The sequence below is a fragment of the Triturus cristatus genome, chromosome 6, assembly GCF_964204655.1.
Source record: "Triturus cristatus chromosome 6, aTriCri1.1, whole genome shotgun sequence".
NCBI classification, from domain to species: Eukaryota; Metazoa; Chordata; class Amphibia; order Caudata; family Salamandridae; genus Triturus; species Triturus cristatus.
The window spans coordinates 677,943,981-678,016,069 of record NC_140589.1 but is presented as its reverse complement, the minus strand read 5'-3'; positions in this window follow the sequence as shown (position 1 = coordinate 678,016,069).

Genomic DNA, 72,089 nt, shown 5'->3' with positions numbered 1-72,089 from the left:
TGTTGTGAGGAACTGGAACATTAGCTAAGATTACCGTGTATGGTGTAGGGGCCAGCGGTAGAGTTAAAATTTGTGTACTATTTTGACTTTTGTGTATCACCCATACTCTTGGTATTGTGTCACAAACTTGACTATCACCAGAGTAATTTCCCGTTCTTCCTATAGATTTTTCTGTTGCCGCTTCTCCCCTGATTGATGTTGCATTGTGCCTAGTTATTGGGGATTTTAGCTATGTCCTAGTCCCATTTCTCTTTTTCGTATTCCTTTCACCAGTCAGCCCTTTTATTATTATTGGTGTATTGTTCAGGTTCACACTTCCAGACTGTAGTAATGTACCAGGGACCCCCATATTATGTATAATTACCTTTTTGTATGACTAGACTGGTTTTTAAGAATTTTCTTTAGGCCTACTTCGATGTTTTCCAGTCTGACTGTCAGGGTAGTGATGGACTGGTTAACTGACTCAATACTATAGTAAGACAAGTTTTCCACCTCAATAGGAGATACCTTACATTAATTTTTTTGAACATGACAAACTTTCAATGACTATTTTAATTTGTTTTTTTTACCCTTTTGTTGCTGCTTCTGTAATTTTCGGTGGGATCAGATGTGTTCTAAATCATGTAAATACCAGGACTCTCTAGTTCTTGTATTTTGTTACCACATTTGATTATTAGCCTGTGTATTGCGTAGTGTACCTGATGCACAGTTATTAAAGGGAGGTATCTACATGTCCCTGATAATCTGTATCATGTGATTTCTCTTTTGAGGTGTTCTAGATAAGGAATTTAGGAACACCTAGAGGTAATCATTAAAAAAAAATATATATAAAAAAAACTATAAAAACAAAATGTTTACCCCATTAGGCAATGCCACCATGTGATAGAATTCCCATGTAATTATCTACCCTCAGATTGCAGATGATAATGAAGTGTACCCAAATTGAAGAGACTAGAAGTACTGCCTTTGAGAATGACAGTGTATTCTAGACCAGAGTTGTCCTATGGCGTATGGTCACTCCCTTGCAGATTGTAGGCCACCTGCTTTGCAGTCCCATTGTTAAATACAATGAACTGTTTTTTATACTAAACTGAAGGAAACTAACAACTGTGTCACATTTCCTACGTCACTATATTTTGCGGGAATTAAGTCCTAATAACCTGCAGAACACTGATTTAAGCCTAATTCCCATCAGTGACAGCTACAGATGAAAGGCGGACGTCTTGGCCCTACAGTCCCAGCACCCAGAAAGTAGCAAGGCTGGACAGCGATCGCCAGCGCGCTATCAATGGTATCTCCAAAGTATCGTACTTGCTCCATCAGACGGCGTTGGACATCACAAAACCAGAGTTTCAGTGTAAAAGAGCGAAAGAGAAGGATCCCTGTTGTTGATGGCAGGGCTGGTTTGAGGCTTCAGTTTTCTACCTGTCATGTGCTGGTAACCTCTGACAGTGTGCAATCCCTTGAGCCCCTTGGCCTGAGTTTTGGCCACCCCCCCTCTTTTCTTTGCTCCAACGGAAGGGCAGTGCACCGGAGGATCTAAGGCACTACATGATGAAAGGAAAATTAAATGAAAGAGCAGCCCGAACATCCTCTGACTCTGAATAGCGAGTGTTGGAGCCTGAAAGTGTTGCTGAGCGTGAAAGTCTGTTGCTCTTTCCGATTAATAGTACTTGGGTCTGCACGAGATGATCTGTGCCCATGACCAACGAAGAGCACAATATCTGTAGTGCCTGCCACAGAGGAAATATATTGGTGCACTGCCTTGAGACATTGAGACTTTCGAGTGAGCTGTGAGTGTTTGCCAGGAGGGCACTCCAACGGATACTGAGAAGCACTATTTTCATGGAAGGCCTGAATGAAGAGGCCCAATGCGGAAGAAAACAACAGAAGCAGATTTGATGGACGATAGAAGCCTACCAAGGAGGCTTAGAACGGACTTTGGGCATAGTTATGGTTGCACAAGCGGTTCCCGTGCAATTGCATAGAATGGGTGTTAGGAGACTGATTCTTATTGTTTTGCTGGCATTGTTTTAGAGTAGTATTCTGTTTAGTAAAAGCAGAATGAAGTCTACCCTCTGTTGAAGAGTATCCCCATTTCACCTGAGAGCATTGATAAGGATCGCCACTGGTTCAACTGAGTATAGAATAGTCACTGAAATGCATAGGAGCCCTGAAAAGGTTTGCTAAATAATTTTAGGATTTGCTTTTGCCTAGGGTTGTGAAAAAATGATAATCCTGTTTGTAATAATGGTCTTTACTTTCTTCTGCTATCTGAATGTTAATTATGACCCAATGCTTTGTTCTCTTTGTATCCCTGTTTATAACTTACATATGCCTGCTTAAATGAAATGTGTTGAATGGAAAATGCTCACCTAGCAATGAATTAGGATTTTGCCTGAGTAATGGCAAAAGTAGGGTCTGAGGTAATTCAGTTTTAACTCCATTCTGTATTCTGTCACCAATTTGTTGCCCTCACTCAGGCAGCTTGGTAAACCGTTTGTTTTTGCCCTTTGTACTGCCACGTGTCAAATAACCTCCCCTTCCTTGTTGTGAAGCCAATTCCAGGAACTAGCCAGACTGACTAAATCCTTGCCTATACTGACTAATCCTTGTCCCAACTATTTGTTGGCCTTCAGTATTCTTTCTCCGCATTATCCTATTTTGCAAGTTGTCCTTTGAAGCACACAAACATGTCCTGCCGTTACTGATTGACCTATAGGTGCTGTCATTGATTGACTTATGGGGTTGGGCAAAAACACGACTCAAGCGGGACGTTCTGGTTACATGATGCCTTGTTTTGAATGTTTTCCTATTGGCTAATATTTGGCAGATCTTGCATGTCCATATTGGCATTTTGCTTGCTTGCGTGAGCTAGGACTGCCCCTTTCTTTTATGTTGAGTATGTAACCCTCACATATATATGGCCCCAGTGTTCTGCTCTCTTTGGACTGCCTCATTCAGTTGCTGTGGCTTCTGGGTGACGTAGTCACACTCATTTTGAGTTTAATAAAGATGTTCTTTTATATTTCAGTTTCTGTGCCAACTTCTTTTTGTTAGTTTAACCCTGAGAAGGAGTTTTGATTTCTTCAATATGTTATGATATATAATCCATATATGCAACGCAAGTGTGTTTCACCTTTATGAATTATCATAGAAAACATTGCTGTGCACATTTGGAAAGCACATGTAGTGTCCTGAAGTGAATAAATACCCCACATATTTACATTTCTTGGGTATTCACATTATAATGATGACAACTTGCTTCCTATGGCCAATGACGTTATAATGTGCCTCAATTTTGATTCTTGAGTTAACTTAGCATGACAATAGGCCTAAGCTAAGTGTTCCACATTTTGAAATTGTAGATATGCATTTTATTCCTTTTTTGATGGTGCCTTATCAAGTCCCTCGTTGGCTAGAAAAGCCTCACTGTTTTGTACTAGATACACAGTGAGGCATGAAGATGAAAGGTTGGCAGAAGATGTGGAGAAATTACGATTAAAGTATTCACATGCAAAAGGCGTATTAGGAAGATGCAACTCTCAAGGGTGATCAGATGTGCAAAAACAACCCCGAAACCGGTCCTAGGATGCTTGATTCCGGTCCAGGGAAGACATGGCTTGGCAGTTCGGGCTGGACTGTTCCTATGAGCCACAGGGTCAAGACTGATTTGCATATGGCCATGTTTGAACTGGGGAGGCGTGGTGAGCAAAATAACAATGGATTAAACCCAGATCTGTGACTGGGGGTGAATGTTTTGCCAATGTGCAACATTCCGTCCATCATCTTGTGTGTTGATCAGATGTGCACCTAGCTGTGTTGAGATGGGAATTTAGGGGTTTAAAGATTCCCAGCAAATGCTGCCATCAGATTGGCTTTGGACTGAGGGAGTGAGATATAGTTGTTCTAGGACTTTCAATTGTGTTTTAACCCTTTGGCCGTGGCTGGAATTCCCCCGCTGTCCGGGCGAATTCCACATGTGCGCAAATCAGACGGCCCCCGTCCGTCCAACACACACGCCCATCGTGACGTCCCATCCGACGCATGCAATGGGTTAATTGGTGTTTCATAGCAGTTAGAGAAGAGACCTTTTCCTGAGAGCAGATTTCCCTAACTTTCTGATTTCCCTGAGTGTGAATCTTCACGCTAAACACTCTTAATTTCCATTCAAATTCTGCTGCTGTTCCTATGATGCTGACACCTTACTCTTTCCCCCCTTAGAAATTCCCTTTGCACTTGCATTGCTTAATTTAGTGAGGGCTAGCTTCTTTATGGATGCTTTGTAGTCTTTGCATATTTATTATTTGCATTCTGTACTTCATAATAATTAAATTCAGAGCACTCAACTGCCTAAACATTTCCATGTAATGATGTATTTAATTAATTATTGACACTTTTTCTGATTTCTATGAACTAATAATTCAAAAATAAACCTTTTTAGTTGCATACAATCCTCTCTGTCATTATTGTGGAACTATATTTGTTTAATTGACATTCAAATGAATTCCCTCAATGCTTCATGTCGACTATCATAGGCCCATACAATCAGTGGGAAAACATGTTTGAGACTGAGATTTAAACATCCTCCCTTGATCAACAGTATCAGTAGAAATGCAAGATTTTTAAGGATGCGAGCAAACTGTTAATGCTAGTGTGTACCACTCAATAAGAGCTGCAGGGTGTTTCACCTGCTTCAACTGTTTCAGCATCGTGATAGTCAACTCTGGAAAAGATGGAAGCTGTTGTACCAATGGATCTTGTTTGTTTTCTCAGTAATGAGAACATTTTGATGTCCACAGCTGGAAGTCACAATATTTAATCAAACCTCTGAGTTGTGAAGCAGAGCGGATCATCTCATCCTGCAACAGTCAAAGGTTGTTTATTTGTTTGACTTGATAATAATCAGGCCAAACACATCAAGACAAAAAAAAAAGGTTCCATAGTTTCTTATTACCAAAGATCAAGTCCTCAGAAACATTCAGTTTAGGAAAATTCATTGCATCCACAGATGAATACTAGAAAGAAAGGATTTGATAGAAGGAGTAGCTCATGATCTAAAGGGATTGATACACTTATATATATACGTATCATCTGTCAAAGAGGAGAATTGTAGTATGACGTTCTATGTGTTTCGTAAGAAGGATGACATAGTCACCAAAAGAGGCATTAATAAAGGAAGAACTCTGAGTGAATCCACCTACCAAAGATCTTTCCTTTCAATCACATAGGGGATGCACATATCATTGTGTTAAATTAAGTATAGTGCTAACGTCTCAGTTTCCAGCTTTGATCTATGATCAAGCAGAAGCTATAAACTAATCAAAGAGGATCAGTGTGTTCCCTCCACAGTCCCCACCAAATAATGAAGCAGATGCATCAAAGTCAAGATAAGTGAGTCATTTCACTGCCTTGGTCATAACCCTTTCCATGAACGATTGAGGAGAGAATGCTAAACCAATAAAATGCTCCTACTGCCTATTGATTATGTGTCCAATCCACTTACTTGGGTTGAAAGGTTTTAAAATGAGATGAACATTATTATGCACATCTGCATGGAGAGAACTCATTTTTAGCAGTGTAGTTTTCCTATTCTGTTTAAATGTATAAGGCACTGGCTTTAATGACCAAGGAGGTGTCAATCAGTTGTAAAACCAGGGAACCTTTTTTGGTATCTGTTCATTCATCCTGCCTGGGCATAATCCCTGGAGAGATTCCACAATATGCTAACTTCAGATTAAGCTCCCATTACATGCCAAGTAGCAAGAAGTCACATAGTTTTATGCTTCCTGTATGGCACCCATATGAATTCATGACACATTTGAATTGGAGAGAAGAGAGGATGATGGTCGGCTTAAAATCGATATGCTTGTGCCACATTCTTAACACCTTTTTATGTTAAGCTTTTGAGACCACTTGTATATACTTTAGTATATACATCTTTGTGGGCTTAAAAGCCTTCCTCTGCTTTTCATTTGTATGTTTCAGTGTCCTTTAAAAATCCTTGCTTGCTAGTGATCAATTCTTCTTTGTTTCTCCTTTTGGTGGTTGGTTTCCTCCCACGGAGCAGGGACTAAATAGTGTATTTTTAGGCTTTGAGTTTTTGAGGGACTTTTCTTTACTTGTTTCCTGCTCGTGTTACTGTTTGCCTGTGTTCAGCTTCGGTGCCCGTAGCTGCTACAGTTATGCAATCTCGCAGCTGGCAGTGGCATTGCCAGTGTTTTACAAAAAGCATGAAAATCCTAGCTTTGAAACTATAGCGCTGCCCAAGTGCCGTGGGATCAGTGCCCTGTGCTTGTCTCTGGCTAGACCTTGGGATTGAAATTTGGTTCGCTTTTGTTATGATCAGTGCTCCAATCATATTGTGCAATCGCCAGTGCCCCCAGGGCCAAAGCAGGGACTGACTTCATTGCCCCGATCGAGACGCGCACTTGCCAGTCCCCCAAGGGCCAATGCTGGCACCCAGGTGATCCCTTTCAGGTGAACACCGAAGGTCCATAAAGCGGGTTCAAATGAAGAATGGGGGCCAATAATGCTGCACGTTGGGTGTGTGTGTTTCTCTTGCACGTTCTGGCTGCTCAGCCATTTCCTTTGCTCTGACAATCCATTCAATATCCAGTCGTTTGTCTGACCACACTATTACCCAGAATCTGTTTCTCTGCAGAGTGGCTTTCCTGTTGCAGAGGAGGTTTACTGGAAATTACCCTAAGACTGCACCGGTGTGAGAATCAGGTTAGGTTGGGAGAGGGATTCAGCATAGCCCCAGTCATTACCTTTACCTAAAACCACTTTTGTTTAGGCCTGGGTGAAAATTCCGTTCCGCTCGCGGAAATTGCGATACTTTGACATTTTCGCATTCCGCGGAGAGCACGAAAATGTCAACATTTCCGCAATCCGCATCTTACAGGAAATTGTTTTCTTGCTCGCGCTGTTAAAAAAATACATTCTCGCGTGCGCGCGATCGCCTTACCTGAATCCCCACGTTCGCTGACAAGTTTTCCCGATCCGGTCGCGTTCTCCACGAGATGTTGGATTGTTGGTAGCCATTTGCGCTGTCTCACGACAGTTCGCGCCCACATTAACGTCATTTGTCGCGCGATCATGACATTCGTCGCACGATCATGTCTTTCTTCTCGCGATCATGCACCGCGAGAGTATGAGATGCTTGAGATCTTGAACACGCCATTCTCCACCGAGAGCGAGAGCGTGAGGACGTGGGCACGTCATATCAAACGCGAGAGGGCGGGACAAGTGAAAACAAGATGGCCGCGCCCGTGAGCAACTGCATGGGTAAGTTGGTGAGCCGCGATCACACAGAAAATACCGCGAACGGGCGGGAAAAAACTCCCGCGTCTTCGCGGTATTTCCGTGTGTTTGCGGAGATTTTTAACATTTTCGTGATAGTTTGTGAAAGTGAATTTCGCAAATTCCGCCCACCCCTACTTTTGTTGCACTTCACTGGTAGCACTCCAGCCCAGTCTCTCTTCAGAGCAGCAGTCCCAGTATATCCTGAGTTAGGGGACTACATTAGTTCTGATAAAACACGTGTTCTGGGGAAGAAAGTCTTATTATGGAAGTCTGCCTTTAATTCTTGTTCAGCTCCTGCGCCATCACCCTATACATGCAGTAGAAGCTGTGCCGACTCTTTATAAAGTTCAGAGAGCCTGGAAACTTATATTGCTGTGCAGGTGAAGAGATCCTACTGTTGCGGTGCGCTCCGAGGGCAGCAACGGCTGTCACTTCCTGCCCTCGGCAGTCTTTCCTCCTGCTGCTCTTTGGCAGTGAGGTGATGGGGGAGGAGCAGATATGAACTGTCTGTGTGACCTGCAACCTCAGTGTTTGGGGTTACTGTTGTGTGTTTGTGTGAGAAAAATACAAGCTCCTCACACAAACGAAGGTTGGTAAACTATCTAAAGAACGTGTGTCTGTAAAATGTCTGTGTCAGTAAATAGCTGTGTTAGACAACTACACGATTGTGCGTGAGTGTGATAAATAATATAGGATAAACAGAGAGGAGGATGAACTCTGAGTGTGCTTGTGGGAACCTGTTGTGTAGTTCTGACTAATCCGTAGGATCTGTGCGTTTGTTGGACAGCATAAACTTTGGGTGAGTTGCCTAGACTGATTCAGGGCACCCGTGCAGGATATGTTGGCCTAGAGACCAGCTAGCTCACAGTGCTACCATAAGCCTTCCTAACCCTACCAGGGAGCGAATGGTTTCTGGCAAACACTGAACAAGGGATCGTGGAAACAGATCTGGACCTTTATACCTCAGTTACTTGTACTCATGCTTACGTGTACTCAGAGAAATATACAGAGACTACACAGTGGGATGTTTTCAATATATTTATTGAACAAACATTATTCTTGTATAAAATACATCTGCTGTGATAATCAGTAGACAGAAGCAGATGAAAGTGATTACAAACACCAAAAGTGTAAATAGTAAATACATTTCTACCATGGTGTTAGAACAGTGTGTATGCAGGCGTATGCTACAAAGCAGTAATCAGGCATACTCCTACTATGTGAACCCTACTCTGCGTGTACCTAGAGTGTGTGTAGGTGTGAAGTCAAGAATCCTCCCAAGGGACGATCCAACCCCATTACCTGGCGGGAGAGAATGTAGAACCCCGTCTTGGTCACAAACCGGACACCCCACATGAAGATGTCAGATGGCTGCATGGTGAAGTCTCAGCATGCAGGGACCCTTGGTGGGAGCTGAAGTGCCTCCTCTGCTAATTTTTTGGGATGCTAATTATTTATAATAGAAAGCATCTTTGTGATGTACATATGGAGTAGTAATGTTATGGATATGTAGATAGCCCTGTCTCCCCTTGAATGAAGATAGAGCGACATTTGTACATCATGTGTAATAAGGCCCTGTACATGGTGTTTGAGGCATCATGATAATGTAATGTGTAGTTAGATGTGTAAACGGAAGTAGTTTCAGAGAAACTAATCCAACATTGTCACACATGCAAATATGTGCAAAAGGTCACAGCAGAAATGTTGTTGTGCAAAAGTAGGACAATGTAAGAAAAAGTGCAACTTCGTTACTTGGGCCTAACCCAGGCACATAACAAACCGCATTCCTTTGTGTGGATAAACAGCGTGCCTGTTTGTACACCCATGTACCTGGGCTTGGGCAGAGGCTTTTTTGTTGGCTTTTCTTGCTCGTGGCTTCATCGCTTTTCTTCTTAACATTTGCAGTAAACAATTTCTTGGCATCTTACGTTGCTGCAATCTCTGTGTCCTCCTCTATTCCGCTCAAACTTTCTGTTACCTCCTCTCTGTCCTCTCTTCCTTCTTACTGCCCCATTTGTCTTCCTCTCTGCCCTCCTGCCTATCCTGCTCCTGTTTGCTGACTGTGCGCCCATTGTTCCCCCTCTCTGTCCTTCTTTTCCTCTTTTCTGCCTCTTATGGCCTTTCTCTATTTCCCCCCTCTCCACAAATGTCCAATTAGTTCAGGTTCTTTTACCCCATGTCAAGTATTGCCTCTTTTAGACATTTCTCTGCCCTCATTTTGGAATTCACTCAGCCACTGTTGGTTTTCTCCCTTCCACCCTTTTGCCTTTCTATCTGTCCCCAAGTATTTTCTCTCTACCTGTGTTTATCTTTGTCATGCCACCCTTTCTTCTCAGCTTCATCCCATTCTCACACCTCATAGTCCCCTTTTCCTTCTGTGTACATTTTCCTCATGTCCCTTAATTCCTCGATGTCCTTCCTCCCTGTTCAGTCCCATATCCCTCTGTCACTCTAACTTCATCCTGCTTTTCCCTCTGACCTTAATGTACCCTTCACTGATTGTGTGGCACTTAGTGGTGTGGCAAGGGCATCTGGAGCTTTGATTTAGTGTCTCTGTGAATTCGCAACAAGAGCCGCGAGTGAGGAAGTGTTTCAGGACTTGTCATTGGTTACCCTACTCCAATTCCTGAGTTCCAACACTCAAACAGCCTCCTTGTGCAAGTGTCAGTCCCACCTAGTGCAGCCCTCTGAAATGACATGTACCCTACAAAACATTTTTGAACCAGACAAACTATGACGATGTTTAGAGTGGCATGTTCTAAAGAGGTGATTAACGTAACATGCTCTGCACAGTCGAACCCGGGGCCAGGTTCCATTAAACTCCATTGAAGGCATACAGTCCTGTAACAGGTTTATTTTTTAAATCACCCTTTTAATTCAAGCATTTTGTATCTTATTTGCACCAAGGTTAAGCTTTCAGCCCAAAAAGAGTGATCACTCTGTACAATTTACAGAACCCAATTCAGGTAATCTGTTTCTGTGAACACTGACGTTTGTACATGTAACTCAACACTTTGCATACACATTTTGAAATTAGGGTTGGGAAAATGGGTGTTCTCAAAGGTGGAAAAGAATGTAATTGTTGGTGAGTAGGCACAGTATTGTAACTTTTTTGGTATTCATAAACATTCCAAGTTCTGTTTCAAACCTAACTGGCAAAAACCATGGTTAGTTTCCTGATCATGTTGGCCATTAGTTTCCAGTTTAGTATGTTTTGCTGGAAATAAGGCACAAGAGACTTTAATGGAGTAGCCATTGATTTTGCTAATTTTTAGGTCTCACCTGCATCAGCTCATGCACTCTCACTTGCAAGAGATATTGAGTTATACAAGGGGCTAGTCCTGGATTAACTATGTACAAGCCATTCACAAAATGGGTAGCTAAGCGTCTCTCCATTGTATCTCAAATGCTAATGTATTGATTTTAATTATTTTCCCCTAAGGGTAAGGGGTGGATGGTAGGAGAAGCCACATAAAAGCTCAGCTTGTTTTGGGCTTGATGTTAAATACGAAGCGCTAGCCGAGCCTGGCTCAAGCTTTTCATTAGCTTTCAAGCTTTCACTGGATCGCCCACCTCTATGGTAAATGAGAGCACCTTCAAATTTTTCATTCTGTGTCGCATACCTGAATGTTTAGTGTGATACACAATTCCACACCACAGAATTCACCGTCACACAACTCAACACCACCCAACATAATTACACTCCACATAATACCACTCAACGCAGCATAATTCAACTCCATATAGTTATACTCTACTCAATGCCCCATAAATACACCCAACATAAAATCACTCTGTCACATAGCATCAATCCACATAAATACACTTCACACCATGCCACATAATTCCAATCAGCATAATTTCACTCAACACCACACAGTTCCACACCACACAATCCAAAACCAAACATTTCCATTCCACACCACATAATTTGACACCAAGCCACAAAATTCAACTCAACAACACAATTACCCAACACACCACATACATCCAATCCACACCACAGAATTACACATCATGCCACAAAATGAAACAGCACACCACATAAATAAACTCCACTACATACCACTCCACAGCACAAAATACTATTTCACATAATACCACTCCATAGCACACAATTCTACTCCACATAATTCCAGTACACTCAATACCACATAATTACTATCCACAAAATTCCACTGCATGTCATACCACATAATTCCACTACACAAATTCATTCCACACCACACAATTTGACAACTAACAGATCCAATCCAACCCACATAATTCCTCTACACACCACATAAATACACATGGGTAAAAGACATTGTCAGTTACAATGCCAATAGCTCGAACTCAAGCAAACGTGAGGCCTATTGTATTCCCAATGCTTGTTTCCTTATTGTCTCCTAGTCTATTGAAAATACACTTCAATTCAGTCATACTTTTTTCTGTTAATCCTTTTTGTTTTCTTGTGGATTGGTATTCTCGGCAATAGTTATGATAATGAGTTGTTAGTATTTATTAATTTACTTTTTAAAACATTTTGTATAGCATACCCTTGTCCTGAAGGGGAGCAGGTCGGTGTAAAATTTACGGAAACATTCATATCGCCCTACATTGCGTATAATAATCATGCAATATTCAGGTAGATATGAGTTGAACAGGAGAGCAAATAAGGTAAACAGGAACATTCGGTAAAAAGCAAGTGTAAAAAGAGTGAGTTTAAGACGAAAATGAAATGACAAATCTCTGAATGCTCTCAGAGAGGGTGCGGAAAAAGGCTGACCTTAGAACATGGAAACAGTTAGTCTCCTAGCAACCAAGCTACATGCGGTGTTTTGACAACTGGAAATCTGCATCCAATTAAAAGGTGTATGAAGTTGATGGGTTTCACTTCGTCCAACTTCAAAAAAGAAAACCAAAGCTTTCTTAAACGTTGCCAGCTTTATAACTTTATGAAACTGGCAAAGACTAGCATAAAAGTGAAATATTCTGCAAAAAAAGATTAGGCAGAGGAAACATCTCACAACATGTTGTTTTTATGGTGGATTATTTCAGGAAAATGGTTTGATGTGAAAAACATCACGAAAAACCTGTGTTGAAGACATTTTCCTTGCGGATAAAGTTGTGAAAAGTTGTCAAACTTTTTATCTGCACAAAGAGTTATCAACCTGCTCAAATCCTCTGGTGAAATGATCATGACGCATACCAGTATCAAGTGCATGGGCAACCCTAGAACAAGCATCTTGGATGTCATGGAGCACATTTATTAAAGAATATGGAAGAGAACAGGAAGTCAGTGGAGTAATATCGTCAAGTTTCCAGTTTCTTATCATGGGCCTTGCTGGTCGAGTGAAGGGCACTTTCCCATGAAGCTATCGATGATGGCGACATGATGGGCACTTATGCATTTTCCATCATCTCGAATAGTCTAGAATTAACCAATATCAAGAACTATTTACATACAGCTCAGACATGGAAGTTTAAATCATTTTAGAATCCAAGGCAAAACCGAAATAATGGAATTCGCATGTGAAGGAGGCAAACAAAGTTCTATAAAAGAGAACATCAACCCTGTACCTTAGCAAATGAAATGGAAGTAAAAATCAGAAGAATGTCATATTGCTATATATACATATTGCCATATTATGGGCATCCATGCTATGATGGTGCCAAGGAATGAATGTAAATAGTTGTTATAATAATAAACTTCGAGGAGGCTGAAAGAAAAGAGGAGGCAGTACAAGTGAACACATGTAACATGTATGCTGCTTTACATGCTTAGTCAAGACCCTCTAAGACAATTAAGTATATAATACAATTAAGTAATTGTCTATACAAGGATTTTGGAGGAACGGTGGGCAGGACAAATCCTATTGCATTTGTAAATTCTTGTTAACATTGGCTTTGTACCTACGGAATCAAATTAAAATATTCCACCATTATCTCACTGTTCTGACTGATAGCTAATCTAGTTTTGTACCAGCTCTTTTGGCATTCGACATGTGAACCTATCTGTATACCCTCAAATCCATACAATATTTCTAGTTTGCACAAGACGTATTACTACTTTTCATATTCACTCACGATGTATCAGTCCAGCATTAACGTGCATCTTACATTGATTTACCCTGCCTGGTAGTGGGATCTATCTTAGTCAGGATTGTGCTTCTTCTGAATGTTTCATTGTCATTGACTTCAACCCTGGGTGTAGTTTGCGAAATAGCTCTATGCGTAGCTACGCAAAGTGCATTTCGCACTACGCGAGCTACGCGTAGCTTCGCAAACTGCGTAGTGCACTGTGCAAGATGCTGTTCGCACTGATTGCACAGTGCCGGATGCTTGTCCGCACTGTGCAATCGCTGCAAACTGCATCTTGCACAGTGCAAGAGGTCGCTTCCTGCCGCTCGAGTAGATTTCTACTTGAGCGGCAGCTTTCTCAACGCGGACTGGTAGTTTCTCATCGCGGGCGGTCGCGAGCATACGCGACCACTCGCAATAAGAAACCTGACCTCCCCACGTTGAGAAGCTCGCCGGGAGGTTTATTTTCCACGCTCGCAATCGGCAACTTGATGTTGCTGATCGCGAACGAGGAAAAAGTCTCGCCGGGATGTCATTTTGCTTGCTCGCGGTCGCCAACATGACGTTGAGGACCGCGAGCAAGCAAAAAATGACCGCTGCACTAGTCTACGCTACGCATGTTTGCACTGTGCTACGTGCAATTAGTGTAGTGCGAAGTAGCGCAAACTCCACAAACTACGCGAGCGTAGCGTAGTGCTTTGCCCAGGCTTATTCAATATTAGTCATTCGCATGGATATTCCCTCCTGACTGAAGTTGGAGTGTATCTGGTAATGTTGGACCTCAATATTTTGCATCTCCTATAGGGATAAGAGTTATCAATTATGATCATTAAAACAGGTGGGAAGTGTGTGCTGTTTAGTTTGATCATAAAGTATTTTATATCACAAGAGTCGTGTAGTACGTTTAGAGTCGTGTAGTAGGTTCAGAGTTTATTTATGCAACTCTGCATGGAAACTGGAGGTTAGAGAATTTATGGCTGAAATTCTTCTGTTGTATCTTTATTGAGCCCTCATACATGGAGCACTAGAAAAAATGAATGTTCTGGGTCTGATCTGTGATTTACTTCTAAACATATTCCTATTGCTTATGTATAACAGCGTCAGACCAACAGTTTTTTATCAATCACTACCATATCGTAATTTACCTACATTTCTGGTGGGATTTGCATTGACTATTTGGAAGCATTCCTTCAATCACCTTTTGTGTTGCTGATATAGTGCACTAAGTGGCCAAGAGTATACCCAAACGTGGGTCTCTTATTCGCTGTGCAAAAGGATCCAAGCTACACCTCACTGACAAGATCTAAATAGGCCAAAATCAATATTCGGCTGCTTGTTTTTGATTACAGAGGGCACCTCACCTGGCAATTCAGAATAGTCTGTGTGCAAGAGGAGCAGGGTCAGAACTTGTGAGAACGTGTATTACTAGTTGAGATTAATGTTAGTCCACCACAAGTAATGTCACTATTCTTGTTAGGTCCAGTAAAGGTTTCAGTAATTTAACCCAGTGCTCAAGCTTTGTTAGCTATGAGACAGAGCAGGCAGGCTTAACTTTAAAAAATGTGTAGAGCATTCGGACATACCAAAACAATTAAAACAATTAAAACATTGAAAATTCAAGGCAAAATAAATCTCCCTTCAATTTATAAAAATATAGACTATTTAAGGAAGCTGTCAAAGTCGAACGGATGCTGTTCGGCATCAGGTCCAATGAAGATTTCTCCCCCTTCGGACTTACGGCCTGATTATGAGTTTGGCGGTCAGACCCCCAGAACGGAATTGCGATGATTGTGATTACGCTGCTAAACCGGCGGCATCCCTACCACCATATTACCAGAACACAGCTGGGCTGTCTGTGTTGTGTCAGCGGTGCCACGGTGGCGGCATGCCTCAGCTCATGGAGAACCTGTAGCATATGTTGCCACCTTGGCAGCACTACTTGCACTATAAAGCTACTGTAAGAAAGTATATTATAGCTGAGGGGTGGAAACACAATCCCTGTCAGGGTGAATTACAAAAAGACACTAAATTAACTTGTGATTATTTCTCTTGTAGCGTGGCACAGAAGAAGTCAGACTTATCTTAGAGGCAATGTGTAAAGTCTTTATGCAGCACACATATAGTAACAAAGTGAAAACACAACACAAAGAAAACCCTACACCAACTTACCAAAAAAAGAATTATGAAGTTTTTAGTGAAAAGTAAAACTTAAAAGATCAAAGCACCAACTGTGGGGATCTGGTCATGGAACACTGGGCCACAGTCAAAAGTTAAGGTTCATGACAATGGTGCGAGCGTCAGACACAAGGGGTGGATTGGGCCTGGTCTTTGCTTACCTTCGGACTTAGAAGAAATTTCAGAAAAATTCAGGGAGAAGGAAGAGTCTCAGTAGGACAAGGAACAAGGATATGTCCGAGGACAAGTCTTCAACAACAGGGAGTCGCTGAAGGAGATCTCGGTATAGGAAGCGACGAGGGCCGAAAAAACATCAAGTAGGAGAAGCTGGATTCCTAGACCAAAGAAGTTGCTGTCATCAATGGGTTGCTGGTTGTCGTCAAGCCCAGTGAAACTTTCTACCTCTGGACTTAAACGTTTTCCTGGGGTTTGGATGCACCCTGTGAGAATAGGCTACACGCTGTAGCTGAAGAGGGCTTCACGAGGCCGGATACCATTGCTGGGAGGTCCCGCTGAAGAGGATTAGGGACTGTGGAGAAGAACAAAGCGGGGGCTGTTGGCCTCTTCAATGATTCCCTCACTATCAACCTCCAACAGTGCCACTCATCTCTCCATAGCCCCTCCCTCACATGTGTTTCATATGTTTTATACTGTCTCTCATACCAGTGTAGGGTGTCAGAGCACTTTACATCACACAGATACACAGAGGCAGGTGTGAATCAGTGTATAGAAAATGTTACATAACACAAAGGAGACTGGGTCTGGAGAAGTACAAACTCACACCGTGGTTAGGGTTGGCTTTACTAATAAGAATTTATTCCTACCCAAACAAACCATTTTTAGCAAATTAGAACAATGAAAGACTGTAAAAAATCTAACATTATAACCCATATCATGCGGCTCTTTGATGGCAGTTCATAGCTCACTGTGCTAAATTACAATTGTAATTTATGAACTACACAGTAACAAAAAGTTCTCTGTGATGAAAGCACTAACCCACTGAGCTATGCAAATAAATACTGTTCTATGATCTGCATGGTACATGTTCTTTGCAGCAGGTATATTAACTACCTGTTCTACCTTATATGGGTCAAAACTGCCACTAGACAAAACTCCGATCTCTCTCCAGCAGGTACATTTAGTTATCTTGACACTTTTATTGTTGCCTGAAAACTGCTGGCTATATAAGGAACTCTGCAGCGGTTGCTTTTAGAACTGCTGAACTGTTAAAAAACAGGCAGCTGGTGTCTCACGTAGTTCCTAAAAGTACATAGGATCTGCACGTTTGTTGGACAACATAAATGGAAGGATTGATGTCTAGACTGATTCCAGACACCCCCATAGGATATGTGAACCTATAGACCAGCTAGCTCACAGTGCCACTCTAATCCCCCAAAGCCTACCAAGGAGCGAATTGTTTCTGGCAACGATTGCGCTTGACAACCCTTGACCCTTCAGGGATAGTGGAAACAGTACAGTATTTTTAGCTCAGTCATTTTTGTTCACTTAGTCTGAGAGAGATACACAGAATAAACGTTGCAGATGTTTTCAATAAGCATTTATTGAACTAGCGTCATTCTAGTATAAAACATGTTTGCTGCCCCAATTATTAGACAGAAGCAAATGTAAAAGATTACCAACACTAATTGAGTGAACGGAAGGTAGAATTTTACCACAGTGCTAAAACAGTGAATATATGCAGACATATAAACGTGACGGTAATCAAGTGTACTCCTACAGTGCGTATCCTACCTAAGTGTACCTAGTATGTAAGTGGGTGTGAAGCCAAGAATCCCCTAGGAAAGAGTCAACCCCATTACCTGATGGTAGAGAATGAAGGATTCCATCTTGGTCACGAGTTGGACACCCCGCAAGGGATATCAGATCGCTGCGTGTTGAAGCTTCAGCGTGCAGAGACCTCAGTGTATTGTGTCAGCATGAAAGCATCTCCTCAAGTTACCTAGTGATGGTGTGGTTCTTTTATACTACAAAGGTAGCCTCGGGGTTCTTACCACAACCGATATGTTGTCAGTATGATTATGTAAATGAGCCAAAATCAATAATTGCAACTATGCAAAGTAGCCCTGTCGCCCTAGGATGAAGATAGCGATGACTTATGTACACAGTATGTTAATCCTGTTATTTATGTCATGTGCGGGGGTTTTTACCAAGAATCCTCAGACATAATAAAGGCTAGTTTCGAAGAAACCAATGGACATTTATTCAGCACATAACTGGATAAAAGGTGAGTGCTAAAACCGTTATGCAGAGCAAGGTAGGACAAATGTAGTTAAAAGGTCACTTTGCTACTTAGGCCTAGGTTAGGGAACATAATACCAGTAACAAAACTAGCCCCCATCATTCCAGCCTCCCGGGAAAATGCCTGTTGCCCGGTATGGCCAGTGCTGCCTTGTCCTGGACCTGTGAGTGCCTGACTTGGGCATAGGACTCACTCCTGCAGGGGCCAGCAGTAGAAGGCTGGTAAGTAGTCCTGGGGGGAATTTCAACTACGCCAGAGTAATTGGGGCAATTTCAGTAATTCTGTGTTACTCTTTGACATGGAATTATTGATAATTGTGTGATTACTACCCTGTGCATAATTAAGTGTAATTTCAGGTAAAAATCCTAATGTGAGAGCACATTTGGTATGCATGAACGGCTACTTGCACTTGCTGTTGATGTTCTTCTCCTTTTAGCACTGTTTCATAGGACAAAATGCACCCTTGTGTCTAAAATAGAGAGAAAATAGAGATAAGTGTCAGTAGAAAATTGGGGAAAAATCCTATCTCAAGAGCACATTTACCGAGTGTTAGTAGGCACTCACTATTCGCGTTCTCTTGTATTTAGCGCCTTTTCTATTTTTTCCATTTTGGATATGAGGATGCATTCTGCGCTTAATGCAGCAGAATATTAATAGAAAGCTTGAGCAGGAAAATAGCCACTCACGCTCACTAAATGTGCTCTTGCGTTAGAATTTGTTCCTCCAAATTACTCTTAATTGCATGAGGAGGATGCATTTTGGATGTGAGAGGATTAAGAAATAGTGCTAAATACAGAATTACTCTTCTTGTCAAATTTGAGCGTAATCTTGCGGGAATTTTAGGTCATTCTAAGAGATTACTCTACTCTGAATTGCACAAGATATGTCCAACCCTACTTGTAAGTTGTAAGGTCTTTGAAGCTTGTTGTGTCCCTGTAGCTCACATAGGAGGCCACTCACCTAGCCCTTGGAGTCAATATGGTGATACTAAGTTCACGGAGCTGGTCCAGTCTTCCTTCCTGGGGAAGAAGGGCAGCAGGTTAGTCCTTCTAACAGCAGGGCAACAGTCTTTCTTCTGAGACATCCACAGGCCCAGACTTGATCTGAAGAGTGCTTCTGGGAGTCCAATACCATGTCCTACCCCCACACCTGGTTCAGGAAAGTTCTTCCCTTCCCCTATCAATGCTCTAAACTGTCCTAGTTGACAGAAGGCTGGAGTTGTTTTTCTTTGTGCGTACTGGAGGCAAAGCCCTTTGAGGTGAAAGTGGGGCAGGGTGCAGCTCTGACTCCTGCTGTGCTGGCCGGATGGCCCATTCTGTCCACACCTAGTCCCCTTTATGTCACTGTTTGGGAGGTATGCACAAACCCCAACTGTTGAGCCATTCATAGTCATGTGACACAGAACACTGGCAGAAGGCACACATGTTTGGGACAAGAAAATGGCAACTTTCTAAAAATTCAATTTTCAGAATTGTGACTTAAAATCTGACTTTACCATTAAAGAGGATTTTAAGTTACAATGTATGTGAGTCTAAAAAGCATATCTCTGTTTGCTCTCAACCCAGGGTTAACACTTATTGTTGGCCAATAGGAGGGATAGGCCTTTCCACAGTGGAAAAAACGATGTAGGTGTTTTCACTGTCAGGACATGTAAAACTTAAGAACACATGTCCTACTTTTTAAATACCATTCCCCCTGTCTAAGGAGATGTTAGAGCCTTCCTGAAGGGTGATTTATAAGTATTCAAAAGGAATATTCCTGGCAAAAGGTTTATATTGCCAGGTCAAAATGGCAGTATAAAACTGAACTACTGGCTGCAATGACAAGCCTGAGACATTTTTTTTAAAGTGGGTGGCACAATGAGTGATGCAGCATCACTAGTAGCATTTAATTTACAGGCCCTGAATATATGTAGTACCACTTTTCTAGGGGCTTACAATTAAATTAATTACATATAGTAACACTTACCAGGGACTTAAGAGTAAATTAAATATGCCAATTATGCGTAGGCCGATTTTACAATGTTTTAAGTAGAGGGCATAAACACTTTATCACTGATTATCAGTTATAAAGTGCACAGAGTTCTAAAGCCAAAATAAATTAATTCTGTAAAATAGGAGGAGTGAAGGCAAAACAAGTTTAGGTGACTACTAACCAAGGTTGTAAGGTCTAACTGCTAAATATACGTGAATGGGAAGAGTGCATGCATTGTGCCCTGCAGGATGTGGTTATAACTATTTAAATCTATGATTGATAAAAACCAAAATTCCAACTTTAACATTTTTCAAGTTGGACAATGGATCTTTTTCCACAATTGATGATTGGATGGTTCAGAAACCTAAAAGATTATAAATTATAAACAGTTTCATATTAATTCTGTACAGAAAGAAATATGAAATGTGTGTAAGGTTGATATTTGATGTATGTTAATGTTTATAAGGCTTTAAATTCTTATAACCATATCTGAAATAAATAATAACATTTTTGATATAAAGGTTATTATTTGCTGTTTTACATAATATGCACAGCATTTAGAAGTTCTTTTTTTTATATATGCTTCTATTTTCTCTATTTGACTGCATTCTTGTTTGCTACCCTGTCTTCCACCCTATGTTTGCTTTCAGCACGTGAAGAATCCAGTGAGAATATTATGAGAAAATGGGTTGTTGATTGACTGATTGACTGGGGTGTGAGCCCTGGACAAGCAGCAATTACAATCCTTGTCAGGGTGAGGCACAAGCCAAACCTAAATTAACCTGTGCTCAACACTCTGGTAGCTTGGTAAAGAGCAGTCAGACTTAACTTAGAGGCAATGTGTGAAGTATTTGTGCAACACTTCAAACAGTAATAAAGTGAAAACACAACACAACAAAAATCACACCAATTTAGAAAAATATAACTTTCTTCAATAAATAAAACAAGACCAAAACAACAAAAAACAATCAGTAGAACCAGAGAGATGCAATTTTAAAGATTTTAGAGAAAATAGTGCCAAAAAGCACAAAGCACCAACTGTGGATATCTGGCTCGGGCCAGCTACAGGGACCCAATTTGGCCCGCTGAGCAAAGTATTTTGAATCCTGGTTTGCAGAGCGTTCTAAGCATCCTCGTTGAAGATGCATTGTGCACCTCAAGCGATGTGTTTGTTCCAAGATGTGGTGAGGCTGCAATGTGCGGGGGTACCATTGAGGATCACGCCAACAGGGCATGCAATGCAAAGTTTGGCATCAGGGACGCAGTAGGGGCAACACATTGGTTCCAAGGAGCTGTGAGGTGTAATGCGTGGTCCGCAGTCGTGGCTACCGTTGATATGGGATGCGAGGGCCTGTGGAAGCAGCAGGGCTTCCGAAGATGTTGTGGGTGCAGCAGCAATACATGTCTTTGTGATGCGTCCAATCCATTCAGCAGCGGAAATGTATTGGTTCTTTTTGGGGTATGCTGGGCAGAAGAGGAGATGCATCAGTTCTGCTAGATCTATAGAGGCTGGCAGAGCACCTTAGTCTCACTTTCATGGGTTCAGGACTGGAGAGATTCCGCATGGCAGGGTAGACTCACAGATGGCAGATTCCAGGTGCAGGTGTAAGGTTGTTATATTACAGAGGCTTCAGATCAGGAGACCATCCAGCTAGCCCTTCCAGTCACTATGGGTTCTGAGTTCAAGAGATGCAGGTCCAGTCCTTCTCACCTAGAAAATAGGTCAGCACTGTTAAAATCTGGTTTGCGATGTCAACATAATCGGCGCCACCTTGTCCCCTCTCAGGCCCGTACGCTCACTTAAGCAGTAGCCATTTTGAAAGCGCCATGGCCCCTCTGCCCCTCGCCGATCACCAGCGCGTTCCCTTGGCACTGCAAACACCCCCCCGCTCTCTCGTGCATTAACCATACACCCCTCCCCAGCGCGACCCTACCTCGAAAGCGAAACACCCCCCCCCCCCCGGGGCCAGCACCTCCCCGTCCTTTGATGAACCCCCCTTCCTCCGCCCTGCCCCGCTCCCAAGCCACCACCTGGTCCTACAGCTGCCATTTATTGGCCCCCTTCCTGTAAGCAGTTGCCCCGATTCAAAGGATCTCCGACTAATCAAAGGCCTCCCACCCCGTGCGATCCGATCAGATACCCCGTTCCGGGACTCAACAGAGTATCCTGCTGTGGAATAGCCATCACTTACTGTAGATATGTGTGGGAACGAGCTTGAAGTGGGGATTCCAAGGATGTCTTTCCGTACATCAAAGTCTCAACAAGAATGTGTCACGTGTAATAAAGCAATAAACCTGTGTATAAGAGGCCAGGCCTCAGAGATGTGGTTAGAGCACCTCCCAAAGACATTCTGTGTGCGTGTCCAAAATGACAGGCTCTCCTCATGAGAAATAAACCCTGTTCTTGCGTTCCAGCTTCCAGCGCCTGTCTCTTTATTTGGTAACTATTTGCTATGGGAAATTAGAGGCGTCCTTGCGCCAACAGCCTGGGCGTTCGACAGTAACTGGCTGCTTTTCCACAATTGGCGTCCCAACGCGGGGCCCATCAGCGACATGTGGGTTCAGTAAGAGAGGTCCTGACGACGGGGTGAACGTCTAAACGATTGGAGTATACCTGCCTGGAGAGGACCCTCGTCTGGCTGCCGATCGAGTGAACTTCACCAATTCTGAACGGACCTCTCTCGAGTGACCCGCTGTCCTGACTGGGACCCCACAGGAGTGCTGTGGTAAAACTGGAGTAAGAGGACGATCGGGCGCTGGAAGGGGAAGGCGAAGAACTGTCCACGTGGTCCGGGTAAAGTTAAGTAGGACGTTTTATACGTCTGATTGGCAGAATGGTTTTATCCATCTGATTTGACTATTTGATTGATTGTTTGTATTGGAATTGTTTGGAAATACTAGTATTTTTCATTGATTGGTCCATTTAGCTTTGGTTGCTACTTGATACATTGGTTCTCTTTGGAGATTCTCTGTCTGCAAACGGAGAAGAATACGAAGATTCTCTCTTCCTTTGCAGGTAGTGAGGGGTAGGTAACGCGGACTTTTGTCCCCCGTTGTAACCCGTCGTGCCTATCTCTTTCTCACCATTTGATTGTTTGATTGTCCGAACACTGGTTGTTCGATATTGGTTCTTTGGAGGTATTCTCTGCTTACAAATAACGTGGAATAGAGATATTCTGTCTAGTCTTTGCAAGCAGTGAAAAGATAGGTAGTGCAAACTTTTGTCCCCGTTGTAACCCGTCATGCCTATCTTCTCCCCACTGACTGGTAATTGGTTCTTTGGTTCTACCCGGACCATTTATTAGAGGTAGCTCGTCCGGCCCCACCGGACGGCACCCCTACTAAAGAGGACATATATATAAAATACGGATTAGCCGCTGTACCTTTCTAGCAAACTATGGCATAAAGATCGCTATAGAAAAACAAAAGGAATCGAGCAAAACCAGTAGGCCACTGATGGGATCCTTTTGACCCTGCAAAAATAAGAAACACTAGGAAATAGCCCTTCGCGAAAAATATGAAACTAGGGGAAGGAGCCAAGCTCACGGTCGTGATGGCCACGAGGTAGCTCGGCTCCGTCGCTCTCGCTGCCTAAGCATGTCTGCCCTACCACCCACCCCGCCCAATAAATCAACAAAACCCTACACAAATGGAAGTCTGCTGATACCCACCACCGGCGTCGCCGAACTGGGCTAGATCGCGCACAATTGGGCTATGTCTTTTTCTGGTTAAGCCTTTACATCTTTGTGCTCGTTGCCAGATTACAAATATGTACAACACTCCAACAAAGTAGTATGATTAAAACGCTTTAAAAACTTGTAGGTATATGCAACACTCCAACAGGGTAAACACGTTAAAACACTCTTTTTAAACAACTATTTACATGGCAGCCTGCTGCAACATCCATCCCAAAGCATTCACCGTCCGCTTGACACAGTCCCTGTCCCTCCTTCCTCGGAGTAGCAACATTGGGCTGCTTTGGTCTGTCTTTTAGTCGGCTTTGGGCTATAAAAAAGCCTACAAAACCCATCGGCCTGTGAGGCGGCATCAGTGGCGGACTGTTGTGCAAATAGGCCGGAGGCAACACGGCGCGCCGAGATCGAGGTGGTGTCCAGCAAGTTGTTGCGCTGGTCTGGCCATCCTACAATGCTGCGCCGAAAGACGGCGTGGGGTGCCCTGGGGGGAGGCGACGCGAACGGGCCTCCCCCGCCTCCCCAGGTGGAGGCTCCTCAGTTGCAGTAGGGCACCCCTTAGCGTTTCACTCGCCGACCAGCTGAGAGAGCGCCCCTTAGCGTTTCACTCGCCGACCAGCTGAGAGAGCGCCCCCTTGCGTTTCACTCTCCGACCAGCTAAGAGAGCGCCCCTTATCGTTTCCCTCGCCGGCCAGCTGCAGCAGGACAGCCATTAACGTTTCACCTGCCGGACGACCACCCAGGCGGAGGTTCCTTTCTGCACCAAGTTTCCATTAGCGTTCCACCCAAGAAGTGGGCCCCCGCAGTTGGTTGGTCGGGGGACCCACTCCGGTGGCTGTGGTGGAAAACTGCTGCTGCCACAGGACTCTCAAAATGGCGGCCGGCTCTTCGGATTCGGGCCTGGTCCACTAAGATGGCTCTGGGCTACCTTGGAACTCGGAAGCTTGCCTGCTCGGGCATGGGCCCCACCCTTGAAGACGTCCTCTCAGCTTTGCAGATTCTACGGGAGTCATTGGCCCTCGACTCCCGCGGACTTCCGGTGGGGGCAACCGCCACTATTGCTCGATCATTCCACATTAACTTGTCTTTGCCCCGGGCGGCAGCCACCTTGTCCCCATTTGGTGCCGTGAGAGAGACTGATTCAGGGCGTCGGCAGAGAGACACGCCTGCTGTCCCGCTCTCCGAAAGGACCACGGCGTTGCTGCGAGATGGTGGTGCCCTCATGCTGACGCCAGCTTCTGTTTGAATTACCAGGAGACACTGTAGACTACCAATTCGAATCAGTTCCGGTGGAACCTCAGCATGACCCGGTAGGAAAAAACTTTGCTCTCCCCACCTTCGAGTCACGGTTCATGCTGTCTGTTCTTTCTGTTGGCGTTAATGAAAATTTTTTGAACTGCCGAAAGGGATTCTGGTCCGGCCGCTAGTTAGTGGAAACATTTAGACTGTACCCTGGACCCACCCGACCTCGCCCCAAAATGGCGCCGATGTATGAGGGACCTACAACTCCTTATGGCGTTCCGGTTACTTGGCATTGATGTTAAGGGATATGTATACGGTCTTTTTGCACATGGCGGGCGGGGGACCGGGAGGGTACTGACTAGGCATGCGAACAACCTTATTGATGCTGGTCTTCTCATTATTGATTATTGTTATTTTCGCGTTAAGGTAGTGTTGCTCATGATACTCGACGCCTCTTGCACCGTGGCCGGCCTATGCGGTTGTAGGCCCGTATTTGTGTACTGACATTTTCACAATAAAGGGTTTTCAAAGGAATTATGGAATCAGCGTCATAACAATCGCCTAGGTTGGTAAGGTTTTGAATAATGGCTGTCATTCCCAAACAATAGAAGACAGATAATGCAGACCCTTTGCCTGAATTTTGGATTGATGAAAATTTGTATCCATCACACCTGTCTTTTTCCAGAGTTGTTAGAAAATGGTTGACTGTAGCTTAAGGTATCTGCCGAATGTAAGGTATGGTATTTTGTCCCATAATATGCGACTAATTGAGAAACAAATGCACGAAGAGGGAACTCGAATTTAGGGACAAATAAAATGAAGCATTTTTGGTATAGTAGAAAGGAAGGATATAGTACACAGAAAAAAAATGCGAAAAGGATAGTCAAGATCTGTGGTATTATACGTTCCTGCAGCTAGTCTGGTACGTGGTAAGTAGAACTTTTTCGTGTTTATGCGCGCTGATGTGCTTTGAATGCTGCCCCCCCTTCTTTTCTTCTCTGTAGGTTACATCGGAGTTCCGACTGAAGAATGGAGTGGACATGGACCGCACCGTGCTCCATGTAGGGAAAGACATAGACAAGCGCTGTGAGATGGTGCGTGGAGTGCAGACCATCACTGGGAACGTGAAAAACTGTATGGTATGACTGTGCGTACGTGCCCTGATTGTACGGTATGAATGTGTATTGTTAGACCTGGCACCTTGGCGTGAGTCTCCCTTCCACATTTTTTCGTTGTGCCTCATATGATTTGCTGGTGTTAGCTGCTCAGGGCACTGTGCCACTGCCAACCAGTGCCACAGTGCAAGTGCTCCCTATTTAAAATGTTTATGTTGTTTGGATTCCATGATTGGTTCATTTGGTTTACTGTCAGCCCCTAGTAAAGTGCACCAGGAGTGCCCAGGGCTTGTAAATACAAATGCTGCTGGTGGGCTTGCAGCACTGGTTGTGCCACCCACAGAAGCGGCCTAGTAAAATGTGTCTAGGGTCTGCCACTGCAGAACCTGCGTGCAGTCTGGTACTGTCATGCTGACTGGGTAAGTGCACCCACTTCCCAGTCTCTAAACCTTCCCTTAACTTCATATTAGTCACCCCTATGGTAGGCCCAAGGGCAGGGTGCATTGTAAGCATAAGGTAGGACAAGCCCTGATGTGTGTGGCATGTCCTAATAGTGAATTACTGCCATTTTCGTTTTTCACTATTGTAAGGCTACCTGTTCTCCATAGGCCAGAATGGGCTGTCAGAATTGTTACATTCTATGATCCTCACAGACCCAGGGAACATGGTAGAAATTCGAGTTTAGTATGCCTGAACTCAGAATAATAAAATACATCTTTTAGTAAAGGTTATTTTAATATTCTGTGTTTGCAAATACCACTTTTAGAAAGTTGGTATTTGCTTGCCTGACCATTTCAGCCCGCCTCTGCTATGATGTGTATCTGCCTGTCTGGTTGTGTGAGTGACAGGGCTGGGGAAACCCAGAGGGGCAGGGCTAGGTAGCCTGGTGGTGAATAGGAAGATTGGCAGTCAGATGGGTGGGAGGAGTACACCTGGGCTCTGAATAGGGTTGTGCTCTGCTACCACAATGCTGGCGCCACCTCCTGCGGAGCGGCTGACGTCTCTGCCCTGCACCCTGAATAGAAAGGCAGAGTCATGTCAACAGAGTGCTCAAGAACTGGTTTGGACTGGGAAAAGGCCCCTCTACCCCAGAGGAAGAAAGGAATTAGGGGTATAAGTATTGGGACCCTGCTCCCAAGGAATTAGATCAGATCCTGCTGAAACAAGAAGAACCTCTGCCAGAAGAGAAGGAACTGGGAAAGCTGTAGGAGGAGTAACTGTCCCTGACCTGGGGGATTGGCCTGCAGTGGTTGCCTTGCTGCTGAAGGAGAGGAGAAAAGACTACCAAGACTTTTATTTCAACTTGAGCTTAAAGATCTCCAAGGGCTTGAACTGAGCTTGCCCCCTGAACGAAGTCCCAGGACCAGTGGACTTCATCCCCAGCTCCCCAAAGTCTTTTGGAAGTGCCTGCTGCTGTTGTTGGGCCTTCTGAGGGACTGCGTGACGCAAGGAGCTGGAAGCGCGACGCAAGGGAGAGAAGCGTATCGCCGTCAGAGCTGCTGCCGTCGCATCTCGCAGAGAGTGTCGCCGCTGCAGCATCGCATCGAGCGGAAGCGTCTCGCATCGACCGGAAGTGTCTCGCATCCACGGAGAAGCGTGTTGCCGTCGGAGCCGTGGTTGCCGCACCTCGCAGGAGGGGTGTCACCGCTGCAGCCTCGCATCGAGCGGAAGCGTCTCGCAACGTCGGAGAAGAGTGCCGCTGCCAAAGCCGCTGTCGTCGCATCTCGTCAAAGGTGACGCCGCTGTAGCTGACGCATCGAATCGGGCCTTCTCGCAACATCGGAGAAGCGTCACGCATCTGGAAGATCCCGTCTTTATTTCTTTTGCACCAAGACCTTCAACGCATCTGCATCGCTGCAACACTTTCGTTGCCCTGCGTGTCGCATCTAAGGTACATTGACTTAAAGTGTCGCATTTAAGAACTTGAGAGAAACTAAGCAACCTTTTACCAACTAAGCAACCGTATTGTGTATTTTTTATCGTTTAATGGTCTTGTGATAATCCTATATAAAGAATCCTTATTTTTAATATACCTACCTGTGTGGTGTCCATTTGTAGTGTTGTCACTGGGTTACTGTATGTGTTCACAAATGCTTAACCTATAACGCTCTGAGATAAGCCTTGTCTGCTCGCGCCAAGCTACCTAGAGGGTGAGCAGGGGTTATTTTAGGAGTGTAACCCCTTACCCTGACTAGAGGAAAGGTTCCCTGCTTGTCACAAGTACCTACCTGTGCCAACCAGAGAACCCGGATTCTAACATTGGTGGTCAGCGGTGAGGATTCTGTATTTGCATTTGTGACTCATGTACAGTGATTGGTGAACACTACTTAGTGAGTGCAGACCTTAAACGCAACCAATACTTGTTGGTAGATTTCTTTTTTGGACTGTCTATTTTTGAGCACTGCCAAGCTTAACCATGGTGGAGAAAGCATCATCCATAGTCTCTGTGGATACTGAATTTAAATGGGAAGAAGATAAATTAGACAGCTACACATTATCACAGCTGAAATTCTTTTGCAAAAAGTTCAATGTTGCTACAACTGGATGTAAAAACAAAACAGGGTTCTACACGGCGCTGAGGGCCTGGGTAGAAGCAAGGAATGCCAGTGATGATGAGAATGCAGAGGAGCCAGTGGGTTCAAGAGGAAGGAGAAGCCCTTCCCCTGCAGGTAGCAGTGTCTCTGACAAAAGTTTATCTCCAGAGGAGTTGGCAGACAGGAAAGACACCAGAGCTCATGAAATAGAGATGGCCAAACTAAATGGGCAGTTAGCCATGGAACAGATAAGAATGGAAATGGAAGAGAGAAAAATGCTAATGGAAGAGAAAAAAATCCAAATGGAGCATGACAGAACAATGAGGGAGCTGGATTTGAAAGCCCGGGGCTTGGGAAGCACTCCCTCTGGTGGCAGCACACCCCCAGTGCAGGTAGAGTCTAGAGTGTACATACCCAAAGATGTAGTGAAGGAATTTTTTTAAAATGATGACATAGGGCAGTGGTTTAAGGCCTATGAGGTAGCCATGTCTTCCCACCGGATCCCTGAGAAAGATTGGGGAGCGGGGTTGTGGGGACGGTTCCTTAGTGAGGGGCAGGATACACTGCTGGATTTGCCTTCAGATGATTATAATTCCTACCCCCATATGAAGGCTGCTTTGATGTCTAGGTATGGGTTGACCCCTGAGTTGTATAGACAAAGGTTCAGGGGTTGCACTAAGATTCCAAACAGTACGTATGTTGAGTATGTGACTTTTTTTTGCAGAGCACTGGATGGTTGGGTGAAGGGTAGCAAAGTTAATGATTTTCAAGGGCTTCTTGATTTAATGGCATGGGAGCACTTGTCTAGTAATTGTTTTCCTGAGCTACGCCAGCACCTGATTGATAGTAGGCTGACTAACCCTAGGAAGCTTGCTGAGGAGGCGGACCGCTGGGTCAGTACCAGGGTCTACAAGGGTCAAGTGGGAGATTCCGTCAAAGGTGGGCAGGGTCCCCAGCAGAAGAGTGGGGGGGACAAGGGTAAACAGAGGGAGTTCCAGAAAGGGCCCCAAAGTAATCCCCAAGGGAACCAAGGGAAAGGTTCTCAGCCTCCCCTACCCCAGAAGCAGACCGGGGCCCCGACAGGTACACCTGTTCAGAAGGGGCCCATCAGATATTACAAGTGTGGTAACCTGGGGCATTTTGCCTCTGATGTGAAGTGTCCATTATTTGGTAAACCCGCACCCACTGGTGCTCCATCCCGGCAGGTGACTAGTGTAGCCCTGGGGGAGGAGGTGAATGTCCAAGGTGGGTGGGGTCCCTCAGAGATGTCCCTTGTCTCATTAGGAGACTGTGAAGTGTTCCCCCAAACCCAGCTGCCTGAGAACACTAAAAAATACAGGCAGTGGGTGACCATAAATGGCCATAGGGTTGAAGCTCTCAGAGATACAGGAGCCAGTGTGACGGCTGTCAAGCGCCACCTGGTGTCTCAAGAGCAGGTTGTCCCAGGAGCATTCTATCCGGTTGTTGCCGCCGACAACACCGAGAGTCACTGCCCAGTGGCTCAGGTTCCCTTTCAGTGGGGCGGGGGGTCTCTGGTACTCTTCAGGTAGCTGTGAGGCCCGCCATGCCTGTTGACTGTCTGTTAGGGAACGACTTGGAGAGCTCACCTTGGGCTAAGGTGGAGCGGAGTGCTCACCTGGAGATGTTGGGTATGCCGGATTGGGCGTGTGTCGCCACACGGTCCATGGCAGCCAGTAGGGGTACTCAAGAGGTCCTGGAGCCTGAGAGGGAGGCCCAGGGACCGGCCTTAAAGAGAAGGAGCAGGGGGCGCCGGAAACCGGCTCCTGAAGTTCCCACGGTCCAGGAGGGAGCAGACCTTGAGGGGGATGCCCTGGAACCTACAGGGAAACAGATAGCTGAACTGGGGGACCTGCCTGAGCTGACCCATTGGCAGCAGGAAGGAGGACCCTCCAGGGAAGAATTCTGCAGGGAGCAGAAAGAATGCCCTTCTCTTGTGGGTATGCGGCAGCAGGCTGCAGACCAGGCCAACGGTGATCAGTCTGGAACACACTTCATTTACTGGGAGAACGACCTCCTGTATTCTGAGCCTAAGGTTGCTGAGCCTGGGTCAGCCCGTGTGCTGGTGGTACCCCAGCGCTTCAGAGCCTTCCTACTGGGGCTGGCTCACGATGTGCCATTAGCAGGACATTTGGGGCAGGACAAGACCTTTGAAAGGCTTGTCACCCACTTCTTTTGGCCCCAAATGCGCAGGAGTTCAGATACTCACTGCAGAACATGCCAAACTTGCCAGGCAAGTGGGAAGAGTGGAAGGAAGCAGAAGGCTCCACTCCAACCCTTCCCTGTGGTCGGTACCCCATTCCAGCGAGTGGGGATTGACATCGTAGGGCCACTGGACCCTAGGACAGCGATGGGCAATAGGTTCATCCTGGTCCTGGTGGACCATGCCACCCGGTACCCGGAAGCCATACCTCTGAGGACAGTGACGGCCCCTGTGGTGGGACGTGCGCTGATGGGAATTTTCTCCCGAGTGGGATTCCCTCTAGAGGTGGTGTCTGACCGAGGTACCAACTTCATATCTAAATATATGAAGTCCCTTTGGCAAGAGTGCGGTGTAACCTACAAGTTCACCACACCTTACCACCCCCAAGGAAACGGGTTGGTTGAGAGATTCAACCGAACCCTAAAGGTCATGATAATGGGTCTTGAGGAACCCATGAGGCGTAAGTGGGACGTCCTCTTACCATGCCTTCTCTTTGCTCACAGAGAGGTGCCACAGAAGTCTCTGGGGTTCAGTCCCTTTGAGCTACTGTACGGACACCCAGTGAGGGGACCTCTAAGTCTGGTAAAGGAAGGCTGGGAGCAATCTCCCAGGAAACCTCCCCAGAATGTATATAGTTACATGCTGGCCTTCAGAAACCAGAAGAGGCGTTTCAGGGAACTTGCTGAGGCAAACCTGGAAGCCAGCCAGGAGGAGATGAAGCGGTGGTACCACCGGAATGCCACTCTGGTAGAGCTTCAGCCTGGACAGAAAGTATGGGTCTTGGCCCCCGTGGAGCCCTGTGCGCTCCAGGATAAGTGGACCGGTCCCTTTGAGGTGGTGGAGCGCAAGAGTCCTGTTACCTACTTGGTGGACCTGAAGTCTCCTAGGAACCCCTTAAGGGTCCTACATGTCAACCGCCTCAAGCCCCACTTGGAGAGGTCCCAAGTGGGCATGCTCTTAGCAACAGATGCTGGGATGGAGGAGGAGACCGAACCTCTTCCTGACCTCCTGTCAGTCAAAGAGCAAGATGGGTCAGTGGATGGTGTCATCCTCTCTTCCACCCTGACCCCTGAGCAACAGAATGATTGTCGCCAGCTGCTGGGACAATTTTCTGACCTGTTTTCCCTGGTTCCCTGTGTCACTGAGTGGTGCGTCCATGATGTGGACACTGGGGATAGTACACCTGTGAGGCACAAGGCCTACAGGGTGACTGACAAGGTAAGGGCCTGCATCAAGGAGGAGGTCTCCAAGATGTTTGCCCTTGGGGTAATTGAGTCTTCAAGCAGTCCTTGGGCCAGCCCAGTGGTCTTGGTCCCAAAGGCTGCCGCGCCGGGAGCCACACCCGAACTCCGGTTCTGTGTGGACTACAGAGGACTCAATTCGGTCACTAGGACTGACGCACACCCCATCCCCAGAGCTGATGAGCTCATAGATCGGCTAGGGGCTGCCAACTACCTCAGTACGTTTGATTTAACGTCTGGGTATTGGCAGATCGCCTTAACCGAGGGGGCCAAAGAGAGGTCAGCATTTTCCACCCCTGATGGGCATTACCAGTTCCAGGTTATGCCCTTTGGGATGAAAAATGCCCCTGCCACCTTCCAGAGGTTGGTCAACCGGGTGTTGGTTGGGCTGGATTCGTTCAGTGCAGCCTACCTGGATGACATCGCAGTGTTTAGCTCCACGTGGGAGGAACATCTGCACCACCTCTGGGAAGTGTTGATGGCGCTGCGGAGGGCAGGCCTCACGATCAAGGCGAGTAAGTGCCAGATCGGGCAGGGTTCAGTGGTGTACTTGGGACACCAAGTTGGGAGTGGCCAGGTGGCACCCCTTCAACCCAAGATAGAAACCATCCTGAATTGGGAGTCGCCCTAAACCCAGACAGAGGTGAGAGCATTCCTAGGTCTCACCGGGTACTACAGGAGGTTTGTCAAGGGATATGGCAACATCGTTGCCCCCTTGACAGCGCTGACTTCAAGGAAGCAGCCCAGGAACGTGATCTGGACTGACACCTGTCAGAAATCTTTTGAGGCCCTGAAAGCTGCTATGTGCACGGCGCCCGTGCTTTTGGCTCCCAACTTCTCCAAAGAGTTTATCGTCCAGACAGACGCTTCAGAGCATGGTGTGGGGGCTGTTCTTTCACAGATTAATGAGGAGGGCCTAGATCAACCTGTAGCCTTTATTAGCAGGAGGTTACTACCACGGGAACAGAGATGGAGTGCTATTGAGCGTGAGGCATTTGCTGTGGTCTGGGCGCTGAAGAAGCTAAGACCCTACCTGTTTGGGTCTCACTTCCGGGTTCAGACAGACCACAGGCCCCTCAGATGGTTGATGCATATGAGGGGTGAGAATCCAAAGCTGTTGAGGTGGTCCATTTCCCTACAGGGTATGGATTTCACGGTGGAACATCGCCCTGGTACAGATCACGCCAATGCTGACGGTCTGTCCAGATTTTTCCGCCTTAGTGAGGAGGAACTCCCTGGGGTAGGGTAGTTCTCCCCACTTTTCAGCTGGAGGGGACACGTGTTAGACCTGGCACCTTGGCGTGAGTCTCCCTTCCACATTTTTTCGTTGTGCCTCATATGTTTTGCTGGTGTTAGCTGCTCAGGGCACTGTGCCACTGCCAACCAGTGCCACAGTGCAAGTGCTCCCTGTTTAAAATGTTTATGTTGTTTGGATTCCATGATTGGTTCATTTGGTTTACTGTCAGCCCCTAGTAAAGTGTACCAGGAGTGCCCAGGGCTTGTAAATACAAATGCTGCTGGTGGGCTTGCAGCACTGGTTGTGCCACCCACAGAAGCGGCCTAGTAAAATGTGTCTAGGGTCTGCCACTGCAGAACCTGCGTGCAGTCTGGTACTGTCATGCTGACTGGGTAAGTGCACCCACTTTCCAGTCCCTAAACCTTCCCTTAACTTCATATTAGTCACCCCTATGGTAGGCCCAAGGGCAGGGTGCATTGTAAGCATAAGGTAGGACAAGCCCTGATGTGTGTGGCATGTCCTAATAGTGAATTACTGCCATTTTCGTTTTTCACTATTGTAAGGCTACCTGTTCTCCATAGGCCAGAATGGGCTGTCAGAATTGTTACATTCTATGATCCTAACAGACCCAGGGAACATGGTAGAAATTCGAGTTTAGTATGCCTGAACTAAGAATAATAAAATACATCTTTTAGTAAAGGTTATTTTAATATTCTGTGTTTGCAAATACCACTTTTAGAAAGTTGGTATTTGCTTGCCTGACCATTTCAGCCCGCCTCTGCTATGATGTGTATCTGCCTGTCTGGTTGTGTGAGTGACAGGGCTGGGGAAACCCAGAGGGGCAGGGCTAGGTAGCCTGGTGGTGAATAGGAAGATTGGCAGTCAGATGGGTGGGAGGAGTACACCTGGGCTCTGAATAGGGTTGTGCTCTGCTACCACAATGCTGGCGCCGCCTCCTGCGGAGCGGCTGATGTCTCTGCCCTGCACCCTGAATAGAAAGGCAGAGTCATGTCAACAGAGTGCTCAAGAACTGGTTTGGACTGGGCAAAGGCCCCTCTACCCCAGAGGAACAAAGGAATTAGGGGTATAAGTATTGGGACCCTGCTCCCAAGGAATTAGATCAGATCCTGCTGAAACAAGAAGAACCTCTGCCAGAAGAGAAGGAACTGGGAAAGCTGTAGGAGGAGTAACTGTCCCTGACCTGGGGGATTGGCCTGCAGTGGTTGCCTTGCTGCTGAAGGAGAGGAGAAAAGACTACCAAGACTTTTATTTCAACTTGTGCTTAAAGATCTCCAAGGGCTTGAACTGAGCTTGCCCCCTGAACGAAGTCCCAGGACCAGTGGACTTCATCCCCAGCTCCCCAAAGTCATTTGGAAGTGCCTGCTGCTGTTGTTGGGCCTTCTGAGGGACTGCGTGACGCAAGGAGCTGGAAGCGCGACGCAAGGTAGAGAAGCGTATCGCCGTCGGAGCTGCTGCCGTCGCATCTCGCAGAGAGTGTCGCCGCTGCAGCATCGCATCGAGCGGAAGCGTCTCGCATCGACCGGAAGTGTCTCGCATCCACGCAGAAGCGTGTCGCTGTCGGAGCCGTGGTTGCCGCACCTCGCAGGAGGGGTGTCGCCGCTGCAGCCTCGCATCGAGCGGAAGCGTCTCGCAACGTCGGAGAAGAGTGCCGCTGCCAAAGCCGCTGTCGTCGCATCTCGTCAAAGGTGACGCCGCTGTAGCTGACGCATCGAATCGGGCCTTCTCGCAACATCGGAGAAGCGTCACGCATCTGGAAGATCCCGTCTTTATTTCTTTTGCACCAAGACCTTCAACGCATCTGCATCGCTGCAACACTTTCGTTGCCCTGCGTGTCGCATCTAAGGTACATTGACTTAAAGTGTCGCATTTAAGAACTTGAGAGAAACTAAGCAACCTTTTACCAACTAAGCAACCGTATTGTGTATTTTTTATCGTTTAATGGTCTTGTGATAATCTTATATAAAGAATCCTTATTTTTAATATACCTACCTGTGTGGTGTCCATTTGTAGTGTTGTCACTGGGTTACTGTATGTGTTCACAAATGCTTAACCTATAACGCTCTGAGATAAGCCTTGTCTGCTCGCGCCAAGCTACCTTGAGGGTGAGCAGGGGTTATTTTAGGAGTGTAACCCCTTACCCTGACTAGAGGAAAGGTTCCCTGCTTGTCACAAGTACCTACCTGTGCCAACCAGAGAACCCAGATTCTAACATGTATGTATTGCATATGCCTGGGTCGCTGGAGAGAACATCTTTGTATGACTGAAATGCTTGTCTATCGATCAAGGGGATGGGAAAATAAGCCCGAATATGGTAACTCCTCGTTTGAAGAAACAACTCTCCCTCTCCCGGAAGCTAGTAAATTGGAGGGTGACTTACACCAGAAACTTGAAGGGTCATTTCAGTACGACGAACCCGACTCCAACTGATAACCCAAATGTACCACCAGTGAGTCGATTCGTGTGCTGACTAAATAAGAGAAGTTAAGAATACCCCAGGTCGGGGTTCATCCAAAACCCCCCCCACAGCCCAGAAGTTAGGGATACTGGCATGTTTTAGATTCACCACTTCTTCTTCCATCCACTTAGAAAATAAGAGTTGTACCATTGAACGTCCGACCGATACCCCTCCTCTGCCTCAGTTTGGATCACCACCTGCCCAGGGGTTGGAAGGCTCCACCGTGAGTATAAACACGACTGGACTAAATGTCCGACCGGAAAAAGAGGAGTAAGTATTTTTTTTAAAATGAGGCCTCCAACAAAATTGCCCAGAAAGGGAGGGGAGTAAAAAGTCCGACCCCCCCCCCCGCAAAATGAATTACGGAAAATACTGAAAATACGCAGCACGCATAGAAAAAGGACAGGAAAGGAAAGGTCCCCTTACCCATAATAGCTCTGTGTCTTCGTCTTAGGTTTCTGTGCTTGATGTATGTACTGTTACACCCTATCCGGTATTTGTGTGTACTTGAACGTTGAATTTATGTTTTCCCCCAGCTTGTGTTTTTGTACGTAAAACTGACCCGTGCTGCTCTATGTTGTGTGTACACCAAGTAGCCTATTATCGTACACGTTTGCCTCTCTCTCTCTCTCTCATTTTATGTCGTACGTGTACCAAATAGCCTACTTGATGCGCACGCCTCTCTCTCTCTCCCTCTCTCTCTCTCTCTCTCTCTCTCTCTCTCCCTCGCTGAAGGCTCCCTTGCCCTCTTTTTGAATAGATGACGACACTGTACCTCCTCAGTAAATGTATAATTGGCCTAAACACGACAGTGTTCGAACAAATTGACAGAAGCAAAACGACCGTATTTTGCCACACTACTACCTCTCCTTTCTGTAAAATGATGGAACTTAATTGGCTGAGAAAGAAAGGACAGGTAAGACGACTGATGTCTCCCAATCTGGCCCTTATAACGGGAACTATATGTCAGTGGTTTTTGTTGTTTTAGGGCTCTAACGACTCCACCTCCATCGCTCAGAATCGCCCCGCCCATTGCACAGAAATAGAGCGTCTAAGCACCCCGTCCTTCCAGAATAGTCCCAGTTCTGTACTAGCCGTCCCTGAATATTTTAAGCAATACAGCTGATGACCTTGTTTTTAAAGATACATCGCCTAAAACTGATAAAGGTTAACTATTGTCTCCAGCAAGAAAAATGTTTAGCTTGTGTTCCTCCCCGAAACAGATATTTGTGAGCCCATGACAGTAGCACCTCGCACTTTTTCATAAACTTAGCAGTCCCTGGAGAAAAATATGAATCAACAGGGCTTGTGTTAGAAAGACGAGTCTCTACCGGAGAAGCCGGTTCGAATTTTGATAGACCAGGAAGTTGATAGATGTCAGACTTCTTGCCACGTTTATAAGGTACAGGAATCAACACCTAGCAGACCTGATGATGGAAATTTGCAGGAACACTCGCAAACCTGCACCACAGCAATGATTAATGAGTTAGTAGCATACACCGACATAAGAGTTAATAGACATCCACCATAGAGTGACCGATAAACGTTTCCCCGACTACTTGGGGTTGGGAGAGAGAATGAAGTGTGTAAACGTCTTCCCTACCAGTTCTCTAAGATTTTGTTTCTTGTACTCATTCAAAGATAACATGCGGTTATCGGAGGAGAGGGGTCGGACGTGACGCACAGCCTGGCTGCGGATCATGGAACATCTATGGCCTCGACCAAGGGGGAGTCACGGAGCAAAAAGATGCGGGACGAGGCACCATTCTCAGCATGGAAAGTGATAGAAAGAAGGGCTATCCCGAAGCCCCCCTGCTCACTGATCAGCTCGTGCCTGAAGTCCCAGCCCGTCGAGCCCGATTGATGGGCTCAGTGCTAAAAGATTCTGCTCTCCTTGGTCCACTTTCTGATCCGATCCCACTCCACCCCCTCTTCCCTCGGCCTCCCAAAGCACGCCCCTATTCCCCCCCCCCTTTTTTTCATATGGGATTTGGAACTTGACAAAAGAAGAACGAAATGCGGGTACCCCGTCTCAAGGTACCTATGATAAGATCAGTTAGGGAACAGGACAAAACAGGACTGTGATCCGAGAGCAAAGAATGGTCACACCCTGCAACGTGAAAACCTGGATTTGAGCTGGACCTTAGCTCCACCGCCAGTGCTCAACAGTGCCAACGAAAGAAGAAGAACAATGAGAGCTTACCAGTGATGGCTCGCTGTAATAGGACACTGGAAAGAACTCCCTTTTGGACATTGCCCCCCCCCCCTCTGACTGTAACTCATGTTGAGTAGAATTCCTCTCCCAACCACTTTCGTATTGACTATCTTCCAATCGAGTTTTCAAGATATTACATCGGTCACTTCCAGCTGTACACTGATAGTTAAGAAACATTAACTTTGTATAATGACAATTGTATAACATCAGCCGTGCACATGACTATGCTGTCTAGTTTGATCCACACGAAGTCTAGGCCTTAAGTAATGTACGTAATATTCCTTGTTTTGCCAGAACATTTTTTACGGTATCATGTTTGTGTTCAAGCGAGCTTCCCTCCTCCTATCTCCGGGTCTGACATATGACGCAGCTGATGTAATTTTGTATGCGCTACCTCCTCGCCTATCACATCAACTACATGTAATTATGTACAATTGTGTCAGATTATTCCTGTCTGTCCTAAGACTCTGTACTTTGAAAACAGGAACGCATGAAAGCATTTACGATGTCGTGCCTAAGAATTTAACGAAGGTGGATGTCGGCTAGACAAGCTGGCTAGATATGTTGAAAAGGGAGGACTGTTAAAATCTGGTTTGCGATGTCAACATAATCGGCGCCACCTTGTCCCCTCTCAGGCCCGTACGCTCACTTAAGCAGTAGCCATTTTGAAAGCGCCATGGCCCCTCTGCCCCTCGCCGATCACCAGCGCGTTCCCTTGGCGCTGCGAACACCCCCCCCCGCTCTCTCGTGCATTAACCATACACCCCTCCCCAGCGCGACACTACCTCGGAAGCGAAACCCCCCCCCCCCGGGGCCAGCACCTCCCCGTCCTTTGATGAACCCCCCTTCCTCCGCCCTGCCCCGCTCCCAAGCCACCACCTGGTCCTACAGCTGCCATTTATTGGCCCCCTTCCTGTAAGCAGTTGCCCCGATTCAAAGGATCTCCGACTAATCAAAGGCCTCCCACCCCGTGCGATCCGATCAGATACCCCGTTCCGGGAATCGACAGAGTATCCTGCTGTGGAATAGCCATCACTTACTGTAGATATGTGTGGGAACGAGCTTGAAGTGGGGATTCCAAGGATGTCTTTCCGTACATCAAAGTCTCAACAAGAATGTGTCACGTGTAATAAAGCAATAAACCTGTGTATAAGAGGCCAGGCCTCAGAGATGTGGTTAGAGCACCTCCCGAAGACATTCTGTGTGCGTGTCCGAAATGACAGACTCTCCTCATGAGAAATAAACCCTGTTCTTGCGTTCCAGCTTCCAGCGCCTGTCTCTTTATTTGGTAACTATTTGCTATGGGAAATTAGAGGCGTCCTTGCGCCAACAGCCTGGGCGTTCGACAGTAACTGGCTGCTTTTCCACAAGCACAGCAGGGCAGCTGTGTAGGTAAATGTATTCTTTAGTTAAATAAAACCATAACAACTTTGACATAAAAGATACAACATAAATATGCCTTCATAATTCAAAACAAAACTTAATTTTCAGTTTGTGCACTCTTGGTCCTTGCAGAGGTGGTCAAGTATTGGTTGTAGTGCTCAAGTAATGTTCATAATTTTAGACTGTAGAGTGCCTGGATAGCAAAGGCTAAACAAGGCTTTGTTCTTAAAATGAGACGTGATAATAATTTAATTGATTCAAAATGCGAAATATGCAGGATAACCGTTTCTTTGAACATGAATCTTTACATGAGTGATTAGGTAATATGCACTATGTACAAGTGTGAAATGCCTAGGCGGACCAGAGCTTTTAGGTACAGGCTTCATTCTTACTTGAGTTATAATAAGGAGTTAATCTAAAGATGTTTTGGTGTGCAAAATGAGCAAAGTTAATGGTACATTTCTTCCTTAAGTAGCGACCTAAAAAGTTCTGCTTCTAAAATTCGGTAAATGTGTTTTTTCCCCTTCTTTTTCTATTCTTTAATGTTGTTTATTAAAGTCTGTACTTTCCATGTAGCCGTTTATCTTCTTAGAATTAGTACTAAAATGTTAAAATGTTTTCTGTTAATAAATAAAATCAGTGTTCATGTTGGGCTATGGTTTTTCAAAGTCAGATTGTGAAGTTTGACGTATTTTACCAATTTGCAGTTCATTTGAGGATCAGACTGGTCTGGTCCTTGTATAATAGCTGCTCTGCATGTTTTATTCCTCTAGCGATGAGGGCTTTTCTTAATAAAGTGATGCATGCTGTATATAGATAGGGGCATACACAAATTAAGTGAATGAAATCCTCTTTCTTGCTGCCAAAAAGTCTGCATGCTGTATGCCCCTTTTGCAACCAGCCTGGTTGGTCTGCTGTTGACGTTAGCTTTCCAAAGAGGAGAGCCACCAGGTTTTAGGTGTACCGGAAATGTAAGATTTAAGTAAGGTGCTGCTAGTAGGCTCTTATAGTTTTTAATCACAATCCAGGCATGCGATCTGTGGCTGAAGCAATTTTGTCAGCCACTAGAAAGTGGAATTTTGCTACTCTGTTTATCACTTGTTTGAAGGTTGTAAAGGATGCATTCTTGTTCCATAGCTCAACTGTACTTGTGGTTGTTAGAGCTTTAAAAAGATATTGATTGTACATGGATTTTTTGTCGTTTTCAACTTCTGTATATAGAGCCTTATTGAATGGGGAGTGTGCTGAGTTTTGTACCAACATTTTATTGTGGTGTACATTCTCCCTATTGTTTCATTCACTAACCCGAATTCCGAATCACCTGTGCCAGTGATGCTGTTTGAGGTAGTTGAAAGACTCGTTTATAGGTTGCAACTTGCAACTTATGCAAAAGTGATTAATCTTTTCTGTGTAAAACAATGCTGGCATAGAATATAGTTGGTAGCATTTTTGCCACTATCACAGATAGCAGCGGTTTATAAGAAAGACCCTCCAGTTTTATGGGCAGTGTTCTGAAGGCGAAAGCTAGAACCCTGGTTCTTTGTTACATCTAGCTGTAGTGTAGTTCCTATATCCCTGATAGTCTCTGCGCATTGGAATAACATACACTATAGATTTGACATAGGACTAAGGTCAGTATGTCTCTATTGAGTATATTAAACTTAATTACTTGTGTGTGCCAGCTAACTCAGAGGTCACTAGAAACTTCTCGAATATTTAAGAAGGGATTAGTCTCTGACAACCGCATAAACATGACAACTTTGTTTCCTTTTAGAATCCGAACAGTTTCAGAATCGTGGAAACAATAGATAACAGTTTCACTCAGTCAATCGTGCATCGTGCTTCGTTTCTACAGAGTTGCACAGAAATAGAGAGACGGGCGTTTCAAGAAAAGGGTTTTTTGAACAGTCTTATTTCTCATGCAAGAGATATGAATTGCTACAATCATAGGACAGACTGCAAAGTACAATATGTATGAGGTTAGCAGTAAGATAAAGTAATACTGCAATAGCATGGTTTGTAGCTATGACAAATATTAATCAAAATACATACATAAATAACATAAGCTAAAATGTGATACTCATCTGATGCTTTTAAATTGTTCTACACAAGTGTACCTAACCTAACCTAAGTGCAGTACGAGGTTTGAAGTAGGTGCCATTTCTAAAGTATAGCTAGCTATATTTTGGTTTAGCCAAGAGTTACCAAAAGTTTCCCTAAATTCTAGTCAGCTCCATACCTTAGAATGAGAGGGGTTGGAATCTCTTTTCTGGACTTGATAGACTAACCCCCTGCAAGGGAAGTCAGAGAGCACTGGAGCTGATTCTCTGCGAGGAGGATGGCAGCGTCAGGTCAGTGCATCAGGCTGGAACTCAATCTCCTTCCGAACTCGCCGTGGCGAACCGCGTAGTCTGGGTTGGATTGAATCCTCCGGGAACCGCAATTTGCCAGGGCAAGTGCTGGTATATTTATACTTTGAAGGTGTCTAGGAATGCCAGTTTTGACGTAAAAGTTGGGTAGAGGAAAGTCATGAATGAACCCCTAAGGAATAGATGTTCATGCATACTTAATGAGTTCTTGGAGAAATCAATATTCAAGCTGAGGGAAGTTCCTAAAGGCTTAAGGGTCTGGTTTTCCAAGAATTTGTTGTGAAGTGGATGGACGGATGTAGGTGGCAATGCCTGTATTTGGTTTGTACGGACAATGTCTAAAGAAGGGCCGGATTTCTATGTCCAAATAAGGGCAATGTGAATTGTACCTATATAAGGGCATAAATCTGGAAACTTATATACGGAATCTAAATCTGCACACAACATAGCTTTTTTGCTTGTGGTGATTAAATCTGTTGTCAATGTAGGCTCCCAGGTATTTGTAGGTGGTTACTTCTTCCAGCGGTTTCCCGTCTACCCAAATATTCTGTAATGGGCTAGGGAGAATGCTGATCATCATAGTTTTTTTGTTGATTTCTAGTTTGTTGGCAATAACGTATTTGCGCATTTCAGTAAGCGCTCTCTGGAGACGAACTTTTGTTAAACTCATTGGTAACCCGCCACCTGCATATGAGAGGTGAGATAAGGATAGGTTTCCCAGATATGGCAGGTGGGAGTTGATCTGATTAAGCTGTGATGTTAGATCAGACATGAACAGGTTGAAAAGGTGTGGCGCCAGTATACAACCCTGTTGTGGTAAATATTTCTCCTTTACCGGGACTGAATTTGGTACAGAAACATTATAAAATAGCTCAGTAAAATGAGAGGCAGAATCCGTGATATTAGAGTTTCGGAATGGGCTTTATTCCAATAAGCGATTATAATCGGATGCCTCAAGTTCCATCACCACGGGGGTTCAGGAAGTGAAGTACATACTTTATTGACAAAAAGTAACTTTTATAGTCCATACATTATAATGAAGTGAATACAGTAGGCGTAACAATTGATAAGGACATTGACGTTTGGTTTGCGTAACCGAAAATGGGTGTAATAATGAGTAAAAAGGAACATGATTGGTTGTGATGTCATGTATAGGTGGATCTATAAGATAATACTTGGCATGGATGCGCGCGCAGCAGTATGACGTGTAATTGACGTGTAACTGGGGGGTGACGGGGACTTGACATTTAGCTCTATATGTGGAGACAAGAAGTCTGGGAGGTCAAGTCAACCTAATCCCAAATCATATCTAACATCCTATGTTTAAAGAACTATGTTATCCATAAAAGGAGGACTCTCGGACAGAATCTATTCTATACTGACTGTGCGTGTACAAGCGTCTAAGTGTCTACACTGAATGCGAGGGGGTAGGAATATTCCATGGTAACAGGGCTATGAATTACTTGCATGAGGACAGAGAAGCCGGGCCTTTTGCTTGGTAACTGGAAGAATGTTTACTTAAACTACTAGGCAGGAATGCATCGGCTGAGGGGGAAGCAGATAATTCGAAGGTGAAATACAGTTCTTGGCAGAGAGTAAGCTGATGTCAGGCTTCGTGAGCCGCGCAGAGAATGAGACAAAGTTCATGGTCACAGATGCAGGCTCGGGCTGGAGCTTTTAGAGGCAGAAGGCAAGAGGAGTTTCGATGGCAGAATCAGGGCCTACTTGCCTGGACTGAAAAATGGAGTAACTGAGCCATATAAAGCCGGTGGCCTTTCATATTTAAGAATGGAATATCCGGCCTATTCATGGCGGATCTGGCAGAGGACATGTTGACGGTGGGCATACATGTATTTGCGTCTTCATAACTGGAACTGGGGGGGACATATATGTGCTTGTGATATACACATGGAACCGTTGGGGTCCAAGATAGGGGACATAACTGACCAGGAAAATCCATATTTCCACATTCCCTCCTTGTCCCCTACTTGCCCTTCAAGAGATATCAATCTTCATCAATCCATTGATCTGTTCATATAGCATCATTTGTTCTTCTTTCTTCTTCCGGGATCTTGAATGAAAATCTTGATGTGGGATACACGATGTGGCACACAGACCACAAATCGCTGGTCCACATTGTAGACATAGACAGCAACTGAATAGTATGAGAAGGCCAATACCTAGGAAGGATAGAACTCTCCATCCCCAGGCTGATACCGCATTCCAAAACCAACTGGACCAAGTCCAAGTGCCTGGGTTCTGGTGTATCTGGCTTACAATCTTATGAAGGCGAGTGATGGCTTTATATACAGATGGCGAATTTTCTGGTATGAATACGCAACAGCTTGATCCGATGACCCTACAAGCTCCGCCTCTATCAGCCAGGATGACGTCAAGGACAAGACGATTTTGACGCACAACAATCCGCATAGCAGACTGTTCTTCCGTTAAATTGCCTAAGGCGGAAATAGTCTCATTCACTACTGCTTCAAGGGTTCTAGTTAATCTACGTATCAGCTTACTGTTAGTAACAGTACCTATATAGGGAAAGATGCCTTTATTAAAATCTACATACTTGTCCCATGCCGTTTCAGTGTAATCGACAATGGGGAGATCTCTCCGTTCTCTGTTGTGTACTAAATGAATATTTCTGTAATAATCAGGAGGAGCTAGAAAAACAGGTGGCAAAAGGAATGCAATGTAGCAGGTACCATCCCAATCTAGGGGTAGACGCATATATGCAGTCTGACCACATATAAAGTAGGAGTGGCGAGAAGCTCTGAATGAAGATTTGCCTTGGTCACTGAATTCTACGGTAGTAGTGCATTGACTGTGGCCCATATGTATGGAACCAACCTTTCTTACACATAATTCACCTTTTGCTGGGAATACTGACATGGTGGGTAAGACTAGCTCAACTTCGGATACGACATTTAGAATCATGAGATTAGGTGTAAAATTACCTAATCCATATACTTCATTTTCTAGATCAGTTCCTGTTCTTTTGGGGCGACCCTCCTTGTCAGGGTAACAGACTTTGAATAAAACTAGGTTCAGGTTTCCCCACATCCAATGGTCTTGGTAAACTGCTGTGTCTGAGTCTATGGAATTAATGAAACTAAACCATGCTCCACAGGAGCCATTATGTGTAAATGGATGTGGAAAAAAAGGCAGGACTCCTTCATAATTCTGGTAGGGAGGGAGTCGGCCACACACCCAACAATTGGTGGCGTTACTAGTCTGATGGGAATGATGTAACATACTAATGAAAGTGTTATTGCGCAGCGCAAGTCTATAAGACAATTCATGCGGAGGTAAGTCACTAAAAGAATGTTCAGCAGCAACATTATAAACATGTCTAGAAATAGGGTAATATATGTGCAACAACATACTTGTAATAATTATTAAAAGACTCAATAAAAACAAAATTAATAATGTCACTATGCAGTGGCTACGCAGTGATTTACAATACGCCTGTCGTTTTAACATTTTTCGGATATTTTCTCTACTCAGGTCCAAGGGATACATGTCAGAGACAATTCAACCGCTTCACCTTGGAGAGGACTTAAACAATCAAATTGCTCGACTGGTTGGGCCTAAGCTTTAGTTTATAATTTTCAGATTTGTTAGGTTCAACAAAAGGGAGTTTTGTATCAGTCTGTGAGGGAGTGCAGGGCACAGTGTCTATATCCGAAGATAGTCCATGAAATTTCTTGATGTGGCTTGAATGAATCCAGCCCTTGCGGCCCTCGATCTTCACGGCTGTTCTTGTGGTCAACAGGACCAACTTGGGTGCTTTCCACCTGGGCTCCAGTTGAGTCTTTCGGTCGAAATTTCTCACAAAGACAAGATCCCCCGGAACCACGTCATGGGGTTTCACCTCAGTGTTGTCGGGAAAGGCTGCAGCTACCTGTGAACGAGAAGATTGTAGTGCAGACATCAAGGAAGCCAAGTAATCTGTCAGCATATTACAGTCAATATCAGTTATTTTGCGTGGTATAGGCGTCCCCCACATATTCGGTGGTCTACCGAAGATCACCTCATACGGGGATAGCCCTGTTCTAGAGTGTGCTACCATTCTGATGTAAAAAAGTGCAACTGGTAATGCTACTATCCAGTCGACCCCTTTCTCTCTGCATATTTTGGACAGTCTGATTTTCAGTGTCTGATTATGTCTTTCTACGAGACCTGCTGCCTCGGGATGTCGGACACAGTGGAATTTCCACTGATATCCTAGCAGAAGTGAAACGTGTTTCATTAATTCGGATGAGAACGGCTGGCCGTTATCTGAGTAGACAACACGTGGTAAACCGTATCGTGGGAAGAATTCTCGAACCAACTGTTTGGCAGTAGTCGGGGCAGTGTAATCTGAAACCGGGTACGCCTCTGTCCAACGGGACAGAGCGCAGACAACTACGAGAACATATTTGAATCCTCGACATCGTTCCATCTGGATATAATCCATCTGTAGGACTTCAAAAGGGTGATCAGGAGGATGAAATCCACCCTGTTCTACGGGAACACTTTTTCCCGGGTTGAACTGGCAACAGATCATACAGGTACGGACCTTTTGTTTTGCTGCTGCTCGTAAATGTTTATTGAACCAAATGTGTTGAATGCTGTCTAGCATAGCTTTTTCTCCTAGATGTGCCGGACTATGTATAGTGTTAATTACGACTTGGACCATTGAATCAGGAAGGAACCATACAGACCTTTCCTTCATCATCCATCCTTGGTCCGTTTGGATCCCTCCTAACTCGGTCCATTTCTTTATTTCGTCTGGTGTAGCATGTGTCTGTATGTCAATTACGTCAAGAGTAGGATCTTTAACGGTCATACAATGTGTCGGTGTCGGGACTATTGTCTTTGTCATGTCGGGGGTCTGAGTTTGAGCAGTCAGTTTAGCTGTTCTGTCGGCTAGATCATTGCCTTGGGAAATGATATCAGTAACCTTCGTATGGGCCTTACATTTCATAATTGATATTTCAGTGGGTAGATGTATTGCATCTAATAATGCGTGAATGAGGGGTCCGTGCTGAATGTGGGCACCGTGGGAAGTTAAATAACCTCTCTCTCGCCACAGCACGCCGAAGTCATGTACAACTCCGAATGCATAACGTGAATCAGTGTATATGTTGACTTTTTTATTCGTGGCTTGAATACAGGCCTGTGTCAGAGCGATGAGCTCTGCGGCTTGAGCTGACAAAGTATTTATACGATTAGTTTCAATGACTTCAGTATCTGTTGTGACTGCATAAGCGGCTACTAACTCTCCTGTACTTGTTCTCATGCATGAACCATCGACATAAAATGTCAAGTCTGGATCTGACAATGGAACATCGGTCAAGTCTTGTCTGGGTTTTGTCGTTACAGTAATAACTTCAATACAGTCATGGGCTAGTGGGTCTGTTCCCGTTACTGGCAAAAGTGTGGCCGGATTCAATGTGTTACAGCGTCTTATTTCTATATGTGGCTGAAACAATGTAAGTTCATATCCTGTAAGTCGCGCTATAGTCAAGTGTTGTGTTTGCGTTCTATTTACAAGAACCTCTACTGCGTGGGGTACTTGAACTGTCAATGGATGTCCTAACACTATGGCATCGCTTTGTCTGATTGCTAAAGCTGTCGCTGCTACTGATTTCAGGCACGCAGGCAAAGCCTGAGCTACGGGATCTAATGTACTAGAGAAATAGGCACATGGTTTGTGTGCTCCTGCTTGATCCTGTGTGAGTACTGACAAAGCAGTACCTTCGCGTTCTGTAACAAAGAGTGTAAACTGTTTTTTGTAACATGGCGTTGCTAAAACGGGTGCTTGACATAAAGCTTTCTTTAGGCTTTCAAAAGCTTGTGTGTGTTCCTGAGTCCAAGGGAGAACAGTCGATGTGGCTGCCTCCTGTGTTGTCAATTGAATGAGTGGTTTTGCTAGAAATGCATACTGCGGGATCCACTGCCTACAATATGAAGTGAGGCCTATGAAAGCCCGTACCTCCTTTTGTGTCTTGGGTATTGGCATGTTAGCTATTAACTGAATACGGTCGGGTGTAAGCTGCCTTCCCTCCTTGTCCAGCGAGTGTCCAAGGTAAACAACTCGCTGGACACAGAATTGCAGCTTAGAAGGGGACACCTTGTGCCCTTTTTCGGCCAGAAATTGTAAAACTGTCAGTGATGCTTTCTCACATTCAGGTTCGCTTCTTGCGGTAATCAGCAGATCATCGACATATTGAAGCAAAGCAGTGTTGACTGGCATGTGGATACTGTCAAGTTCTCGTTTCAGTGCTTGGCTATAGATGCTGGGGCTTTCTGTAAATCCTTGAGGTGCGCGTGTGAATTTAAAGCTACGCCCATTTAAACTAAATCCGAACAAATATTGGCTTTCCTGATCTATTGGGACGCTGAAAAAGGCGTTTTTGAGATCAATTACAGTAAAGAATGTTGCTTCGGAATCAATAGCTGTCAATAATGACGAGATATCTGGGACCACAGGGAATTGTGGCACAATGCATTTGTTTAACTCGCGCAGATCAATAACCAATCGATATACTGGCGGCGCTGTAGGATCTGTTCGTTTAAGAATCGGTATTATCGGTGAATTACATATATTGGAGTCTGTTTCCACAACTACTCCTTGGGCAATGAGCTCGTCAATGATTTGTAGTAAAGCCACTACAGCATCTGGTGGTAACTTGTATTGTCGCATTCGTGGTAGCACCACTCCTGCCTTTAGTGTGACTCGATATGGTGTAATATTCATGCAACCAACATCAGTAGGGCCTTGTGCCCATAGACGTGTAGGTAAGGCCTGCAGTCGGGGATCCATGTCTCTAGATACATAGTGACCTTTAAAATCACGTAAAAACAATCTTACTCCTTCCGGAGAACAACATATTATAGCTCCTAGAGCTTTTAACGTTTTTATTCCTAATAGATTTTCTGGACATGATTTAGTAAGCAATAAATCTGTAGTTCGGGTCAAAGGTCCTATCGTAAGTGGCAGAGGTTGTGACACTTCATTAACAATAGGTTTTCCTGAAAAACCAAGGGAAATATTCTGTGAGCCTGAGAGGGGTGCCCCTGGAACTTCACTACGTTTTATAGTTGTTCGACTTGCCCCTGTATCGAGTAAAAATTTTCTATCTTGACCTAATAATTTACTATGTACATAAGGTCCTTCTTGATCTACAGGAATCTCGATAAGGGGTAAGTCAACTTCCCTCTCTAGGCTTGTTCATGCGTAACGCTGATACTCGGGATATTCATACTGTGCGGTCTGATACATTTGTCGTGTTGTTGTCTGTGTGGCAGCAGCAGGCAACGGTGGTGCAGCTGGCACAAACTGTATTGGCTGTTGTGAGGCTGGCATGGCCTGGGCATGCTGCATAGCTCCTTGTTCATTCTGATCTTGTCTTAGTGGCCGTGATCTTTCTTGTGTTTTACCTATGGCGATATTATGTTTTAAAACTGGACAATCGTGTACGTAATGGCCTGGCTTTTTACAATAATTGCATGTCCCCTTTACAGGTCCTGCTGAATCGGAATGTGTCATACCCTTTTTATGTCCTTCAGCTGGAACTGTCTGGGAAACTAGCATTTTCATTTTCGTGTCTTTCATGCGTCTGTGTTCATGTTCTTGTTCCTCTTTAATTCTATTGTGGTGGTACTGTAACATTTGTAACATTTGTGTTGGAGTGTTACCTTGCCAGGTACTTTCGAATTTTAATACTCTATTCTTTACTGGGGGCAGAGCATTTTCTACTAATTTTGTTACAAACAGATGTGGGTAGGATTCGCTACTTGCTTTTATGCCACTATTTATACCAAAACATTTTTCAAAACGGGCATAGTAATCACTAGTGTCTTCGTCTTGCTTCTGCTTACAGGCTGAAATTGTACCCCAATCTTCCTTTTTCGTAGTTAATAAACGTGGCAGTACCTGTACTAGTAGTCCTGGTAATGCCTTAGTTTTGTCCCCAAGCCCCGAACCTGGACCTCGGGCCCTTTCTTCTGCTTCTAATGCTGACCATTCTATCTTTTGATCACCTACCTCCCACTCTTTTTCCTTGAGTTTCTCATAAATGCCAGCAGGCATCAACACCTTTAATATTGTCATAATGTCGGGGTAGGTATATTCTCCCATGAGTAACATGTCTTTAATTTCTCGGTGAAAACCCGCTGGGTCTTTGTCATGACTGGGTACCACTTTCTTCATTTCTAACAATTCTAATTTTGATATGGGCGTATATACAAATACGCGTTTAAACTCGTTGTCCTCACCCTTTATTGGGTGTACTTCTCGTAAGGGATTCTGTCTATCTATGTGATACGTAGTTCTTTCCTTGATGGACAATGGAACATGTTCGGAACATACAAAAAGAATATACTGCTTTCTTGATTCTAGAATTTCTTTAATTAATTCAGTACCTGGACCTCTCCATTTATTCATAAGTAATTCAGTCAGTATGTCAGGCAAGGGACCAGGGTCCGAATGCTGACTCCGATATAGTATAATGAGTTGTTGAATCATATAAATCCCAGCTAACCTTTGTTCATCTGGGGTAAGATTCAAAAATGTGCGTACTACTGTATCATCACTATATTTTCCGGGACTGTCCACCCAATGGACAGCTGCCCTGGCTAAATCTTGTTCATCCATAGAATCGAGGAAATGATAACCCCTTCGTTCTCGGAGTAGTTTGTCGGCGGTTTGGAACGAATGCTCGTTAGACCTTATATTAATTATAGGTATTTGAAAATTCCTGTTATTATCTGGACATATCGGATGTATTGAGTCAGTATGACATCTAGTCTGATTCCTATTACAAGATCTTCCTCTACCTACATAGGCTATGGTGTCTGACTGTCCTGTGGGCAGTCCGGACCCTTCTTCCTCGTTTTGTTCGAACTCGTCTACCTCTAATCGTTCTTCGTGTAGGCGTTCTATTTCTTTACGGATCTTTCGGCACATGGCTATTATACAGTTTTGTTTATCATGTCTCCCTTCCGATATATTCTGGCTCCATCTTGTAAGAATTTTCATGGCTTCCGGGTCTACCCCCGGTCGGTCTTGATTTCTGATCACACAGTTTATGAGGAAACGTAACAGTTCCCCCTGTATCTCTACTTTCTGGTATTCCATAGCTCTGTAAATACATTCTGGATCTCGCCCCGTTTGGACAAAATGATATATATTATCTAGATGCGCAGTCATTCCTGGTAACTTCGCTAAATACACTGCGGCTCGTCTGATACGCAATGATGCTAGGGTCATTTCGTCCTCCTTTCCAGGCACCGGGTCATATCTACAATCTATAAGAAGTTCCTTAAGCGCACGAGCACTAAGGAGTTTGGGTGTACGTGAATGCGCTGACTCTTGAAAAGTAAGTTTATTTATTCTGGGTGGTGTAGAAAAGACATTTGCAGCTCCTCCCGCGGCCCCATCTGGGGCGTCGGGTGTAAAAGGATTCGTCGAACGTGACACAGCAACTACAGGTGTGGACACAGCCATAGAAGTAGCTGTAGGAGCGGATACAGAAACAGATGTGCTTGCCGGAACTTGTGACTCGATTTGTTGCTGTAGGGATACGGGTACTGGATCTTGGCGTTGAACCTCCCTGGTATGCGGTCTATGTAGGGCCGAGTTAGCATACTCGGGAGCTGCGTCATCTAAATATGAGGAAAGAAAAACATCTTCTGCGGTTCTAGGATGCCCCTTAGGATGTACCTTTATTGGGAACAATGGGGTTGGCAAGTCTTTCGGTATCTCTGGAGTAGCCTTAGGTAATCCTTCGGCCAGGAGGGGATACATACCATTCATAAGGGCATTTCTTTGTCTGTCTACTTGTTCTGATTTTACTCGGATACCTTCCTCAATTAATAGATTCTCTCGAACTTTATTGGAATTCTCTTTACTCTTCTCCTCCTGTCTACGTGCTTTTTCTGTTCGTCTATGTGATTCTTTACGCCATAATTCAACGGCGTCTTTCTGTGACTGTCTGACTTTTCTTTTCCATAACTCTTCCTCGACTTTCATGATGCACTCTGCATCCCAGGTCCCCGCTGTGGGCCACCTTTGACTTTCTGGTAATCCCTTGGTATAGTCTACCCATAAATCAAGAAATAATATAGCGTCTAAGCCATGTTTGTGATACATAAAGTGCCCTGGAGTGTCCCTAGGAGGAATAGGGACGGCTTCTTCGAGAACCCCTTTTCTGGTAGTGATCTGTCTTAATTTCGAAAAGAGCGGCATATTGAGAACTGACCTTATACTTGATTTTGACCTGATACTTGAATTTGAACAGACTTAATACAATAAACACGATAATGAACAGTCATTCATACCACGATATTCAGAACATACTTAAACACTTTAAACATTTAAACATTAAACCTTTAACTAAAACAACAATGATGATCGTCTGCATAACTAATCACCAAGCTTAATTTTCGACAATAACTAGACAATAACTAGACACTTCGGAATACCTCGGAATACTTGATATACTGCTAAACAGTACAGATACACTGCTAAAACAGTGCAGACCGGATTTGTGTACCCAAACCCGTCTTGACCGGCACAACTTATGTGCACGTCAGAAATGCCTCCCCAGCAATGGTACTCACCGGGTAGCTTCGGAAACGGAAGGCCTCAGTAACTTGAACTTGAACCGGACCGGACTCGACTCGACTCGTCGGACACTGGGCTTGACTTCGGACTGGTGGGTCTCTGTATACCTCGGATCTTGCTCTCTCAGCTAGGCTCTGGTCGGGATACTTCGCACTTCTCACCGCCTCGTCTGGGTGTTGATTGCAGTCTCAGTCGCCCCCGCTTGACCGGAGGGAGATACAGGAAATCCTGCTGGTACGCGTTATTGTCCGTCCAGCTGTGGCAGGAGACCGGGCCTGCAACGCATCGCCGGCGCGTGAGATGAGAAAGTGTCCCTGTTCGGGCGCCATCATGTGGTAAATATTTCTCCTTTACCGGGACTGAATTTGGTACAGAAACATTATAAAATAGCTCAGTAAAATGAGAGGCAGAATCCGTGATATTAGAGTTTCGGAATGAGCTTTATTCCAATAAGCGATTATAATCGGATGCCTCAAGTTCCATCACCACGGGGGTTCAGGAAGTGAAGTACATACTTTATTGACAAAAAGTAACTTTTATAGTCCATACATTATAATGAAGTGAATACAGTAGGCGTAACAATTGATAAGGACATTGACGTTTGGTTTGCGTAACCGAAAATGGGTGTAATAATGAGTAAAAAGGAACATGATTGGTTGTGATGTCATGTATAGGTGGATCTATAAGATAATACTTGGCATGGATGCGCGCGCAGCAGTATGACGTGTAATTGACGTGTAACTGGGGGGTGACGGGGACTTGACATTTAGCTCTATATGTGGAGACAAGAAGTCTGGGAGGTCAAGTCAACCTAATCCCAAATCATATCTAACATCCTATGTTTAAAGAACTATGTTATCCATAAAAGGAGGACTCTCGGACAGAATCTATTCTATACTGACTGTGCGTGTACAAGCGTCTAAGTGTCTACACTGAATGCGAGGGGGTAGGAATATTCCATGGTAACAGGGCTATGAATTACTTGCATGAGGACAGAGAAGCCGGGCCTTTTGCTTGGTAACTGGAAGAATGTTTACTTAAACTACTAGGCAGGAATGCATCGGCTGAGGGGGAAGCAGATAATTCGAAGGTGAAATACAGTTCTTGGCAGAGAGTAAGCTGATGTCAGGCTTCGTGAGCCGCGCAGAGAATGAGACAAAGTTCATGGTCACAGATGCAGGCTCGGGCTGGAGCTTTTAGAGGCAGAAGGCAAGAGGAGTTTCGATGGCAGAATCAGGGCCTACTTGCCTGGACTGAAAAATGGAGTAACTGAGCCATATAAAGCCGGTGGCCTTTCATATTTAAGAATGGAATATCCGGCCTATTCATGGCGGATCTGGCAGAGGACATGTTGACGGTGGGCATACATGTATTTGCGTCTTCATAACTGGAACTGGGGGGGACATATATGTGCTTGTGATATACACATGGAACCGTTGGGGTCCAAGATAGGGGACATAACTGACCAGGAAAATCCATATTTCCACACTGTTTCAAGCCTGTATTTGTGATCAACTTTCTAGAAATTCTGGAGCAGTCACCCAACTTCACTCTTATCCAGGTGTCGGGGTAAAATAACATTATTCCTTGTAGTATTCTTTTCGGGATATTCTAGGCTCTTAGCTTTCTCCACAAGTTTTGACGATCTACACTGTCAAAGGCCGCTTTTAGGTCTATTAAATAAAGATGTAACTTTTGCTTTTTCCGCTTGCATTTTTCTTCTACTAGTAAGAGTGCTAATATGTTTGCGATTGTCCCGGCCCCTTTTCTGAAGCCTGTCTGATTTATAGGGATCAAGTTGTACTTATCAGACCAGTCAATGAGGTCTGCCAAGATCAGAGAAGCATGGTACTTTGCTTCCACGGGTTTTGCAGTTGTTTTGGTTGCCATCACTTGATCTAGTTGATTGGTGCTCTATTGTTGCTGAGAAGGAAGTGGTTTTGGATTTGTGTTGCCCATGAACCTCCTGATTACAAATTCGGCACAATCATGTTCCCGGACATTTGAGGTTATAACTGGTCTATTCAGGTTATTTATTGTCTCCCAGAAGGTGCTTGAGTTGGTTTACCTCACACTAAACAATAGTTTTGTCCAAAATCTCTCCTTACTTTCTTCTTTTTTCTTCCCATATCTTTTTCTTTGTATTCTTTCCTAAAGAGACTTACAGTGTCCCATTCAGTTTGATCGAGGTCAGTTGTTCTTAGGTTTCCTGGCAGCTTTCTTTAGTTCTCATCTCAGGGTTTGCACTTTACGTGAGGTTGTCAAGCAAGTTGATTTTGATGCATGGCTTTTTATTCCTAACATTAATAATGTACATTTTTTGTGAATTCTGTCCAGGCATTTATTGTGTTGTTTTTCTCCTTGCCACTGGCTATTATTTGTTCTTTTATTGTGTTCTGTAGGTCCAGGAGAGTGTTGTTTGTCCGTTTAAGTCACTTTCGGTTGATCGTGTGTACATATCTAGCCAATTATGGGGTAAAGCAGTGCTTGGAGAGCTTAGATTGAAGTGAATGTGTTGGTAGGAGTGGTTGCTGTGAGTGGTGAATTTAATTGAGAACTGCGATTAGAATGGCATTAATGGTAGGGAGACTGCTGTAAAGTAAAGTATGGATTGTGCCTTAGCGCCATGGTAGGTGAATTTTGGAGGGGAGTCTTCCATTGATCGGCCATTAATCACTCTCATTCCCAGGTACTCTAGCACCTTAACTACAGTGGCAGCTCACTGAGGGAGTGCTGTGGGGCAGTGGGGCGGGGGAAGGGCATGGTGGGGCATAGTGGAGTCAGACATATGACGGACAGGAGAAAGGTAAGAAATTAAATAAATAAAACAATTTACCTTGCGCACGCTGCATCGCCAACTTGGCTAAGCATTCCAGTATATGTTATCGGCTGCTAGTTTGTCGTCCTCCTCCAGGGTATAGATGAGGTTGGAGTTAAAGTCTGTGGCCAGCACTATGTCCCAGGCAGGAAAGGTGAATCTTATGTCTGAGATTATTGTGATTAGTAGGGAGTTGAGAGCTTTTTTCCCTTACTTTTGGATGCTTGTGTCTGTTGATTAACAGCACAGGATTTGATTTGTTTGTGCACCGGTGAGTAAATTTGATTTAATTTAAAATCCGAGATTAGGGGATGATAGTTGTTCAGATTGGATATTTAATGTCGTAGTCACGTAAACTGCCAGACCCCCTTTTGGGTGCCTGTAACACTTATTTTTTTACTGCAGCAACTTTGTTGTTGGTGAAGCCCTCAAGGGGTTGTTTGTCCAGTGCCCATGTCTCTTGGAGGGCTATTATATCATGTGTATCCCAGTCCTGAGGTGGCGTGCCAGCTTCTAACCATTTTTTCGCTCCAGCTATATTCCATGAGAGCAGAAGTAAGTTGCCTCTCTATGGTTTACTGGTTAGTCCCCCTGCAGGTTAAATGCCCTTGTGTGCGTTGAGGGTGGCTGGAAGCCAACTCATTGCATTTGACCCTCCTTCTGTGTTTGTGTTGTGGCCTTTGTTGGCGTCACTCCTTATTGATATATTTAAGGTTCGTCCCTGGGCATTCTGCAGACCCAAATACACCGGCATCTTCTCTAGAGTTTGTGTTAATGGTTGTTTTGTTTTGTGAAGTGGTTTGGAAGTTAGAGGTCAGGGGCAACGTGATGTGATTGATTTATGCCCCATGGTTCGAATTGTGCACAGATCAAAAGGAGATGTGCTATTTCTTCTGATTGCCATGTAGTGAGTTTGTTCATTGCTTTTTTGGTCTCCTGCTGGAAGGAATTCTACTGATAGAAGGTTCGCAGATTCTATATGTTTTAACGCTGAAATTTCTGCTGTCAATTTTAAAATTTTCCCCTTGTTTAGGGTGTCATGCCAGCCCTATGATTCGTATTTTGATGTTAGAATTATTTGCTGTGTTAGATGTTCGTGCGCAGGGGTATTTTTCCATGTTGATTAGTATTATTGTGTACCTTCTGACAGGTTTGGCTTGTTGTAGTTTTGGATGATAAACCTAAGATTTTCTTGTGGTGTCGTACTGACTTTTGTTGTGTTGGTTAGTGAGTTAAGATTTAAGTGCAAGTCTGCCTGTTGGTTCCCTTTCCGCTCATGTGTTTCATTCAATACTGGGCTGCGGGGTTCAGCCTTCTGGACCATGAGTCTTTGGGGTTTATCTTGGCTGTGATTGCTGGCTAAGTCCGCTGTTCGTTGTCTCTTGGGGTCTGTTGGGGTTAATGTTTTCTCTATTAGCTGCTGTTCTTCTCGCTAGGTCATTAGTCTTGTTCATTGTGCCATGGGCGTTATTATATGTGGACGTTGAGCTTGCTCCTTTTACTCTTCTGCCGTCTAATTCCTGTATGTTGTGGTTTATTGATGTTTTCAGTGTCCCGTTGATCTTTTCTTCTCCGCAAGCTGTTTTGTTTTGCGTCTTTTGCTGCCTTTACAGCGACTCCTTCGACAATGTGTATGTCGTTCTTTGTTCGGTTGACCATGGTTTCTATGGAAGGAGATTATATTCCCAATGTTTTGCTTGAGCTTGATTCTTCGAGAGTGTGTACCTCCATTGAGCTTGATTCTTCGAGAGTGTGTACCTCCATTTCCCATTCCTTTTGGCTTAGGATGGATGGTATTTTGCCGCTTGTGAGAGTCATAGCTGGAACGACCTTCGCCTTACCATCCCGTATTGGTCCAAATATGGGGTATGATTTAGGTGCCTGGTATTTTGCCTGCTGCAGTATTTTGTTTTTGGTTTTTCTTTCACACTTTTTTTGTCTTCTCGTTTGATTAGTTGTTTTGGGCATTTCCGTAGTTATTCTTTCTGCTGGGGGGTTCTGGGTGTCTTCTGATATCACCTTGTTTGCAGCTTTTTTGTGGTTCTCTTAGTTCTTCAGTTAGCTGATGAGAGCCTGTAGATTTCCCTTGTTGCCTTGTAGTGGGTCTTGACTGTTCTTCTAGCTTAGTGGTGGTGGAAGGGCAGTTGGCACCTTTAGCTTTTTTGATGCTTATTATCTGTTCCAGTATCACAGGTAGGGAGCTTAGTTTGTCTATTATAGGGCCACATGCACAGGATCTCTGTAATGGCTATTGAATTAATTTAACTCTTGTTATTAGGTCTGTTAGTTTGTCTAGCTTGGTGTTAATCCCTGAAATGTGTAAAGCTATAATGTTCATTAGATCTATTTGGATGTCTAATTTGTCAGATTCCATTGTAAGTTCCTATGTTGATGCTTATAGAGTATGTAATAGAGTGGTGAAAAGTTCCAACTGTCTACTCGGGAAGCTTGATGTGCTGTTTTTGTTCCAGTGCTTAGTGGCCCAAATTGATTAGTATTTTGTGTGATGTTTGATTCTGGTTGAGTGAAGTTAAAGGAGGTGTAGTGAAAGGTTTAAATGAGCTTTCGTTGTTTTGGGTGAGGCATTTGTCATTTTTCTCTATGTCACTTTTTGCTGAAGTATTGAGGTCATCTTCACTCTCCTGTCCTTTAACTCTAGACTCCTGATAAATTGTTTTGGCGCCCAAGGCTTGTAAGACATCCTCGTTAGATGAGAGGGTGATTGATTTCAGCCAGTAACTTTCCAAGTCATCCTGGAGAGCCTGTGCTACAGCTATTAGCCCCTGGGTTGTTTCCTGTTGTGGGATGATTCTGGGTGTGGAATGGGCAGGCTTTGCCTTGTATGTTTATATATTCATTTTTGGCAGTTTTGTCTGATAGTACTTTTTCCCATTTCTTTCATGAGGTCTGTGTTTCGCTGAGGAGACTGCCTCAATCCTGTCTTCTAACTTGTTGTCAGTTCTCTTGCTTATGCCCATCAATGAATCTGTTAGGTCTGTTGTGTGAATATGTGCTTTTGTGATTATGTTTTTTAATCTGGTTTGCCTTTGTCTGCTTTGTTGGTTTCTGCCTTTCTTAATAGGAGATTTGATCCCTCCAAGTCTTGATCGTAAATGTGCAGTTGATTGTTTGGGGATTCTATTTGCTTCTCTTTTTGGATTAGGCTCTGTGCTGTTCTCTGGCGGCCCAAGGTGTTAGAAGACCTGGAACCTCTCTAGGCATTGAATGGATTACGGCTTCTGGGTCTTTGAGGAAGACGAATTTGGAACTTGTGCTCACTCTTTCACTTGTGTCTGCTTTGCCAAACAAATTTAGTATGAGCGCTATTAGGGGGTTCCTCTGTTTGTCATGTGGTTCTTTTGCTTTGGTTGCGTTATTCATGCTTAGTTTTTTCAGTGGTCGTTTCTAGTTGGTTTTCTTCTGCTCCGGTGTCTGCCTGATTTTCCTGATATCATTTCTTGTTTGATGTTTTAATTGGTGTCACTTAAGGTGGGCCTGACACTTGCTGCCATTCTCTGCCATTCCCTGCCATTCCTGGTGGTGCTAAGGTGTCTGTATCTTCCTGCAATTTGCGTTTGTCTTTTTTGGTTAGGAGATACTTCACTATTTGATTTGCTGGTGACTTCAGTTGTGGTCCGGAGGCCAGAACGGGAATCAGAGTCATTGGGTCCTAGCTGTGCGTTTGGAAACACCCACAAACTGCACCCAGACCCGGCTGGGCCATTTCCATGGAGAGTCCGGGGGTCGCTCTTCTCTGCCATTCCTGCTGGTGCTGCCCCTGCTTTGCATGGATCACTGGACCTAATACCCATAAACCTTTGCCCCCTCTGCACGCCCTTGCTCCTTCAGCCCTATGCTGCACGCTGCTGCCCTGATGCTTCTCAGCTGTCCTGCTCTAATGGTCAGTTACTCGATTGTTGCTCAGGTATTTTCTCAGGTAATACCTGAATATTGACTAGTAAGAAGCTATGGATTTACCCTGGTGTCATATGCAGACGACACTCAGATTATCATCTCAGTAAGCAGTCCAGCAAGTCAGACAGCCATCAGGTTCCATGATTATATGAGCCACATTGCCAACTGGATGTCAGATAATTGCCTACAATTAAACTCAGCTAAGACTGAGGTTCTGTTGCTGGGGATCAATCCAACTTTTTGGATAGATAGTTGATGGCCAGTCCAACTTGGCTCTCTGCCAAAACCAGTGCTTAAAACCAAATATCTTGGAGTAGTCGTTGACACCAAGCTGTCATTTGAATCGCAAATCAATTCAACCACCTCATCATGTTTTTGACCTTAAAAATGCTGAGCAAAATACTTCCAGCAAAGCCCTTAGATTTAAGAAAGACAGTGGTAATAGTGCTTATAGCCTCAAGACTGGACTACTGTAATGTCCTCTTCTCTAGCGCCCCAAAGCGAAGCATTAACAAACTGCAAATGGTACAGAATGCCGCAGCTAGAGTATTGCTGGACATCCCCAAATTTGATTCAATCTCTTCCTCCTTGGCCTGACTCCTCTGGCTACCTGTAGCTAAGAGGATTCAATTTAAATCGCTATGCATTGCATTCAAATCCCTCAATAACAGGGGGCCAAACACATCTGGCAACATTTTTAAAACCCTATACACCTGCCAGAGCCCTCATGTTCACCAACCTGGGTAACCTACTTGTTCCTAGAGTCAGCAGGGCCAGATTGGGCGGTAAGAGCTTTACGGCTACAACTGCTAGCCTATGGAACTCTTGAACCATACTTCTGAAAAAGGAGCCCAGTCTTCTCAAATTTAGGAAAGGCCTTAAAACGTGGTTGTTCACAGCTTAACTGTACCTCAGTGTCTGCCCCGAGCGAAATATACTAAAAGCAGCACCTAGACACCTCAGGGTATTTGTCGTGCTTTATAAATCACTCACCATCATCATCCTTAAAAGCACTCCCACTTAGAAGCCGGTTGCTAGCGGCACAGAAAACCTGGTTTTCAGGTTGAGAGCAGCCAGTTGTTCCTTGGTTCTTTTCTGGGACGGGGCTGCTGGATCCGCTAGAGCCTGTGAAACTTGGGGTGGAGTGCAGTGGCAGCTGGCAGTGTCGGTTATAGTGGCTGGGGTGAGCGCTCAATGAGGACCGGGTTGTCCCTCAAGTCATGTTGCAGCCAACTGCCCGTCTCCCAGCTGCTTTCGGGGACGGGGCTGTTAAAGTTGGAGAGGTGAGGTAGAAGCAAGGCAGTGGTGGGTATAGTGGAGTGGGAGCTGCCGGGCCATCCTTTCCAGTCAGTTATCTGTTCCCCCAGCCACATTTAGGGACAGGGCTGCTAGGATTGTTTAGGCGGAGAATAAGGAGGCAGGAGTAATGGCATGAGGACTGAGCAGGAGCTGCCGGGTGTACCACAAGCCACTCCCAAACCTGGCAGGACCGCTGCTGTGGAGGCCCAGGCTCACACTCTGCGAGGAGTCACCACCCCCCGGCACTCAGTTGCGCCTCGCCCTTACCTCCACCTCCATCTCTGTCTCCACTGTCTCCTGTCCTGTCCTGGAATAGGGTGCTGGCACAGAAGCTCAGGTAACAGCGCCTCTCTCCACTCGCTCCTCTCACCTCGCTCCAAGCTCCTCACTGTGTTTCCTCTGTGACACACTTCCTCTGAAAACTCTGATTTGGAGGACAGGTTGCTCCACAGCAGGGCAGCTGTCCCTTCAGATCAGCAGTTCAGCAGAGTGGCAGTCCTTTTAGCAGCACAGCAGTCTTTCTTCCTGGCAGAGTATCCACAGGTCCAAAAGCGTACTGATGTGGTGGTGTCTGAGGTCCAGTATTTCTGCCCAGTTGTGAAGTTGAAGTGGGGATAAGCTTCTAGAGATATGCCTTCATGGCTCCACACTAACTACATGAGGTAGGCAGCCCTTTGTGTGGAGACAGGACACAGCCTATTCTAGAGTAAGTGGGGCTGGGTCCCGATCCTCTCTTTTATCCTGCCAGTGATGGACCATCCAGTCACACATAAGCTCTCATTGTAGTTGACTGCCTAACAGGAATACACAATGCCCAACTATCACCAACACCCAGTCATGTGACCCAGAGACTGGCTGCAAACACCAAATGGCTAAGGCAAAGAAAAGCCAACTTACTAAAAGTGGCATTTTCACAATGGCATTTCAAAATTCGAGTCCACCATAAGATAGGATTTTAGATTGCAATTCCAGCGAAGCCAAATCTGAACTGGTTACTTAATCTCATTGGGAAATGACACTTATGAAATCTAATAAGGAAACTCCAATGTTATCCTATGGGAGACATAGAACTTGCAGTAGTGAAAATAAATGCAAGTTTTTCACTACCAGGACATGTAAAACTTAAAAGTACATGTCCTTTTTAAATACATTGCACCATGCCCTCTGGGCTGTCCAGGCTTTACCACAGGGGTGATATATGTATAAACAAGGAAGGTTTTGCCTGGCAAAGGGTTTGCGTTGCCAGGTCAACATAGCAGTTTAAAACTGTACACACACAGGCTGTGATGGCAGGCCTGACACATGTTTAAAGAGCGACTTGAGTGGGTGGCACATTCAGTGCTGCAGGCCCACTAGTAGCATTTTATTTACACGCTCTGGGCACGGATAGTGCCACTTTACTAGGGACTCACAGGTAAATGAAATATGCCAATAGGGTATGAGCCAATCTAACATGTTTTAGGATAGAGTACAAGCACTTTAGCACAGTTTAGCAGTGGTAAAGTGTGCAGAGTCCTAAGGGCAGAATAACGAGGTGAGCCAAAACAGGAGGTCTGAAGGCAAAACATTAGGGGGAAACCAAGGATGCCAGGTCTAACACAAATGATTCACTAGCAGTGTTCCCACTAAACTTATAAGTTAGATGGATATGATAACTGACTTTACCGAGCCACTCGTAATAAGTGCCATGTTATATTTTTTTTCAGTGTTAAACCTACAATCTGGGTTAAGGAATCTGTTTGGGGAACATGGATCACATAAATTCACTTCCATAGCTTTCTCTCTTGATCCCTCAACAGCTACCCTTTTGGAGTTAAGCTAAGGCATCAAATCATTACTGAAGTCTGCAATGTTAAGAAGGGATGGAATGTCTGGAATTTCGCATGGTTTCTGTCAGCAGAAAATATGGGTTGTGAAAGTTTCATGGTGCAAAGGAAGATGAGGTGGACTCTTTATTTCTTTTATGCCTCTTGATTTTATTTTTGGTTGTTACTCTTATGTTAACAGTGTATTCAAAAAGTCATTCAGAATATTTTGTATGATTACAGTGTCCATTGTCCCAACAGATAGGTGCTGATCAAATATATGGTCATCCAGAATTAACCTACCACAGCAAACACACAACCTAGATTCATAACTAGTAGCATAGAGCCTTCGCCTACTTGCTTTTATTGCCAAGAACCTGTTTGTAAAGACAGCATGTTTCTACTCTTTTAAAGTAGATGAAAACTAAGTAGTAGATTAACTTTTTAATTCAAATTTCATGAATAGGCTTAACCTAATCTGCAATTCCAAGAAACAAGACAAAGTAGTTTCAGTTATGCCACAGACATTCAATGAGGGCTTGAGGTTACAGGAGGTAAGTGCTTCCATCTGTTTCGAAACCATATCAGCTGACAAACATTTGTAATATTTGAAGGCAAATTGTTCTATAGCACCTAGAGGAGAGAAAGAATCGTATATTTGGATATTTCACAGAAAGAAATAATAATGCATTTCTCAGAAAAGTCGACTACAACAGTGGACTACTGACAAGAAAGTTTCAGATTAGGAACATTTTTTTGTGAATATGTTGAGCCAGTAACAAGTTGATGCAAGTCAAGAGAGTTCTAAAGGCTGTGTGGTTAAATGTACAATCCTCGGGAGTCCGGTGTATATTCAGATCACCTAGAAAACCCTTGTGGAAAATGAGGTACAATAATGAGCAAATCATTCATTGCATTACTCAGTGGCAGCTACCTTTCCAGAGGTAGGACAATTGTTATACATAAAGTGAAAGTAAAGTCTGCGCATTAGAGCAGCTGCATATATGAATGTTAAAATCATAGACTCACTGTTTGTGGAAAGCCAACTAGAAACTGAAATAGTGGCCCTCAACGAAATCCTACTCAACCTCACCTCACGCCGGAAATTTCACCAACACACACTCCCTACACCCACTCTCTAATTAACAACACCAAACAGACAAGACCTCTTATGACTCAATGGCACAAGCCCTTGAACCAAACACAGAGACCCAAAAGAACAAAAGCCACAATGTCCATGAGTGAGGCGATGGAACTAGCAACCACATATGACACATACCCTACTGTCACCCCAACTCCAAGATCCAGGTTATCACTGGAGTCGGTGGAGACCGATCACCAAGACTTGTCACCGCCTATGACATATACCCTACTGTCACCCCGAACTCCAAGATCCAGGTTATCACTGGAGTTGGTAGAGACAAATCACTACCCAGAACGACGAGACCCCCCGCCTTCCTCTTTACTATCCCCAGGGCCTCCCCAACAGAGAATCTCAACAACGAGGGAAACGCCACCAATTGCATACTTATAAAGTGCAGATCAGCCACGAAACATGCAACCGAACCGGCAGAAACTATCCTTGCTCATCGGTACAAAAGGGGGTGGTGATGGACGGAGCATCAGAACCAATCAAACACTCACACCCAGTCAACAGATCTGGGTTTGATCCATCACCGTTCTTTAGCCCACTCTGCCACCCCAGTTCAGACATGGCCATATGCAAATCAGTCTGACCCTGTGCCTCATGGGAACAGTCTAGTCCGAACTGCCAAGCCATGCCTTCCCTGGACCGGAAACAAGCTTCCTAGGACCGGTTTCTGGCATTTCAGCCGTCTTCAGCCAGGCTTGCTTGAATCCAGTGGCAAAGTGAGCAAGGGACTCACGTCTGAACATACCCTGCCAACTTATGGCAAACAAAGCGGTACAAAAGGGGGTGGTGATGGACGGAGCATCAGAACCAATCAAACACTCACACCCAGTCAACAGATCTGGGTTTGATCCATCACCGTTCTTTTGCCCACTCTGCCACCCCAGTTCATACATGGCCATATGCAAATCGGTCTGACCCTGTGCTTCATGGGAACAGTCCAGCCCGAACTGCCAAGCCATGCCTTCCCTGGACCGGAAACAAGCTTCCTAGGACCGGTTTCTGGCATTTCAGCCGTCTTCAGCCAGGCTTGCTTGAATCCAGTGGCAAAGTGAGCAAGGGACTCACGTCTGAGCATACCCTGCCAACTTATGGCAAACAAAGCGGTACAAAAGGGGGTGGTGATGGACGGGCATCAGAACCAATCAAACACTCACACCCAGTCAACAGATCTGGGTTTGATCCATCACCGTTCTTTAGCCCACTCTGCCACCCCAGTTCAGACATGGCCAAATGCAAATCAGTCTGACCCTGTGCCTCATGGGAACAGTCCAGCCCGAACTGCCAAGCCATGCCTTCCCTGGACCGGAAACAAGCTTCCTAGGACCGGTTTCTGGCATTTCAGCCGTCTTCAGCCAGGCTTGCTTGAATCCAGTGGCAAAGTGAGCAAGGGACTCACGTCTGAGCATACCCTGCCAACTTATGGCAAACAAAGCGGTACAAAAGGGGGTGGTGATGGACGGAGCATCAGAACCAATCAAACACTCACACCCAGTCAACAGATCTGGGTTTGATCCATCACCGTTCTTTAGCCCACTCTGCCACCCCAGTTCATGACATAGACATCACGTTCATCACCAAAACATGGCTAAACAATTTCTCTGCCCCAACCTTTGACATGCTTGTGCCCCCAGGCTTCCTTCTAATCAATAAAGACAGAAAAAAACAACGAGGAGGGGGTATTCCAATCATTCACAAAAACAACATCTACGTATCGGAAATTGACTCATTCACATATAACTCCTTTGAATGCCGAACTGCCAACATTAAGTCGTGTGTCAATAAAACACTAACATGCCATCAGCTCTACCATCCCCCTGGCAACACCACTGCATTTGGTGAACACCTCTCCGACCTGATAACTCATTGCACACTCCTTGACTCCAACAACATAATTCTAGGAGACCTCAACTTACACTGGAATGAGGAAAACAACTCGCTGATCCAAACCCTGAACGAACTTCTACACAACAATAACCTCACCTAACACTGCACAGAACAAACCCACAACAGAGGATCAATCCTAGATGCCATTATTGCCCAAGCAGACATAGTCACTATCGACCACTTCCTACCTGTTGACTGGTCCGACCATCACATCATTTTATTCCACATAAACCTAAAGACTCAATGCATGCCCCACAAGCAGGTAATTACCCACTGGGCGAGGATTTTAAGTCAAATCCATGTTAGTGACCTGGAGGAAAGGGTAAGCTCGCTCCTCCCCACCTCCACCTCCACCGACAACCTCTCCACAACAGAACTCACCTCCCACTACAGAACTACTATGACTTCCATCATGGACCAATTAGCCCCCTGGAAACAAAAAAGAGTCAGAAACACCCTATCCAGATCATGGTTCAACGCGGACATAACTCCAAAAGACGACAACTAAGAGCTGCAGAAAGACTCTAACGGAACAGCCCGTCCAGAATTCTCCGGAATCGACTCAAATCAAGACACAGGAAATACAAAAACCACATTAAGAATGAAATAAAGTCCTTCTTTTGTAGTGCTTTGAACAACGCTAAGAACAGGCTGAAAGAACTCTTCAATTTTATCAGACAACAAACCTCCAACCCCCCACATCCTCTGCTCAACCCTTCAAAGACCTGTGTGACAACTTTGCCAATTTCTTCAATGACAAAATCACAACGATTGAGCTCTCCCTGGACATTCACTGCTACCCCCCTGGCAATAGCTCACTCGCTGACACAGAAGCTATCATACCCATGCCCCACCCAAACAACTGGAAGTCCTTCAATCCCATCTCTGTAGCCGAGATCGCGAAAATGATTTCGAACTCTACTCCCTCATCTCACGTCTCGGACCCCATTCCTCCCCAATTGGTAAAAAAGTTCAAGCTCACCCTAGCTCCGATCTGGACCAAGATTATAAATAGCTCCCCGAAAACCGGAGCCATGCCGGACTGTCTCAAAATCGGCCAAGTCACACCACTACTAAAAAAAACAGGCTCAAATGATCCCAATAACTTCAGGCCCATCTCCAATCTCCCTCTTGTAGCTAAAATCTTGGAAAAATGTGTTCTCCTCCAACTCACTCAACACATGGACTCCAACAACAGTCCAGCCCGAACTGCCAAGCCATGTCTTCCCCTGACCGGGAACAAGCATCCTGGGACCGGTTTCTGGCTAATCAGCCGTCACCAGCCAGGCTAGCTGGAATCCAGTGGCAAAGTGAGCAAGGAACCCACGTCTGGGCATACCCTGCCAACTTAGGGCGAACAAAGCAAAACCAAAGGGGATGATGGACGGAGTGTTTAACAATGCAAGTCTCACACACAAAGCTCTACACACTGGGAAACCCACCTACCTGGCCACCAAACTCAACAAAGCCGGCCATACAAGGAACCTCAGAAGCAACAACACTCTACTCCTCACCCCCCCGAAAACTCGCAAAAAAAAAACTCATCTCGATCCTTCTCTGGAAATGCACCGAAAATCTGGAACTCCATCCCAGTCCATATCAGGACTAACCCCTCCTTCGTAAAATTCAAAAGGCAGCTCAAGGACCTCTTACTCAACACCCTTCCAAATGGATAGCTACCGCCCGAATGCAGACTCTTGTCTATTGAAGCACTCAGCCACCTTAATATTAAGACTTCTACCTCACCCCCCTTGTGACTCATTCATATGCCCCCCTCCTGGAACGGTCTTCCCTCAAGTCTAGGTATATATCACCCTAAGACTCCATGATCTCCTGTTTTTCAATGTGTATTTCGATCTGATTCGTTTGACTCGCAACAAGTCTACATGTATACTACTTATTTTTTTTGTGATGATCTCCTGTTATGCAATGTTTCTGCTGATCCGAGACTTTTGACTCGCAACGAGTCAACATGTTTACTACTGTTATTTCTTGTGTGATTTCTCTTCCACCTATGTTGTAAAGCACTCTGATGCCTTCGGGTCTGGCTAGCGCTAAACAAAACTCCCAAATAAATAATAAAAAAATTAATTAATTAATTAAAATTTCTAGAGTCAGACAACAGCGATGCAAGACACAATGGAAACTGACATGGCCCTTGTATAATAGAACTAGACTGTTCCCGCTATTGACAGAAAATAGTGATGAAAGAGTGGCAGGCACAATATGGGACTCGAGGAGGGTTGAAACTAGAGAATCAATGCCAAGGTCAGTTACTATGCCATGAACAGCAGATGCATATTACGTGGCGGAAAGGAAATTGGCGGCCTGGGCAAATTACAGAATTATCTATGAGCACATGGAACTTATTAGCAATCATCAAAACATATGTCTGAACACCTGGATGGTTGTTGGTGAACATAAGCAAGATAAATACTTTGCACAGGACTTGAATAGCAACGCATTTTGTCACAATCGGTGAGACAAATGTGCAACCTATCTGTTAAGATGCGCACAAAAGGCAGTATCTGGGCTCTGTTACTTAAAGGTCACAGGAGAATTAAGTGGTACCGCTCCATGAAAGCAGCTGATTTGAGTAATTTTTAGCACTCACTAGCTGCCAGGTCACAATTTAACTAAAAAAGTACACTTAAGTTGCATATCCATTTTTAGGTCTCGCCTGATCCAGCGCATGCGCTGGTCTGGCCGAGACATTTTGTATACGGGCTTTTCAAAGTGCTGCCGTGGCCTAAAGCTTCAGTGCACGTGAACGTGTGCAGCGCCATGTGTCTTTCCTCCGCAGCACGCGATCGCAATCGCGATCACTTTCACTTTCGCGGCCGCGTGGCCAAAGCTTGTGTATTTTAATGCTTTTTTTATTTTAAAGCTTTTGTAGAATCGTAACCTCACTTTGGCGGCCGCGGCCGCGTGGCCAATGCTTGTTTATGGGTATCAGTTGTTCATGCTGCACTTTACCATGCTGCTTTCTAACATTAGTGGATTTGTGTTTTGCTTTTGAAAGTCAAACTCATTATGATCAAACATAACGATAGCTTGTGCAGTATGTGTTTTTCTGTTTGTTCTCCAGAGATTTGAAAACTATTGTAACTATGCCAGGACCTATCTTCGGGTCTACCAGAGTACAAAATCAGTTGGTGATTAATCGTCTGACCACAAATCATCAGCAGACCTTATTCCCATTACCTAAAGCAGAAACGCTTTAGTACCTCTGTCGACCCTTCATGGTTTGAAAGCATAACCTTTCAAGCTGATTACTGCCAAGGCAGCGGCCTTTCATTATACGCTCACGATATGGTTGAAACATTTTCATTTAGTTGAGTAAGCAATTAATTTTCTGCAGAACTAGGTTATTTATTAGCACTAATAGATAAATGAGACAGGTCTGGCTTGGTATTCAAAGTCATCTGGGTTCCTATAAATTCCTATCTCATGCTATTATGACGTACACGCAATACAGCACATTGTGTATGCACTAGTAATACAATCATTGGCAAAGACAATCGGTCTGACATTAGCTGACATGTTTTGCCAATGCACACTGCTGCACGCCACAGACTGCTGCACGCCACAGACTGCTGCATGAAACACTGCTGCACGAAACACTGCTGCACGCCACACACTGCTGCACGCCACACACTGCTGCATGCCACACACTGCTGCACACTGCTGCATTACTCACTGCTGCATGCTGCACAACACTGTTGCACGCAGCACACTGCTGCACGCCGCTGCACGCCACACAGTGCTGCATGCCTCACACTGCTACACGAAACACTGCTGCATGCCACACACTGCTGCACGCCGCACACTGCTGCACGCCGCACACTGCTGCACGCCGCACGCTGCTGCACTCCACACACTGCTTTTATGCGAGTTTATGCTACTGACATTGTAAATGACAATGCCTTTTATTTGTTTTAAAACCAAAACATAAATAAAAGGCATTGTAATTTTACAATGCCAATAGCTCAAACTCTTATAAATGCGAGACCTATTGCATTGCAAATGCTTGTTTAAGTTTACTTTTGTTTGTTCCGGGTTTTCCAAGAGCACAACCCAACAAGTTATCTCCAGGCCACATACAACCACCGTCGCCATATATAAGAGCTTATACAATTTGAAATAGGAGGAGGCACCCTCCAGCTGTGAAGTGTTGGGAGAACAGAATTAAGTATAAAAGAAGCATTATGTTTTATGTGTCTGTCTTTTGCAGCCCTCGGTTAAGAGTTGTGAATTAGGTTTTTCTTGAAATATGTATTTAGGTGCAAACTTGCCCTTCTTCAGGTTTTCCAGCAGGCCATGGGTTTGTTATTTTAAATGAAAGTCAACTATTCCTTGCTGGTGGTAGAGGTGCAACCCTCTAGCTGTTGACTCAGAGGCTCTGCTGTAGGGAGATTCCTACTCGTCCAATAGTATCCAGATGTCACGTTCTCCCTTGACACTCCTGAAATAAGTGCTAACCTAAAAACCTCTCAGTATTGATCTCTAATTCAAGGGATGTGTGGCATGGATTGTGGTGGGAAATATATTAACACGTTTGTGATTTTCTGTTGTGATCCCTGCCGAAAAAGGTGGGTGGTTACCAGAGAAACAGCTGCCAGTATTGATTGAATGTACCAGCAACTAAAAGTGCGAATTTCCCAATAAAATGAAAAGCTGATGATCACTTTTGAACATCTTTGGTGTCCCATTTCCTATTCTTCAGAAGAGCCATTCTGTCTGTTTATGTGCCTTATGAAATAATTACTGTTTTCAGGACCTTTCTTCTTCTCTGATATCATTCATAGGAACAGTGGGATCATCTGCTCATCATATGAACATGGGGTATAGCTCAGCCGTGGACCGTGCAGGCAACACCGGGGGAGCGGTGGTGCTGGGTAAGGAGGGATTTCAAGGGACGATGCTGAGGGGAAATTAAATAAATATTACATTTTCCTCAGCATTGTCCGTCGAAATCCCCTATTACCCGGCCCGACTGCCTCACTGCCCCGCAGCTGTTACCTGCACGGACAGTGGCTGGTATAGTTTATATTTTCATCCAGCTAATAGAGTAGTGTACGGTAAATATACTCCCCAACTTATTTTGGTTAGAGGGAAAAAAAAGGGATTCACCAAGAAGCTTGTAAGGTTTCCAGGTGAAATCCATAGAGAAACTACTTGAATTAGAAAGCAATTGCCTATAAGTCCTGTTGCCAGAAATCTGTACAAGCAAGAATTTGGCTTTATTCAAGCACATGCTAAGGACAGTGATGTGGCCAACCTTTGTTGTCTGGTGGCTTACTTTAATAGAAACCAAGGGGCATATCTACAATGCCCTGGCAGCACTTTTATGCCACAAGAGCGTCACTTTTGCGCAATGTACCAGCCCATATTTGCAAGGCCACACAAAGCCATCCTGCCTGGCTTTTCATGAGCTTCTAAATATGGAGTAAGGTAATGCCTTACTCTGCATGGAAGGGGCGTTTCATGGGTGCTGCTGGGCATGTTCCCACGCAACACCCATGGTTTTTGACACTGCCACAGATTTACAACACAGTGTAAATCTGGGGCAGTGACGAAACTGTCGCCTTCACCAAAGCAGGCGTAGTGAGGAGAAATGTTTACATTTCTCCTCGTTTTTACCTCTTTTCACGTGTGCGGCATTCTGCAGCACACAAAGAACTACAAAAACACCTCCTATGACAATACAATGTCAATAATGTAATTCTGACATTGTTTACAAATAGTTCCTGATTTAGCGCACTAAGCTCGATAACTTCCTCATCTGATGGTAACTTTTTGCATTGGGTTAATCCTCCACCCACAGGGGGCCAAGTGCCACCATTGCATGGCCAACAATTTAATTCTGCTTGAAGAACCAAAGAAACACTAAAACTAAGGTTCCATAACCTAATCATATAAATTGGATAGGCATGCATTTATTGAATTTTCTGTGGGACTATTTTCATATCTCCCCTTGCCTTAATCTTGGGTTTTTGATCTCTTTTATCAGTTAACTTTGTCACATTGCACTTGCTGATTCCTGGAAACATAGCACATCTGTTGACAATTTAACCACAGTACAGAGCTAAAGGTATTTCAAGGAGTCTTTGGTCCACCTCTGATTGTGACTATCCGAATTTTGAATGTGTGGTGCAATAGCTTGGTTGTGTGAAAAATTGCGTTTTTCTTTCAAATCTGTTTTGACTGTTACAGCCTCTTAAGGCTAGGCAAAAAGAAATAGGTATGGAATTGCGATTTCCTTTTCATGGATTAAGTTAGAAGAGAAGTCAGTGTAGCGCTTAGTAGGCACAATAATCAGGGGAGAAGAACTAAAAGTAAGCATAAAGAAAACAGAGGATGGAACAGGAGCGCCGAAGTGTTAGGTATTGAATGAATAGGCATGTTTAAAAAACTATTCTGACCTCTAAAAGATCTTCTTGGTTAATGCTTATACTTACCTTCAAAATCACTTTCAACACACCCATATGTCAAACTATTATATGATAGCTGTATACTCTAGGTAACACTAGCCTTTATTTTCAACATAACCCACAGCACAACTTTCATTCTAGGTTTAACACTAACCCAAAGCTTAATCATAAACTTAAATATAATCCTACCCCTAACTCTTATCTTTACCCTAGCCATTGCCATTATCCTGAATCTAATGCTAACCCCACCCTTAAATAGAGCAATAATGCAAACCCCAAAACTATTGGTAATCCTTTCCCTACACCTAACCTGAATTACAACCCTACTATGAGGACATTAATAATGCAATCCTGTGCTATATTTTATCTTAATTTTACTCAAAATACCTTTTCATAATTTTATTTTTATTTCTTTGGGTTACTTCATAATTGTTTCTTCATTTATGCATAATGCCACCCACTATAGATGATCTGCATATTTAAACAGTCTCAACCTGTCTATGTTCTGAATTGGTAAATTAATTACCAGGTAGCTATTTTCTGTGAAGTCCATCAACAAGTATGTGAATCTTTGGTTGCTTTCTAATGTATTTTTGTAGTTTTCTAGGTTGTGTTTTTTACTGTCGGTCTTCTCTTAACATGGAGTGAGAATGCC